Source organism: Mustela nivalis (assembly GCF_964662115.1).
Source record: "Mustela nivalis genome assembly, chromosome: 12".
Lineage (NCBI taxonomy): Eukaryota > Metazoa > Chordata > Mammalia > Carnivora > Mustelidae > Mustela > Mustela nivalis.
Genome location: NC_139031.1, coordinates 23,239,709 through 23,300,656, shown reverse-complemented (window position 1 = coordinate 23,300,656; position 60,948 = coordinate 23,239,709). Strand labels below are relative to the sequence as shown.

Below are 60,948 nucleotides of genomic sequence, written 5' to 3'. Positions count from 1 at the left end.
AGTGAGTCCCAGAAGCTGTTGGCCAACAGGTACCCTTTGAGGGGAAGGGCTGGGATCCTTAGGAACAGTGAGGCAGGGGATTATGAGGAAGATGCCCAGGGCTCTCCCTACCTAGGACATTTCCCTTCCCCTGTTCTGAGCCAACCCTTCCTGATGAAAATGAGTCATTTGATCCTTGCTGGTTATTTATCTAGGGTTTTCTCACATCCCCTGAAAAGCATCTTCTGAGACATTTTGGCTTCATTCTCTCAAGGGCTGTAAAAGTTAATAAATTTTTCCTGCATATCTTGAACTCGAAATACACTTGAGTCCCAAGGGAGCCAAGCAGACCTCACTTTGTGAGGAGGAAAGAGGTTGGTTTTTATCCTGTGATTAAAGCGAGAAACAAGCAAAGAATGGAAGACACTTGCCTGTAGTCACAGGTTATCACTGGCCCAGGTTGGAGTTCTGATTCCCAGTCTTAGCTCAGCTCTGTTGGTGCCTGGAGTTGCACAGGGAGCTTGACGCCAGAGGCCCTAGACCCACTTCCTCTGGGCTGCGGATTGACCATGGCCGGGCCAGTGCCCTTTCCCCACTATGGATAAGAGGCAGCCCTCACAGTCACAATGCTCCCGGGTCACAGAGGCGCTGGGCCCTAGGCCAGCCTCTGCCTGAGAAATTCCCTCTGGGAACGTCTTCTGGTGGGTACTACAGGCCTGATTCCAGGCCCTATGGCCTGTGGAACTGCACCACTGGGGGGAAGGCTGGGCCGGACAGAGTCATCACCTGTGGTGCCGGCCCCATGGAGGAGGTGGAGTGGACTCGAAGACCCAAGCCTGAGGAGCTAAGGGTTGGGCTCATCAGCTGGGCAGGATCCTACCTCACTTTTGAGGCATATAAGAACACGGTCACTGCTACTGCAAAGGGCTTGGGCCGGAGACAGGTAACCAGATAAACCAGTACGGGAGTCCTCTTTCTAGTGGCCAAGCTCTGGTGTGTGTGTGTGTGTGTGTGTGTGTGTGTGGTGGCTGGGGTACACTCGCTATCATTTTCCTAGCCTTTGCCATTACCAGCCCAAGACCCTCCTACCCCAGGCTTTTGCTCACAGGTCTCGATCCTTCCCTCTCCCCCTTTCTCAACCTGTTCCGAGAGGCAAAGCCTCAGCCCTTGCTGCCTTGCCTTCTCTGGCTGCTTTCTTCCCTCCACCCCAGCACCAGGTGGCTGTGTCATCACAAAGAGGAGAGGTGAAGAGCCCAGGCTGGAAGGCAGGACTGTGGGCCTCCAGCGTGCCAGGGGCTGCGGTGGGTTGAGGGGGGGGTAGTGGAGGGCAGTGCAGGTAGGGATGGACTGATTCTTTTCTGTTATGGGTTGTGGTTTGGGAATCCTTATCCCTGGAGCCTGGGCCTGCCCACCCCAATGTAAGAGGTCTTGACTTTCTCCTGCCCTGCTGGGGAGGTGGGCTCTGGGGAGGGGAGTGTTAGTTAACATGCTCTCCAGGGGCAACAGTGAGGAAGAGAGAAGTCAAACTTAAACCAAAACACTTCTTAGAAAATTAGGCATTGAAGGAAGCCACCAAGTAACAGAGAAGGAGTTGTACCTTCGGTGAGCTGGGAGAGACAGGTCCTTAGAACTTTTCTTGGGATCTTGAGAAGCGCCCTGATTCCAGTAGGAGAGGTCTCCTGAAATCTTTTGATCAGTTGGATGAGAGGGTGGAAAAGCTGGCAGTCTCCGTGGAGGCCGATGTGGAGGGGAAGGGGGTTGGTCGCCATGAAGGTCCTAGGGTGATGCCAGGCGTGATGGCATTGGACACCCTGGCCTGGTCATTCGGCAATACTGATCTCCTGCCTCTCCCTCCCACCGCCTCCAGACCTGGGAGATCTTGGTGAGCAATGAGCATGACGCACAGGCGGTGGTCCGACTACGAGGCTTGCAAGGCCTTTACCTCCTGTGCGAGGCAGACGGCAGTCTATGCTACGGCCGGCCCAGGACCAGCCACCACGGGTGCTTCCTCCTGCGTTTCCACCGCAATGGCAAGTGGACCCTCCAGTGCATAATTAGTGGCCGTTACCTGGAGTCTGACGGTGAAGATGTGTTCTGCAACTCCAGGGTCCTCTCAGCCTACCACATGTGGACCCCCCGTCCGGCCCTGCACGTCCACGTGATCCTCTACAGCCCTGTGAACCACTGCTATGCCCGGGCTGACCCCACTATGGGCCGTGTCTGGGTGGATGCGCCCGTTCCCTGCCTGGAGGAATGTGGCTTCCTGTTGCATTTCCAAGATGGATGCTACCACCTGGAGACCTCAACACACTTCTTCTTGTCCCACGTAGACCGGCTGGTACCCCAACCCTCAGCACAGACGGCTTTTCACATGCAGGTGCGGCCGGGAGGGCTCGTGGCCCTGAGCGACGGAGAAGGAGGCATGCTGTACCCGCAGGGCACACGCCTGCTTCTGGGCCTGGGCTCCAATCCCCACAGGGGTGAGGAGTGGTTCGTCCTACAGCGATGTCCCACTTGGGTCAGCCTCAGGTCCAAGACTCGGAAGTTCCTCTCCATCGTCTATGGCAAGTGCTGGGTCTAGGACAGCTGTGGAGGGAGGGAGAGCTGGCTCCTGGAAAGAGAAAAATGTATTGGAGAGCAGCAGATATTTTGGAAGCTGCTGATAAGGAGGATCCTAGGGTCCCAACAGGATCTCTTAGGCCATGGAGTAGGGTGATAAGGCAGGGACAGGGACTTCAGGGAATAGCTTGGGTCTTCTCCAGGCTCCTGTGGTCTGCAGAAGGTGGTAAAGGCTGAGGAGGGGAACCAGAGGGAACCCAGACAGAAGGTGTGGAGGAGGGGCTGAGACTGAGGTTGAAACCAGACTCTAGCTCCTTCTGACATGATCTTTCTCTGCAGATGTTGAGGTATGCGCTGCCTCTGAGCACATAACCCCAATGTCCTTGTTCCAGTTTGAATGCGATGATGAGAGCCCCACCTTGCAGCTTCGTGCAGCCAATGGCTGCTACCTAGCCCAGGTGAGACCTTGGCCTTCCGAGCGAGGGAATCCTTCATTTCTGAGCTCTCCCATTCTAGACATACTTTCTCCTTCTTCAAGGCAGGTGTCCAGAGGCTGAGGTGGAGGACGGTGGAGACAAGGGTGGAGACCCTGGTGAATTTTTAACCAATGGGCCCAATTTCATTCAATGGGGCCTCTTTGAAAAAAAAGAAAAAAGAGGGGCACCTGGGTGGCTCAGTGGGTTAGACCGCTGCCTTCGGCTCAGGTCGTGATCTCAGGGTCCTGGGATCGAGTCCCGCATCGGGCTCTCTGCTCAGCAGGGAGCCTGCTTCCTCCTCTCTCTCTGCCTGCCTCTCTGTCTACTTGTGATCTCTGTCTGTCAAATAAATAAATAAATAAATCTAAAAAAAAAAAAAAGAAAGAAAAACCAATTTTATGGTGGCACAATTTATATACAATCAACTGCACTCGTTTCAATGTGCAATTCAAGAAGTTTTGACAAATGTATACACTCGTGCATGTATATACACATTTATACACCCAATCACAAGTTAAAGATTATTTACATCACTACATAAATTCCCTCTTGCCCCTTTGTAGTCAGTCCCCCTTTCCTCTTGCCCTCCCCTCCACCCGTTACTGTTCTGTCGCTGCCGATTAGTCGCCTACTCTAGAATTTCCCATGAATGGAATCACACCATGGCACCCTGTGTATTCTTCCTTTCATCAGCATAATATTTTTGAGATTCATGATCCATGTATCCGTAGTTTATCCTCTGTTATTGCTGAGCCGTTTCCCATACTACTACTCATCAACACACACATGATTTATTTCTCCATTTACTTGTTGATGAACACTTGAGTCCTCTCCAGTTTGGGCTATTGTGAATAAAGTTGCGGGGCACCTGCGTGGTTCAGCCGGTTAAGCCTCTGCCTTCAGCTCAGGTCATGATCCCAGGATGCTGGGATGGAGCCCCATGTCAGGCTCCCTGCTCATAGTAAATAAATAAAATCTTTTAAAAAGTAGAGTTGCAAGGAACATTTGCATTCGAGTTTTTTTGTGGGTCTGTACTTTCAGTAATCTTAGGGGTAGAAATACTGTGTCACATGATAAATGTGTGTTTATATTTTTATTTTTTAATTTTTTTAAGATTGCATTTATTTCCTTGAGAGAGCAAGCTAGAGAAAAAGAGAGAGAGAGAGAGAGATCAGGCACAAGCAGGGGTGTGGGGGGAAGGGTGGAGTGAAAGGGAAAAACAGACTCCTCGCTGAACAGGGAGCCCAATGCAGGACTCGATCCCAGAACCCTGGGATCATGACCTGAGCCAAAGGCATACATTTAACCAACTGAGCCACCCAGGTGCCCCATGTTTATATTTTTAAGAAAATGTTAAATAGTTTTCTAAAGTGAGTATTCTATTTTACATTCTTGCCAGCAATGTATAAGAGTTCTAACTGTTCCACTTCCTCATCAACACTTGATATTGTCTGTATTTTTTATTTTAGCCACTCTAATGGAAGTGCAGTGACATCTTAGTGTGCCTTTAATTTGCATGTCTCTTGTAATTAGTAACATTGAGTATCTTTTCATGGGCTTATTGGCCATATGTATATCTTCTCTGTGAGGTGTCTGTTCAAATCTTCTGCCCACTGGGTTTTCTTATGATCAAGTCATAAGTATTCTTTCTTATGTTCTAAAGTCAAGAGTTCTTTCTGTGTTCTAAAGGCAAGTTCTTTGCCAAATACAGGTATTGTGTTTCCTCGGAACCTGTGGCTTGCCTTTTCATTTGCTTAATAGTGTCTTTTGAGCAGCAAGTTTTTTATTTTGATGACGTCCAGTTTCTCCACTCTGCACACGATTAGTGATTTTTTGGTTCCAATAAATCTTTGCCTGCCCCAATGTTGCAAAGACTTTCTCCTAGGTTTTCTTGTAGATGTTTTATGGTTTTGCTTTCATTTTTATGTCTTTGATCCATTTGAAAATTATTTTGGTATCTGGGCTGAGGTTTATTTCTCTCCATGTGGTTATCCAGGTCCTTTTTTGATAATGGACTCTGGGATATAGCCAAGACTGGGGAAGAGGGGGGAGCTGAGACCACAATATGTTTTCCAAAAAGGATGTGAAAACAGGGCACCTGGGGGGCTCAGTTAGTTAAACATCTGCCTTTGGTTCAGGTCATGATCCCAGGATCTTGGGATAGAGCCCCTCATCAGGATCCCTAGGGAGCCTGCTTCTCCCTTTCCCACTCCCCCTGCTTTTGTGCATGCTCTCTCTCTCTCTCTCTGTCAACTAAATAAATAAAATCTTGAAAGAAAGAAAGAAAGAAAGAAAGAAAGAAAGAAAGAAAGAAAGAAAGAAAGAAAGAAAAGAAAAGAAAAGAAAAGAAAGGATGTGAAAGCATAAAGCACATGCCCTGGGAGAATGAAGAAAGTCTGTGTGTGGGATGTAGGAATAAAAATGATGGGAAGAAAGCTGAGATTTTGTTCTTGTTTCTCTTGTCTGCTCCCTGTAATCTCTTCAGAGGCGCCACAGAACAGTGGTGGCTAATGGGCACCCCATGGAGCCTGATACCTTCTTCCGAGTGCACTGGAATTGTGGCAAGATCATCCTGCAGTCTCCCAATGGACGCTTCTTGGGCATCATAGACAATGGCCTGCTGATGGCCAATGCCACCATCCCAGGTGAGGAGAGAGGCCCTCCTGCCAGGTTATCCCAAGTCAGAGATGCTTTCAGAGGAAGCTGGGCTGTAATAGAAAGAACTGGGGTCTGTGTATTTGCTGAATCACTGAATTTGCTGAATGACAATGAATTTTTGTCATTACTTGGGCAAACACATCTTTGAGCCCCAGTTCCATTGGCTCCCTTCCCAAGGGGGGTGCTTTCCAGCCCACCTGCCTCCCAGGAGTCTTGTGAAGATTAAATAGATTCACCACCCTCTCAAAGGAAGGAAGGATATTAAAACCTCTTGGGCTCTACACCCTATTAAGTGTTTTGACAGACATTTCATAAGTACCCAGCCCAAGATCTGGCACCTAGTAGGTGTTCAGTAATTGTTTAAATGTTGACAACCTGCAATTAAGTGTCCCTCCTCCTGGAAAGCATCTGGAAGCAGCTCATCCAGATAACTCCTCTCTGTTTCTTCCAGGCCCCAATGAGGAATTTGGGATTCGATTAGCTAACCGGCCCTTCCTTGTACTGCGAGGTCGTTATGGGTACGTGGGCACGTCCTCAGAGCATGACCTCATGAAGTGCAATATGGACCAGCCTGACTGCATCCACCTGCTGCCTTGCCGCCAGGGCATCTACCACTTCCAGGGTGAGGAGCTCCTCTTCTCCGTGAATTTCTCCTGGGTTCACGGTCTTGTCCTGCCTTAGCCCCAACTCGGACTCCAATGTCTTCTGCTCAGAGCCTACTCAGCAGAAAAGGAAAAATGGAGTTTCTCTTTGTTTTCACACGTCAAGGCCCCCCGAGTGGGTTGGTAGACCCAAACCCAGCCCTCCCACGTTTCCACAGATGGACCTGCCTACATAGGCAGTGGGGAAGTCAGAGGGGCTGGCGCACTTGCCGGGAGCCTCCTCTAGCCATCCAGTGGGAGGACTTCATCCTTCACCCTTCCCTCCCCAGCACAGGGTGGATCCTTCTGGTCAATAACATCCTTCGGCACCTTTCGTCCTTGGGGGAAGTTTGCTCTCAACTTCTGTATAGAGCTTCACGGGAGCAACCTGCTCACGGTGCTGGCACCCAATGGCTTCTATATGCGATCCGACCGAAGCGGCACCCTGTTGGCGGACAGCGAAGAGATTACCAAAGAGTGTATTTGGGAGTTTTAGGTAAGATCAAGTGGGTGAGGACCAGGAGGTAGAGGAGAAGGAGCTGAGGAGCAAGGAAAGAAGGGAAGTGGGTGAGCATGAGACCAAAACACACCCGTGGACTGACTTCTGTCCCACAACCAGATCAGCTCCAGACATTTATTCCAAATCCAGACTCTCCTCTCAGGGCTTCTGGAGACTGACTTGCTAGAGAAAGGAGGGGAAATCAGATCTAGGTTTCTGACGATGAGACCACACTGACATGTGTGCCAGCAAGCTTGAGGGGGACAGAATCAGGTGTATCTCTCTGTGTTAATCTGCAGAGCTTTGCCCCACTCTTAGGGAAGACGGGTAACTTTGAGGGTATGCCTTCTAAACTATGCACTTTCTATCCCCACACCCCTGGATCCCTGGAGTGCTGATGGCTTCCAGATATTCGTCTGCAGCTCTGACCCTTCTCCAGTGCGCTAACCTCCTCTCTTTCCAACTTTCTGATTGACAACTGACTTGACTTTGTCCTGCCATCCTCTCAAAATCAGCCTCGTTGCCCTCCCTTCTGCAGATGATTCTTCCGGTCCTTCCCCATGGCCATCTAGAGCGTTGCTATCCTCCCAGATGCTCTGGATCGAGATCTCAGCACCATCTCGCCTTCCTCCCTTTCATTCCTTTTACCAAACCCTGAAAACTCTTGGGTACTTCCATAACCATGACTTGAGCACTTGCTCCTTCTTAACTACCTTTGCTACCGTGTGAATCCAGGCTTTTCACCCAAAGCCTGCACTGTGATGAGGGCTCCCCGGCAGCACTCACTGCCTCCAGATCCGTCCACCCCATCATCTCTTCCCCATGCTAAGTTTGCTTTCCTAAATCATTCCCTGTTCCCAGGTCTTCAGGACACCTCACTGCTCTTTGCCCTGTTTCCTCAGAGCTGACCTCACTTTCCTGGCTTGGAAGGGCATGAGGATGTTGTGGGAAGAAGAGCTTTGGTTTTAGTATCACATAGACCTGGAACCTTGGGGAAATTGTTTTAACATTTCTAGGCCTTGGTTTCCCTATCTGTAAAATGGGAATAATAGCTACTTCACAGGATGGTATGAAGGTTAAGTAGCCATATGGATCTAGATATGGACCCCCACTATATATATTCACTCCTTTCTTGCATTTTCTACTGGTTTTCTTTTCTTTCTTCTTCTTTTTTTTTTTTAAAGAGTTTATTTATTTATTTATTTGACAGACAGAGATCACAAGTAGGCAGAGAGGCAGGCAGAGAGAGAGAGAGGAAGGAAGCAGGCTCCCCACTGAGCAGAGAGCCCGATGCATGGCCCGATCCCAGGACCCTGGGATCATGACCTGAGCCGAAGGCAGAGGCTTTAAGCCACTGACCCACCCAGGCACCCCTCTACTGGTTTTCTAAACAAGCCCTTTGCTAGGGCCAAAGTGGAAAAAAATCAAATGAAATTCCACCAGGCTTCTTTTCTTATCTGTTTCATAAAGGGTTTCAATGGAACTAAATTTTGCAGGCTCCTTCCAGGCCATGACATTCCAGTAGACAATATATCATAGTGGTTAATAGCTCATTCTTAGACATTGAACTGGGTTCTCATTGGATTTTTATCAGTTAAACTTGTTTGACCCTGGAAAAACGAACCTCTCAAATCCTGTTCCTGGCCAATAAAAGGGGAATATAGTATATATCTTGTAGGATTTTGTTGTGTTATGAGAAATAATGATTATAAAATGTATAGTAAGCAGCCTGGAATCTAGTGCAGGGTCCTTTATCAGAAACCTTCCCCAATCCAGTTGAATTCTTCATAAATCTTATCTGTTGACTATAGTATCCCTTTGAATTCTGATGCTATCTTTTATACCATTAATCTGATTAAAAATAATTTTTACTGCCTTTGCCTATAAATTAGTTTCACATACATCAAATACACATAAACATACAACTTCACATTCATCAAGCATGGGACAAAACAGGACAGTCAGTCGCCTAAGTGTCTGACTCTTGATCTCAGCTCAGGTCTTCATCTCAGGATTATAAGTTTGAGCCCTGTGTTGAGCTCCATGATGGGTGTGGAGCCTACTTTAAAAAAGAAAAGAAAAGAAAAATAATAATGGGACAAATCACTTTATTCTCTCTTTTCCCAGTTGATCTTACCAGATTTTTCCAGCAAATCAGCAAATCATTGACTCAAGGTTTCTGTTTCCTCTTCCCTTTCCAGGTCAATGGGATGCCACCTATGGAAATCCAAATCCTCCAGGAGAAACTACTGCACTAAACACAACAGGAACCCCAGAGTCAAGATCCATGAGAATATCTGTTACACAACTTTCCCTACCCAGTTTAGCAAAACACCTGTTTCGAGCAACAATACACAAAAGGCCACCCCCAAGACCCCTTGTGTGCATCTGACTCAGTACAGAATAAGGGTCTGGAGGTGGGTGGATTCCAAGGCCCCAAGCCCCCCGCAAGTTCAATCCGGAAGAGGCAAGACCAGATGGTAACCAATGCTTCCACTGATCTTCCCCCATCCCCACAGGACCACTAGAATTTTTCCAGTAATCATGTGAGAAGCCAGTTTTGCCCTGAAGGATGCAGAATCCAGAAATGATTAGATGTCCTTTGGGTTTTGAAAGAATGAGGGATTATGAGTCCTATGGGCACAGGGTAATGATCGTGACACATCTTATGCCTCGATACTCGATAGCCTGAAATTTACCAATCATCTCACCTTTGATCTTGTCAGTTGGGCAAGACAGGTACTTTCCCTGTCATCACCCACCTTTTACAGGAGTTGAAGTGAGGGTCCCATGACTGGGAGCTCTGACTCAATTCTTCAATTAGGGGATTATAATGTCCACTACTCTTTCCATCAAAACCAAGCTTCCACAATGAACATCATTCTTGTACTGTCTTTATAACTTTGGCCTTCATCTATCCATCATCTGTTCTATCAATGTCTTCATTGACATAAACTTTTAAGTAATTTTATTTAGAAAGGAATATTTTAGAGGTGCCTGGATGGCTCAGATGGTTAAGTGTCTGCCTTTGGCTCAGTCATGATCCCAGGGTTCTGGGATCAAGCCCCACATCAATCTCCCTGCTCAGTAAGAAGCCTGCTTCTCGGGACGCCTGGGTGGCTCAGTTGGTTGGACTACTGCCTTCGGCTCAGGTCATGATCCTGGAGTCCCGGGATCAAGTCCCGCATCGGACTCCCAGCTCCATGGGGAGTCTGCTTCTCTCTCTGACCTTCTCCTCATTCATGCTCTCTCTCACTGTCTCTCTCTCTCAAGTAAATAAATAAAATCTTAAAAAAAAAAAAAAAAAAAAGAAGCCTGCTTCTCCTTCTGCCTGCCCATCCCCGGGCTTGTGATCTCTCTCTCTGTGTCAAATAAATAATAAAATATTTTAAAATAAAAAAGGACTATTTTAATCACTATCACAAAATAGACTCACTTGCCGTAAATAGAAAGTGACCTTAAAAATAAATACAATGAAAACTAAGTGCTGTTATCAAATCCTAGTTAGATTTCCCTCCCCTGCCCAAACCTCAGAACCAGAGGTTCTCTTTCCCTCTGTTATAAAAAAGGTTAACAGTTGTTACAGAGGACCAAAATGAAAGCTTTCTCTTCAGTGCAATGAGATTTGAAAGGAAGTCAAAAGGGGAATAATATTCTCATTTCTGACTAAATATTATTTAAAGCAGTATCTACATGCCTCCTGAAATGTTCTCAAATACCAACAGTGATGTCTGACCCCCACTTCGGGAAAATTGCACCGTACTATAATGGGTGCCTGTTTTTTCAATCTGTTAAGAAAAGAAGCTAAAACCACAACATGGGAGAGATTCCATTTGCATAGAGGAAAATGACCTCGGGTTTTTGTAAGTATGTTTCTCCTCAAGAGATAGAAAATAATTCTTTTGTTTTTTTAGAAGATTTTACTTATTTATCTGACAGAGAGAGAGACAGCAAGAGCAGGGGGAGTGGGAAAGGGAGGAGCAGGCTTCCTGCTGAGCGGGGAGCCTGATGGGGGTCTCCACCCCAGAACCCCGGGATCACGACCCAAGCCGAAGGCAGATGCCGAACAACTGAGCCACCCAAGCACCCCAAGAGATAGGAAAGAATTTTGTAAAAATTTTAATCTAACAAGCAAAGCTTTAGAACACTAGAGCCCAGGGTATCCCTTTCCTAGAGAACATTAAGAATAGACCAGAGATATGAGTTGGAATACAGTACACTCTTCAGAGAGACTGGACGTTGGGGTCATTTAATGCAGAATCTTTTCCTCAGCATTCCATAAATGCATATACAAACTTAGATGCACGAGCATTCATTTGCACGGAGATACACACACACACACACACACACACACACACACACTCCACATAGTCTGTTACCCCCATTCCCCACAAGTGGCCATCCACCCTCCACTTGAATGTGCTCGGCCATGGGGCTTCAGCGGGCAGCTGCCTTCATTGCCAACCTCAGTCCTACAGCTGAGTGAATGGCTTGTTCCCAGACTGTACCATGCGGATTGTCACCCCCCAAAACCCCACCCATTTTCCCGGGCAGTCTGTCAGCAGGGACAGGGGTAGGGTGTGCTCCATCACCCTTGGCATTTCCCTTGAGAGCTATGCTGGCCCACAGAACTTTCTGTGCTGATGGAAATTCGAGATTGTTCTAGAATGTTTACCATCTGATACAGTAGCCAGGGGACACCTGTGACCATTGGGCATTTGATATGTGACTGGTGTGAATGAGGAGCTGAATTGCTCATTTTACTTAATTTTAGTTACATTTATATAGCCACATGTGACTGGTGGCTGGTTGCTGAAGAGCAAGGCACTAGAGTATTTGATGATGAGATAACTTCTGGGTGAGTACCCCTCCCAGATGGGAGAAACCAGACTTGCCCCCACTCCTCTTACCTGCTTCCCACCATCATCATTCTATCCCCAGCTCTTCAAAAGGGAACAAGCTGGGAGGAATGAGCCCCTCCCCCTTCAAGATATCCCTTTCTTTACCCCCTTTTCCCCCTATTCCTCTTTTTCCCTACGTACCAACCCTTCCCAGGAGGAACCTAGAGGTTTCTCTTCAGGGAAACAAAATTGAGAAGACTTGGAACTTACTACCAAGAAGAAGCAAGCAAACCCGCCCCCCCCCACCCCAAGCATGAATAAAGGGACAAAAAGAGTATGAATAATGGCTTTTCCACTCTGCTGCTTTGCCAAAAATACATACACAATTAAGGAAGTAACGTGTATTTTCTTAGATTAACAAAGTATTGTAAATTTTCTTGGCCATTGTAGCTATGTAAGATAAGTTCCTTATTTGGGGGGAATGCCTTGGGGACTTAGGGTGAAATCCCATGACATCTGCCATCAGTGTATGGGTGTGTGGGTGGGTGTGCCTGTCAGTGTGTGAGCACCCAAACACTAATGTAGGTACGTATTTACAGACCTACATAAGTAGGTATATATACAGACAGATAAATATATAGATTAGACAGACTGGATAGTTCCATAGACATACAGATGCGTTAAAGAGATGAGAGCTAGATACATACATACGTAGTTACATATATAAATAGATCATATAGATAAATAGATTAGATGGATTGGAAGATGGGGGATAGAAAGATAGGAAGATAAAGATGGTAGATAGCTCGATAGACATATAGATAGAGATAGAACAAACTTTATTGTTAAATACAAGGGTGGGTGTATAAATATTCATGGGAAAAACACCAACAGGAACTACTGCTAATTTAAAAAAGTTTTTATTCCTGCCAAGTCGAGGCCATTCAAGGCCAGTGTGAGTAGTGGGTGGGCACGGCTTCTCCAGCTCCTCCAAACAGTTGTGCTGCATCAGGGGTGGGGTGGGGGGTGGGTGCAGTGAGGCAGGGCCACAGGTGAAGAAGAGTCATAGGAAGGTCCTCCCCACCCCATCCCCTTTCCACTCTGGCCCTCCTCCCTCATTTCAGGTCTTACAGGGGTGGGGAGGAGGGCCAGGGTCAGAGCAAGGCCTCAGGGGCACCAAGACTGGCAATGGGGGCAATGGAAGGAAGGACAAGTGTGGCAGAGCAGGACTGAATCCAGGGAGCTCAACTGCAGGAGGCAGGTAGCCTGCGGGGACAAAGAGAGGGTGAGTTTGGTTTGCTGCTGTGATCCCACCCATCAAAGTCACTGGTGGTGTATATATATATATATATATATATATATATATATATATGTATGTATATGTATGGATATATGATGGATGGATATATGATGGATAGATATACTCAAATCCCAATCCCATCCTCTTTTCCTGCTAAGGCTCTCAGTGGTACTATAGACCCGGGGGGTGCTAGTCTCCAACCTTGTAAGCATGCAAGGAATGAAGAAAGCTGTGTCAAGATTCCTTGATGACCCCGACTGAAGATTCCTGCCCTTTTGTGGGTCAAGAAGTAAGCCCTCCCCATACCGTGCAGCAGTGAGGCCTAGATTGTGGATTCTTACCCCAGCAGGGCTTGAGAGAGGCCTGGGGTGGGGTGTCACTGAGGCACCTGTCTGGTGCTGTCCCCCAGCACAGCTGATAGCAGGAGGGACCCAAGGATTCAAGGGCAGGCAGGACCGCTGTGGGCACACTGGAAGGTGACTGCTAGAAAAAGCAGAGACCCCCCCCCCCCCAACGCACACACACACTGTCAGTGATGGCTCCTATTCAGCAGACCTGGGGCTCTAATTCTGCCCCTGGCCTCTGGCTGTGTCCTGTACAACTCCGGAGGGCACCATGCACACAGTAGACTAGGAGGATGGTGCTTTCCAAAGTGTGCAGTGTAGGAACTTAGAACAGTCAGGAATTCTAACTCAGACCTCACTGAGAATGGGAGAAGCAGTGAGCTCTTGTCTTCCCAGGTCACCAATTCCCCTCTCTTCCTGGATACCTGTGCTGAAGTGGCCCCTGGGGAGGTACTTGGTAGACTCAGGTCCTGGGAAGCACCTACAAGGTGAGAGCAGATCCACTCAGAAGGAGGAATGGGTCTAGGGAGTCGGGAGGAGTGGGGAGCAGCAGGGAGATCCTAGGAAAGGCAGCAACTTCTGGCAGGGATGGGAGGAGATGGATGCTACAACCCTAAATGGCCTCCTCCCCAAGGCTGAGCCTTGGGAAAAACTGGGGAAGAAGGATGGTAAGCAGGGGACAGTGCAGACCTGAAGAACAGAGACTCTGAATGCAGAGTATCTAACACAGGGCCTGGCACATGGAAGATGCCGAGTAAATGTGTGGTGCATGGATGGATGGATGGATGGATGGATGGATGGATGGATGAATGGATGGTTGAGTAGATGGATAGGTGAGGGGAAGGATGAATGGATCCAATGCATGCATGGACGCATGGAAGGATGGGCGGGATGGATGGAAGGATAGATATGCAGAGAAATCACCTGGAATCTGCATTTCCCACTTGAGCTTCTCTTGTCGGCGCCATTTGGCTCTTCGGTTGGAAAACCAGACCTGGGGGAAGCGGAAACAGCATAGCTGGCTGTGCTCCTCAATCAGTGGCACCTACTGCTCTTGCCACACTTTAGTGGTCTGGACCCAGAGCGCAGACCTGATGCCCTCCCTTCCTGCTTGGGCCTTTGTTCTCTGTCCCCTGCCTCACCTCAAAGGCTTGGAGTGGGGAAGAGAGTGCAATCAGCAGAAGGAGAACAAGGAGGGTCTTGGGTCTGATTTCTGCTACAAACAAATCTGTTTCCACCTTCTTGCCCCCTTCTCCACCTCGCCGGAACCCAAAGTCTTCTCATCAGAGACTCTCCTCTTGCAGTCTGTGTGCACTGTGTGGCAGAGCTCACTCACCCTCACGGTATCCTCAGGCAGAGAGGTGGCAGCGGCCAGCTTTCCACGGGCCACTGAATCGGGATACTGCCCACGCTGGAACTCTGCCGAGATGGAGGCTTGCATAGTAAGGGCACAGGGAGAGGAGCAGGGCCCGGGCCTCCCCCTCAGGCTCCACTTCCCCCTGCTACAACCCTAAACTCCCTTCCTCCCCAAGCCAGGGCCACCCATAGCCTCGCCCACAGGCCCCAGGGGCATTGCTTCCATGGGTCACACCAAGCACCCTCTAACCCACCATCTGCCCCCACCCTGGTACCTTTCTCCAGCGCCTCGGCTTGGTCTGGGGAGAAGGTAGTCCGATTCCGGTGGCCAGTCCCTGGGTGGGGACCCCGGGGAGCCTCAGAGCCACCATGGGGAGTGTGAGGGGTGGGAGCCAAAACAGCTGTAAAGGGAGACAAAGGCTTGTGGTGGTTTGTGATCGTGATTCTTCTCCTATGATGTGGTTCCCAAGCCCCTAGGGCTATGGACAGGGACCGGCATGAGTAGAAGGGCAGAGCCATGCTGGTGGAATATTTACAGCTCCTTGAAGTTAACTTCAGAGCCACTGAGTGGGGGGCACAACCAGTGCGATGGTCAAGTGCATGCTTAGTGTTTGGGGAAACAGCAGCAAGGTTGGTCCAGGTTCAGAATGTAAAGTGTGCTCTGAGAAGCTGTGCATGAGGCAGAGGGAGGGTGTGGAAGGTCCAGTCCTTCCTCTTCCTCAGCAGATCCTGTGAACCTGAGGGTCAAGGGACCTGGGTTCTGTTCCAGAATCTGCCAACAGCTAGCTGGTAAACTTGGATAAGTCCATTTCCTTCTCTGAGCTTTGATTTTCTTCTGCCCGGAGAGACCAACACTCCCTGCCAGGCCCTCCTTATTGTCTTTCCACGAGGGTGACACAAGAAAGAACAAGAAAGGGCTTTGCAAACCGTAAAATGCTGATGTTTGCTCTGAGCATCCCTGGGGGCATCTCCAAGACCCACCTGGAGATCTGAGCTGTGCCCAGGGCAGTCTCTGGTCCTCCTGGAGTGCCCGCAGGACACGGTTGATGGAGGAGACCTGGGGGAGTTGAGGTGTTGAGTGAGGAAATGGGGTGGGTAGACCCAGGGTTACATCCTGAATCCTTTCTCCAATATCCTTTCTCTCTGTCTGGGCCCCCACATCATTCCCAGGGCAGCCTCTTTTCTTCCCATGCTTTCTTCTCACTTTTCAGAAGAGAGCCCCTCAGCCCTGCCTCCCCAGCCTGGGATGGCCCCACTGCCAAGTAAGAAGGGGTCTTCTCCTCCCCAGATGGCCAGTTTGCCAGCCCCGGTGCCGGGAGGGGGAGAACACTTACACTGGGAATCTTGTCCTGTGAGCAGAGCCCTTCGGCACAGAGCTGGCGTTGGATCTCCCAGGCAAAGAGGGCAGGACACTCACCCTTCAGCTGGGCAATTCGAGCTACCACAGGGGGTGTGGCCAGACGTGGCTTGCTTCCCCCGATCCCCTTGGGCTCCAAGACACCAGTGCGGTAATAACGTGCTAGGATCTTGCTCACACAGCCATTAGATACCTGGGTCAGGTGAGAAGCAGGGACAGATGATGGTGTGATTGGCGGAGGGTGAGAGTCCCTGAGGCAGAAGGAGGCTACAAGGCAAAGCGAGCCTTACTGACCCAGGCCGCAGAGTTGAGCATTCAGCCTTATCCCTGGGAGCCTGAAGATCTCCACCCCGGACCCCGAGGGTCTCCCAGAAGTAGCCCAAGCCCTCAAAACCCTCAGAGTCTACAACAGCCTCAGACTTGCCTTCAGAGAGTGCTGTGTCCCTGCTCCTTGTCCCCAACCCTGGGTAAACCATACTACCTTAAGACTCCGGGAGATGTCACAGGGGCGCATCCCGCTGACCGCCAACTGCACGATCTGCTGCCGGGTGCCCAGGGGCAGGGGTCGGCCATTCACAAAAAGCCCCCCCAGCTGATTCACACTGCTGATCCCTGGGCATAAAAAGAAGAGGTCCACACACCTCCCCTCTCCCCAGCCCACCTGCGGCATGGAGGACCCTGCTGGGGAGGGTTTCTCAGGCCACACAAATCTGGCTTCCCATTTCCCATCACAGAGAAAGTCCCCCCCCCAATCAGGGTCCCCAGCTCCCATTTTCTTTGCAAGGCGGCTCATGGGTGAGTCTTTGCTTCGAGAGCAGTTGTGCTGACCCTTGTGATCTAAGGGAGGCAGGTGGAGCAAGAAGGAATGCCTGAATGAAACTCCCCCAGAACGCTGGCCAAGGGCACGGAAACCCGTGCAGGGAAGCAGGGCCCTGAGATAGCCCCTCCCCCCTTACACCAGCCTGTTCTTCCCACTTCTCCCAGACATCTCACCATCCTGCGGCATGTTCCCGGCCAATGCTCTGCCCAGAAGGGCGGGAACTGGGAAGACTGGGTAGAGGGATTCCTTCTAGGAGCTCCTTCTTTTGTCTTGGGGCTGGATCTGCAATGGCCAAGGTTATTTGGGTGAAGTCTCTTGCTCAAAATGGTCTTGGATGGTAGTGTTTTGTGATAGAGGATCAGGTTTCTAAAATTTGCCAGCAGGTTTGCTGCGAAAATTCAAATTCTCTCTACTTATAACCTGCCGTGATGAACCAACATATCACAGGGCCAGCAGCGTACTGGATCTTAAGGGTTTGGAGGATGGGAAGGCTCTCATTTCTCACACTTTTCATTGTAAGAGGTCAGGGAAGTAGAAAAGAATTATGCCTCCAAATGCTCAGCCTTTCCCTTTTGCAAATGGGCTGCTGTTGTCATTGACCTTTCGAAAGGCTTCCCTGCCCTGGGGGATGCGCTTAGGGCTCTTCTGTTCAGATTCAACAGGGCTAAAACCCAAAATGTAGAATATTCTGCCCATCCAGAAGAGGGCATCCATGACCAAAGATCCCATTTACCCTGGTCTGAGCCTAGAGACCAGGTTCAACACTGCCTCCACTATCATGCATCTCCTAAGCTTAGTTTCTCCAAACCACCAACCAGAAAACTTTCCTCAGAGCACTTCAGGGAGAGTCTTGCTCTTGATTTTAATTTATTTTTTTTTAATACTCTCCAGAAGCTCTAGGGAAACATGGGGGCTCCGCTCCAGCGCCAGCACTGAGGCTCTGGTCTCATCCATTAGAAGTAAGGATGAGCTAGAAGTAAGGATTACTAGAAGTAAGGATGAACAAGCATCAGGTTCAGGCTTCTCTTGGAAGATAAATCTCTTGGCATCTTCTAACCTGCTGCGGTTGTTGGTTCCTATCAATTCTGGAGAATTCTAGATTCTGCAGTGAAGCAGCTTCACTCTCAGAGACCAACTGTCTGGAATCAGACATGCGCTCATTGGACTACCACTCATGAAAGCATGTTGAAAGAAGAAATTGAGGAACAGGAGAGAGTTGCATGCTGACTGACACAGAACACAAGAGGCAAGAGAGACAAGAAGAGACACAGAAACAAGAGAGTCTCTGAACAGTCAAAGATGCAGCTCCTGGGCCATCATGATTTTCTTGCTTTCACCAACAAGTAAAGGAAGTAGAAACCACCTCCTTTCTTGCCTGGTACCCTGGCAGGGCTGGAGGTCACCCCAGAAAACAGCTCATGCATAGAACTTTCCTGCAGGAATTATGCCATCTTGGCTCAGCTCACTAATCGGCAATTATTTGCTGAATAAAGTATTAATCATCAGCATATGGCCAGTTGTTCAGTATGAAGGGAGTGAAAAGAAAAGGAACAAGGTTTTTTGCCCTCCAGAAGATTACAGTGCAGCTGGGAAGCAGACACAAGCACTGGAGAAACAAGGAACTTCCCAGAGTATGGAATCCAGAGCTACTTTTAACTGAGTGGCTAAATTGACTTTTACTCATTCCTGTCCGGGGAGGTAGAGACATATTCCCTTTCAAGCTCTCATCAATCCAGAGAGCCAGGAAAGCAGGCAGAAATCTTTCCAACAAGAAAGGTGAGACACAGATTGGGGTTCCTAAAAATCAGGGGCCACCCAGGAAGTAAAACTCAAGTAGGGTTAGAAGTCAGTCCCTCACCAGAAGCGAAAACTTCAGCTCCCCCATCCTGAGGCTCTTTGTCTTCCCCCATCCCTGCCTCGTGTTTGTGTAATTGCCACCGAAGCCATGGAGAAAGGAGAGCCAAGCTGGGAATAGATAGGGCTCTGCCAGAGTAGGGGGATGGGAGCTCAGGATATCAGCCAAACCCTTGCTATGACAGAGTGTCCCCTCTAAGGGACCAGAACTCAGAGGAGAAGTGGAGACTCAGATTCAACATCCAAACCCAAATCATCTCCAAATGTAAAACCCACAAACAGAAACCCCATTCCCAGCAGCCACCCCACTGCTTCCCAATGTCCATAATAGCTTGTCTAATAAAAGGGCTGGTGCTCACAAGATGGCAAAGCAAGGTAGGGAGTTGGAGGGGCAGGAGGGGTGCTAGGCTGCCAAGACAGAGGAGGAGGGAAGTTGGCTTGGCCACACAAAGACATGGAGACAGCATGGGAGGCAGAGCAGACAATGAGGCTGCAGGTGAGCTACCTGTGTGGAGGCAATGCAGTGGGTGCTTCAGGGGGAGGGTCTCAGCCTCCTATGCTGGGCTTCCGAGACCTCTGCAGGCTCCAGGGGTGATGGTGGTCTGGTCCTAGGAACAGTCTCCACTCTGCTCCAGCTCCAGTCCTGCCAGGGGGTCCAGAGCTCCAGAGAGACCGTGCTCAGGAGCAGAGGGCAGCCTTCTGGGAGCAGCCAGTGATGTCACAGGCCATGAGCAGAGGAGAGAGGAGGAGGGAGGTGTGTATGGGGCTGACTGACACTGGCCCTGAGGCAGAGCAAGGCACAGTCAATGACCCATTCTGTCCTTCCATGGAAAGTCCTTGGAGCCCACCTGGTGTCCACCTGCCACCTTAAAAGCAGGTACAGAGCCATGTCTCATGCAGGCCCCCTGGGCCCCAAGCACACCCACTCAGGGGGCCAGGATCCCTGGAGGGAATGGGGTAATATGCAAGATGGGGGAATTTCAGGCTGTATCCTCAAGGCTTTGAATGCACAGGAGCCCAAGGGTGACTTCCAGAACCTCACAGAACTGCCCAGCCAGAATGCACATGCGAGGGTTTGGGGGTCCACTCCTGGGTTTTGTGTGTTTTATTGTAAAAAATAAGTGGATATAGATTCATCCCTAATACCGGCCAAGCTGCCTCCTAAATCTCTGAGAGAATGATGGTCCATGCGGAAAAGCGTGTGTCCCAAAGCACCAGCTCTCTCCACAGAGCGCCTTCACCAATTCTCTAACTGGCTCCTTGACTGAGGTGACACACCTAGGATAGATTTTCGCCTAGAATTAGGGGCACCCTGGATTGAAGAGCTGTGGCAACAGTGATGGTGGTAACGAGCCTCCAAGGGTAGTGAAGTGACAGGGTGTTTAAGAGGAGGCGTGAAGCTTGGGGGTCATTCTTCCATCTCTAGACGTTATCAGGCTCCATTCTACTAGGGAATTGGTGCTTTTGAACTCTCTGTTACGAACGATGCTCCGGCACCCATTGAGGACACCGCAGGTTATCGGGATGGTTGTTGGGGTGGGGGAAACCCGTAGCTGGCTAGGTGGTTCTTGGGGAGCAGGGTGCTGAAGGAGAAACATGGCCCTAGCAACGGAAGTTTTGTTACTACGATGGTCTTGGGCAGATCCTTCATGAAGAACCCAACATGGAAAGACCTTTGGGTCCATTCCATACCTTGGATTCTGTGAAACCCTCTCAGAAGTCAGGCTGAAAGTAAGCAGGGTGTAGGGCAATAAGACTTGACCCAGAGGGTGGAAGAATAGATTTCACTGGTAAATGCTTTGGTTTGTGGGGATTGGGGATGGGTGTTATACATTCAGCCTGATCCTAGGGTTGAGAACTCTTGTTCTTCAAGCAGGGCCAACTGTATCACGGAAATGGGTGTTCTATCTTACCCCCACAAATAGTCTCCTTCTCTTCTAGCCTCTTCCAGCTTCCTCAGGCTGGGCTAGAGCCCCGGGCCTTGAGGGGAGACCATAGCAGGTGGCTTCAGCACGGTGGGGAGGACAGCACATCCACTAGTACCTACAGAGCCCATTCAATCCCTGGGCATCTGGGACTGCCTCCCATTCTACTCAGCCATGTCTGGGTGACAGAGGGTCCCACAGAAGTCCTAAGGCAGCCCTGCTCTTAGTCCCCCTTTCCTGCCTCCACCCTTCCCCCCACATCTGCCCCTGCGTCTGGGGGCACAAGGCTCCATGTCCTAACTTGCTATTCCCACAGACAGCTGCACGAGGGGTGGAGAGAAGGGTGTCAGGGGGAGAAGGGACAAGCCCTGGCAGATGGCGGTGGCAGCGATTTCCCCCATAAACTACTGTCTCCCCCCCGCCTTTACAACGTGCTCTTGGGTCTAAACAAATAGAGGCTTTCGACCCAGAGTTGATGGGGGGAGGGAAAAGAGAGTTAGGGCCCCGGCAGGGGGGCCTAGCTAGCCCAAAGGCTCAGCCACTCAGCCCTCGGCCCAGCGCACCAGACTGTTTGAGGAGCAAATATCTGCCCGCACTGTCTGACTCTCTCAGCCTCCCCCACCAGGTTTGGGGCTAATTGTCCCTCATTAGCTGGGCCCAGGCTGCCACCAGCCCCCGCCATCTGCTCGAAATTATACATTAACTCAGAGGTCTTGCCACCCGCCAGCCAAGCTGCGCGCCCCTCTCCAGGCCGCCCGTGGCCATCCCATTCTGTCCCTCACCCTGATGTGGAACCCTAACTCCTGGCTTCTTCTGCCCTCAGGAACTCCTAGTATAAGGTGGGGTGGCTGTGGGAAAAGATCTGTCCTCAGGAGAGGTAGCTGGAATTCCCCTACCCTCCTCAAGGGGTTAGAAGACAAGACAGGCGCTATGCGTAAAGCTGGAGAGGGCAGGGCGCAGAGAGGGCTGGGATGCGGGAGGTGGTGGCGGCAGGCAGCTTTGGTCTCACACCTCACCTGGGATATCTGGCGCTCACTGGGGGAGGTGACACCAGTTCCAAGCGGTTTCCACCCCTCCCTGTGGCATCTGTTAGTAGGCTGTAAGATTCTGTCTCCCACCTTCCCTCTCCAGCAAGCACCATCTCAGCCAGCCCTCTGCTCTCCAGAGCGCACGGGCCACGCGCCTCCTCTCCAAAACCACTTTCTGGCAGCACATGACCCTAAGTCAGTCATAGTCCTTTCCTTGCTACAAAAGTAGGAGGAGTCTTCAATTTCCCTGCATATTCCTAAACTTGGCCTTGAGCTTGCAGCCCCCCCCCCAAGCTTTACGTAGTCATCCTGCTCTCTTCACCCAGACCCAGCTCTAACAAGTGCAAATCTCTGCAATTTTCGCTCAATTTCTAGAATGCTGGCTATCCGGCTCCCTCCCTCTGAATGAGCCAGGGAGGCAGTGAAGAGTGCATCCTCCCAACTGTGGCTTTGAACTGGGGCATAGAAAATGCCTCCTTTCCCCCTCGTTTTTATTAAGAGCTGCTAGCCTCTGAGTTCAACCCTTCTCCATGTTTCTCTTAGGACTGGGCTTTGCAGGTTAGGGTGGTGAGTCTGTACTTCCCTAAAGAGAGCTGGGGAGTTCAGGGGTTCAAACTGAGCCCCCAGGAAGGCCAGGCAAGGAAACCCATGGGGGTATGAAGGGCAAGGTAGGAAGAGCCCAGCCCAGAGCCCCCAGGACCAGCACTGGGCACCTCAGAGTAGAGCAGACTGGGGCAGACAGATGACGCTCACTGGCCACCTGTGAAGAGTATGTCCTTGGGTCCCCGTGAGCGCCAGCCCCTGCCAGCACAGGAAAGTTGCTGCCTCCTGGCTGGGGTTTTCACACCCACCCAGTAACCTGAAATTCAATCCGTTCCCTGGAGACTGCCAGCTCCGTGCTCCCCAACACTTCCCTCTCCCTCCCCTCCCCCACCTTGCCTGGGGGAGAGGATCTAGGAAGGCGGAGAGCAGTCCCCTTTTTATTTTTTTTTAAGATTTTATTTATTTATTTGACAGACAGAAATCACAAGTAGGCAGAGAGGCAGGCAGAGACAGAGAGGAGAAAGCAGGCTCCCCGCAGAGCAGAGAGTCCATGCTGCTCTATCCCAGGACCCTGGGATCATGACCTGAGCCAAAGGCAGAGGCCTTAACCCACTGAGCCACCCAGGCGCCCCAGCAGTCCGCTTTTTAAATACACTTGAATAAACTTTATTTTTTAGGACAGTCTTAGATTTACAGAGAACTTTCAAAAATAATACAGAGAGTTCTCACACACCCTATTATTATGAACATCTCATAACAGTATCGTATACTGTAATTGTTGTAATAGACCAATACTGATACATTATTATTAGCTAAAATCCATTCTTTATTCAGATTTCCTCAGGTTTTCCTTATATCTTCTTTCTGTACCAGGACTCCATCCAGGACACTACTCTGCTTTGGTCACCATGTCTCCTTAGTCTCGTCTTGGCTGGGACGTTTTTTCATACTCTCTTGTTTTCGATAACTTTGAAAATGTTGAGAAATCAGGTCTTGTAGAGAACATACTTCAATTAGGATTCGTCTGATGTTTCTCTCATGATTATACTGGGCTTGTGAGTTTCGAGGGAGAAGACCAAACAAGGCAAGTGCAATTCCCATCTCACTATGTTAAGGGTTAACTCTGTTGATATTGACCTTGATTGCCTGACTGAGGTCATGTCCGTCAGGTGTCTCCACTGAAGCTACTGCTTCCTGAAGACCTTGCTCCCCATCACTGCTTTTCCGAAGGAAGTCCTTGCGCACAGCTCCCGCTGAAGGAGTGGGAACTTAAGCTTTCAGCTCGAGGGCGGACTATCTATGTAAGTCATTTGGATTTCTTCTGCCCAAATTTCTCTCTTTTCTCTCATTTATTTATTCAATAATTTCTTTATAGCAATATGGATTTGTGAATAATTACTTTATTCTTGGTTTTTTTTTTTAAGATTTTATTTATTTATTTGATAAAAAACAGAGTGAGAGAGGGAACACAAGCAGGGGGAGTGGGAGAGGGAGAAGCAGGCTTTCCGCAGGACAGGGAGCCCATTGCAATGTGGGGCTTGATGCTAGGACCCTGGGATCATGACCTGAGCCGAAGGCAGACCCTTAACAACTGAGCCACCCAGGTGCCCCTATTCTTGGGATTATAATCCAGTATACTACTTTATACTTAAATTGTTCCAACTTTGGCCATTGGGAGCCCTTTCAGTTTGACTCCTGTGTCCCTTTGGTACAGCCCCATTATTGTGGAGTTTGGGTTTTATTCTGTGTGTGTGTGTGCGTGTCTGTGTGTGTGTTTCCTTATTTTTTGACACTGCAAGATGATCCAGGCTTATCTTGTGTATTTCCTGCCCTGGGTCTAGAATCAGCATTTCTCCAAGAAGCCTGGTAACTTTTGCTGGAGAATGGTACAAGAATCAAGGATTTGGATACTAATATGTTTGTTTCTACTGGGCTGTCTGTGCCTGTAGGTTCTCTCAGCTGACAGAGCAGAGAAATAGACGTGTGTGAACTAACCCGTGTCTATAGACATATCTATAAACAGTTCTGTATGTAACCATTTGAATCTATATTAAACTAAACATGAGTTTATGTTTAACTAAACATGATATCTCCAATTCTAATCTATTATTATGTGAATCCTCCTTGTTTCTGCGAACTCTGTAATATTCATGTAGCCTTACAGATTCCACTCATTTCCAAAGTTATTTAAATCAGCACCTCCCCCCCATTCCCTTCACTGTATGTACATTCGTACAATGTACATTTGTAATACAATCAGGGTAATTTTGTCACATTCTGCATTTCATCTTAAGAATCCCTGCTCTCTGCATCAGTTTTTTAAAATTTGCATACAGTAAGGTTCAGTCTTGGTGTTATAAAGTGCTATAGCATTTGATAAATCCATAATGTTATCTACCCACAAATACTGTTATTATGCAGAATAGTTTCACCACCCTAAGAAATCCCCGGTGCTCCCCTATTCAACCTTCCTTCCTGTCCCCAAGCCCCTGGCAATCACTGACATTTTTACTATCACTGTAGTTTTGCCTTTTCTAGAATGCCACACAAAGGAGACATGCACTATGTGGCCTTTTCAGACTGGCTTCTTTCTCTTACTAATATGCATTTAAGTCTCCCCTATGTCTTTTCACCGCTTGCTAGCTTCTTTCTTTTTAGTGCTGAATAATATTCCATTGTCTGGATGTACCACAGTTTCTTCATCTGTTTACTTACTGAAGGACAGCTTGGTTGCTTCCAAGTTTTGGCAATTATAACTGAAGCTGTTACAAACATCCATGTTCAAGTTTTTGTGTGGACAGAAGTATTCAGCTCCTTTGGGTAAACAACAAGGAGGACAGTTGCTGGATCATATAGTAACAGTAGTTTTGTGAGAAACTGCCAAACTGTCTTCAAAAGTGGCTGTACGATTTTGCGTTCCCACCAACAATGTGTGAGTATTTGTTGCTCAATATCCTTGCCAGCATTTGGTGGCGTCAGCATTCCAGATGTTGGTAATCCTGTGTTTAGTGGTTATCTCATTGTTGTTTTAATTTGCATTTTCCTGATGACATATGATGTGGATTATCTTGTCATGTGCTTATTTGCCGCCTGTGTATCTTTTTTTGGTGACATGTCTTTTAAGTCTTTGGCCCATTGTTTAATCAGATTTTTGTTCTCTTATTGTTGAGTCTTAAGAGTTCTTTGTATATGTTGGATAATAGTCCTTTGTCGGATGTATGTTTTAAATATTTTCTCACAGTTGTGGCTTATCTCCTGAATTGTTTTCCTGACACCATCTTTCAAAGAGCAGAAGTTTTTAATTGTAATGAAATCCAGTTTATTAAATCTTTCATGGATCACATCTTAGGTGTTGTATCTAAGAAGACATCGCCATACTCACAGACTTCATTTTTTAGAGCAGTCTTAAGTTGACAGCACAATCTTGAGAAAGGTACAGGGATTTCCCACGGACCTCTTGCCCTCCAACATATATAGTCTCCCTCATTCAATATCCCCCATTTGCTACAACTAATGAAATTCAGCTATTGGTTTTGTAGATATTCTTTTTTTTTTAAAGATTTTATTTATTTATTTGACAGAGAGATTACAAGTAGGCAGAGAGGCAGGCAGAGAGAGGAGGAAGCAGGCTCTCCACCGAGCAGAGAGCCCGATGTGGGGCTCGATCCCAGGACCCTGGGATCATGACCTGAGCCGAAGGCAGAGGCTTTAACCCACTGAGCCACCCAGGCGCCCCAGTTTTGTAGATATTCTTTATCAAGTTGAAGAAGTTCCCCTGTATTCCTAGTATACTGAGAGTTTTTATTTGAATGGGTATTGGATTTTGTTAAATGCTTTTTCTACATCAGTTGATAGGACTTTTTTGTTTTTCAGCCTATTGATGTGGTGGATTATATTGATTGATCTTTAAATATTGAACCAGTTTTGCATGCTGGAATAAATCCACTTGGCCATGGTGTGTAATTCTTCTTTTTTTTTAAGATTTTATTGACTCATTAGAGAGAGAGAGAGGGCGAGCACGAGCAAGGGAGGGGCAGAGGAAGAGGGAGAAGCAGACTCTCCACTGAGCAGGGAGCCTGGCACAGGTTGATGCCAGGACTCCCCCCTGCCCCCCCATCAAGACCCAAGCAGAAGGCAGATACTCAACCAACTGAGCCACCCAGGTGCCCCTATAATTCTTTTAATATATTGTTGGATTCAATTTGCTAATATTTTTTGAGGATTTTTTCCATCTGCGTTAATAAAAGACATATTGGTCTTTGGTTTTCCTTTCTCATAGGTTCCTTATACCCTTTGGCATTTGGGTAATTGATGTTGGTCTCATACTATGAGTTAGGAAGGGTTCCCTCTCATAACCAGCTCTGAGAGTGAGGGCAGGCAGTATCCAGCAGATGTAACTCATACTGAGAGACACACAAAGCTCACCTCCTGTAAGTGTATCCAGAACACTATGACACAATATTTAGGAGGAGGACTTTAGGGGTGCCTGAGTGACTCAGTGGGTTAAAGCCTCTTCCTTTGGCTCATGTCATCATCTCAGGGTCCTGGGATCGAGTCCTGCATTGGCTCTCTGCTCAGGGGGGAGCCTGCTCCCCCCCCTCTTTCTGCCTGCCTCTCTGCCTACTTGTAATCTCTGTCAAATAAATAAATAAAATCTTTAAAAAAAAAAAAAAAGAAAGAAAGAGCAGGACTTTAAACCCACCAAACCTCAATTTCTATTCCGTCTCTGCCATGCTATCTACATGATCTTGGGCCAGTTAACTGTTAATTTAGCAAATAATTATTGAACACCTACTGTATGCCCAGCACTGGGATAGCAGCAATGAGTAGTCAGAGAAAGACCAATTCCATATGAGTTCACTATATGCGGAATTTAGGAAACAACAAATGAGGAAAGGAGGGAAAAAAAAAGTAAGAGAGAGAGAAAGGGGGAGAGAAGTCAAGAAATAGACTCTTAACTACAGAGAACTGATGGTTATGGGGGGAAAGGAGCAGGTGGATTGGGAGAAATAGGTGATAGGGACTAAGGAGGGCACTTGTGATCTTGTGAGGAGCACCAGGTGATGTATGGAATTGTTGAATCACTATATTCTACACCTGAAATTAATAGAACACTGCATGTCAATGACTTTAAATTAAATTAAGTTAAATTAAATTAAATTAGAAATATCCTAGCCCTTTTGGAGCTTTCTTTTTTGGGGCTTATATCTGAAAACTTTTTTTTTAAGATTTTATTTTTTTATTTGACAGACAGAGATCACAAGTAGGCAGAGAAGCAGGCAGAGAGAGAGGAGGAAGCAGGCTCCCTGCTGAGCAGAGAGCCCAATGCGGGGCTCGATCCGAGGACCCTGGGATCATGACCTGAGCCAAAGGCAGAGGCTTTAACCCACTGAGCCACCCAGGCGCCCCTGAAAACTTTTTTTTTTTTAATATTTTATTTATTTATTTGTCAGAAAGAGCACAAGCAGGGGAGTGGCAAGCAGAGTGAGAAGCAAGCTCCCCACTGAGCAAGGAGTCCCATGTGGGACTCGATGCCAGGATCCTGGGATCATGACTAAGTCAAAGGCAGACACTGAACCAACTGAGCCATCCAGGCATTCCATATCTTAAAACATTTTTGTGCTTCAGTTTTCCATATCTATAAAATGGGATTATAGTAGTATCTACCTCATAGGACTGTTGTATTACATAAGTTAATATATGTAAAGAACATTCTGTACAGCGATTATATTAGTATTGTTACTACTGCTCTTACTACTACTGTTCTGTGCCAGTAGGTAATCCCATTATCTACTAACAGAGTTCAGTAGTTCTAGTCTAGATTTCCAGCCCCACCCTTGTTGTCCCTACTTGGCACTCTTGTCATTTCTGCTTCTATGCTTCTTCAGTTGACCCTCCTGATCTCTAGGTTCAATAAACCTATTATATGAAATCCCTTTCCTGACGTAGAGTTACCTTACCTGGGAGAGAGGTGGGTGGCTATCTTTCTCCTGTCTTTGAAATATCGTAAAAGTTTTTCATTTTTGAAAGAGAGGGGATGAAGAACAAAAGTCATCTATGATCCAAGGTCTTTGCCTGTATGCTTTCCAAAGGTTGTGGGGGGTTGGCCAGGCCTAGGACAGAGTGAGAGAGGACTGTGTTAATTTAAGCTAGCCATCACTAAAACTAGACCTGTAGCAGGTCCTACAGAAGAAAGCTCAGTGTTCCAGCTTGGGTAACTTTCCATTGTTTAGGAAGACCCAAAGGCAATTAGGAAGAAAACTCCACCCGCTCCACACACCCCCCAAAGATAAAGATCTTACTTCTGTCTCAGAAATCCAGAGCTCTAACTTTTATTGTGCCTCCAAAGTTCTCTGAAGCAATACCCGCTCAGCCCAGCAGAAGTCACTACCCTACCCAGAGATCAAGCTATGTAAAGACAGGTAGACACAAAGAAAGTCTCATTACTGTCTCTGGCTTGGCACCATCCAACACAATAACTTGATTCTGAGCGACGCATGGTCCAGGTTTCAGCCCTAGTCCCAGCTGGCCGCCCTTTACCGCCATCCTCAGCTTGCCTGATTCCGCCTTCCTGGCTGGTCCTCAGGTCCACTCTTGGTCCCACAACAAACTGCTCTTACTCTCAAGTCTCCACTACCTGGAATCAATGATTTTAGCCTTCCCTACGCTGCTCCACATACAGCCCCCCTTTTTTTCCCTGGAAGACACACAACACTCATGCTCAGGGAAAGCCTCTGTTGACCCTCTAACTCTCTTTGCCCAGAATTTAGACTGCTGACGGCAGCCCTAACTCACTCCACCCACCATGGCGGTTTTTCTTCAGCTTCCTGGTCCCTTGAGTTTTTTCTCTTAGTTTTCTTTACATTTTTTGAAAATTTAATGTATAATAATTGTTCCGACCGAACGGTGGTTGGAGAGAAGGCTGACTCGCTGTTGGACCCCACGGATGAAGTTCCCGGCGGAGCGCTGGGTCTGCACGCGGGCTCCCCCTACAGCCTGCCTAGTGCCCTGCACTTGGTGGGGACACAGCATGACAGTTAACCTTGGGTGACCCAGGCTGTCCTCCTCACAGTTGCCCTGAAAGCCCGAGCGGCCTGACTGGCAGGCGGGTCAGCCCCAGGTCAGAAGCAGCAAAGGAGACACCGACTTGGGCAAGACCTGGCATCTGCGAGCGTTCTGAGGCGCCAGGTCTCTTTTCAATGCCACATCCTCCCCAACCTGCTCCTGCATCACCATCTTTCTGCCTCCAGGGACGGAATTGAAAAGACAGGTTCTGTCAACTCCCTTCTCCTCTCCACTCCCCTTGCCTTCCATGCTATTTGTTATGCTCCACAAATAAGTGAAACCATATGATAATTGACTCTCTCTGCTTGACTTATTTCACTCAGCATAATCTCTTCCAGTCCCGCCCATGTTGCTACAAAAGTTGGGTATTCATCCTTTCTGATGGAGGCACAATACTCCATAGTGTATATGGACCGCATCTTCCTTATCCGTTGAAGGGTATCTTGGTTCTTTCCACAGTTTGGTGACCGTGGCCATTGCTGCTATAGGGTTTTGAAGGGGGGGAACCAGGTGGTGGATATTAGAGAGGGCACGAATTGCATGGAGCGCTGGGTGTGGTGCAAAAACAATGAATACTGTTACGCTGAGAAGAAATTTAAAAAAAAAAGAAAGTAAAAAAAAAAAAAAAGGTTCTGGAATCCAACAGAGTAAAATCTTTTAGGTATTGTTACCACTGTTGGAGGAAGCTTGGATTTGAGAATAGAATTCTCCTTTTTTTTTTTTAAGGAGAAAACAGGGAATTTATTTTAAAACAAACAGTAAAAATATCAAATTATTTAACATAATTGCTCAAAGGCACTAACTCAGAAAAAATTGTAATTATGTAGAATCTGTAGTTAAAAATGCTGATTTTACCTCTCGTCCTTTTTTTCCCTGTTGCATGAAAATATGCATAACATAAAGCTTACCATTTTAACCATTTTTAAGTGTACAATTCAGTGGCATTAAGCCATAACATTCACAGTGTTGTACCACTACAATCATTCCCCATCCAGAACTTTTCATCATCCTAAATTCTGTACCCATTAAACTGTAACTCTGCATTCCTCCCTCTCCCAACCCTTGGACCTCTACACTACTTTCTTTCCATGAATTTGCTATTCTAGGTACCATATATAAGTGGGATCATGCAGTATTTGTCCTTCTGTGTCTGGCTCACTTCATTTACCATGCTGTTTTTGAGAAGGGGATTCTTGTGCATTCTTCTACTTGCCCTCATCTTCATCACCCTGGTCTCAAAAAATTGAAGCTGATTTTGGAGCTATTGGTAGAGCCATGGGGAAGAAGAAAGGTATCTGTCTATGAAGATGATGGGTAGAAGCAAAACAAGTCTGTAAAGAGTAAACTCCCTTAGGGTTCTGAGTTCACACATCTTGAGTACTGGGAGAACCCCTGTCGAGAGAGAAGACAAGGCAAGAGAATGACATTCCAAAGAGATACCAAGTCAGTCCACAGAGATATCAAGCAATTCAAATAAGAAGATGGCAGCTTATCTCCCTCAGATGCTGGGGGTTCTCTGCACTAGAGGGTGAGTCCCCTGAGCTCTAGTCTCCGTAGGCAGCTGACAAAGATGTAGAGAGAGAATAGAGGAATGAAAATGCTCAAGTGAGTCTTGCCTCCTAGCTTTCAAATCGTTCCTTTCCCAATTCATTCCCACCTTTTAAAAATTCATGGAGTAGCAGATGAAAGGGAACAGTTTGGAGTAGGAAGAAGTAGTATGTGGGAGGGGAATGAAAAAGAGGAGACGTGAGAAAATCTATGCTCTTGACTCCCTGGCATCTTCTGTCCTGACCCATCAAGATATGGTGGGAGGACACCATTGGCAAGCGTGTGGAGGGCTAGAAAAATTGATATTTAGTCCAAACTCTCCCACTTATTTGCCACTTACTTGTCAGTTTTCTATGAATAAACTAACTGTAGATCATTTTGTCTTGTTATAAGGAGGCTTGTTGTTCTGGAGCCTGGAGGTCTGATATCGAGGTAAGAGCAGGGCCATACTCCCTCTGAGGCTCTGGGGAAGGATCGGTGTCAAGTCTTTAGTTTAGCTTCTGGTTGTTCATTGGCTCATGGCTGCATGACTCCAGTGTTCCCATGGTGTCCTTCCTGTGTATCTGTCCTTTCACAGGCATTCTTCTATTAGGACACCTGTCATATTGGAATAGGGGATCACCATACTCCCGGATAACTCAACTTTAACTGAATTAATTACATCTGCGATGACCCAATCTCCACAAACAGTCACATCATATGGTACTGGGGTTGAAGACTCCATCACATGAATTTTGGGGGGACAAAGTTCAACCCATAGCAAGACTGAGTCCATTGTTTTAACCAGGACCTCTTCTACTATAACCTCTTAGCACTGGAGCTGGAGAGAGATAACCAGGCCCTTCCTGGCCACATCCCAAGAAGAGAGCATCTTCCACTCTATACTTCCTGTCTGGTCCCCAAGATGACTTCTACCCTGCTTATTGGGCTGGGACTCTAGAGCAGCAAGGCAGTAATTGGCCGTCACAAACATGCCATTTCTCCTTTCACCCTCACTTGCAAGTACTTCTTGGTAGACCACTCCATGGGGCCAGCACCACTTCATCCTGCTCATCATGTTCTTACAAGTGCTTTTAGAACTCATTTTAGGTTCATCCTGTCTCTCCCTGGAATTTCTAGGCCCCAGTAAGGAGGAGATCAGGAGCTGTCCAGGATCCATCTGATAAACAGCCTTCAACTTAACTGATTGCCTCCTGCAAACACCTTGACTATCCTATGACATCCAGAATACATCAGTTGGGATAGAGAAAGAGGTCATAGGCCAATCACTGGGCTGCCAATAAGGCTTTGCTGGGCAGCCAGAGGGCAGCGTTTGATCACCAAGTATCTGGAAGGAAAGAATCCCCAAGAGGGGGCAAAAGCCCTGGAAATGGAGATGGGACTGGAACCAGCAAGGACCATTGAAGTGAGTCTCCTCCTTAAAAATCATTCCCAGGAGGCACCTGGGTGGCTAAGTGGGTTAAGCCCTTGCCTTCGGCTCAGGTTATGATCCCAGGGTCCTGGGATCAAGCTCCACATCTGGGCTCTCTACTCAGCGGGGAGCCTGCTCCCCCCCCCCACTCTCTCTGTCTGCCTCTCTGCCTACTTGTTATCTCTCTCTGTCAAATAAATAATAAATAAGATAAAATAAAATCATTCTGAGGACTTCAAAACCTTCTCAGATATGGTCAGCTCTGTCTGAACCCAAGAGTTTACAAGAGAGACTCCCTCTAAGCTCTACTTTGTAGGAATAGAAAATCTCTTGGCAGAGAAAGGACAATCAAGTTAGATAAAAGGGGAAAAAAATTTCCCAAGGAGCTAGATAACAGTTTCTGTAGGAGGAAAGCAGAGAATTGCCACAGTGGCTTGTAACAGTGACTCATCTTTCCAGATTTTTTGTTTCTAGGACCGAAATAAAAAGGATCATTTGGTGGAGAAAATAAAAGACGGGTGAGCAAGCGGACGGGTGAGCAAGAGGCCTAGAGAAATAAAAAAAGAATGGGCAGATAAGGTGAATGTTATTAAATGGAACAAGTTTTTGACAATGACTTCAACCTTTGGGTGGGGTGGAATGGACTCCAAGAGGCTTCCAAAACAATGATTCATGAATAAAAATTAACTGATAGAGACGCCTGGGTGGCTCAGTCGGCTAAGCGTCTGCCTTTTGCTCGGCTTATGATCCTGGGGTCCTGGGGTTGAGCCCCGTATAAGGTTCCCAGTTCAGCGGAGAGTCTGCTTCTCCCTCTCCCTCTATCCACCCTCTTGCTCATCCTCTCTCTTTCTCTCAAATAAACAAATAAAATCTTAAAAAAAAAAAAAAGGATTAACTAAGAGAAGGATTAAGAGCTTGAGTTTAGGAGTCAAACATACCTGGGTTGAAATCCTGTCTTCCTGAGCCTCAAGTTTATTGTCTATATAATGGAAACATTTCCTTCCTGGGATTCTTAAAGCAATCTCATGAGATTCTATGATAATATATTAAAATATCTAGTACTATGCCTGCTGCATTGTAGAGACTGAATAAAAGGTAGTGTTTATACCTTGCTTACACTCCAATAGAAGGAAACATGAAGCTTCCTTGTTATCAAACATGAGGAACACGCGGATTACCCAGGCACACCTGAGTAAAGGAGTAAATACCGACATAAATGAGTCTTGCAAACATAAAGCAGTAGACAATAAAACCTCTTTTTAAAAAATTTTATTTATTTATTTCATAGACAGAGATCACAAGCAGGCAGAAAAGCAGGCAGAGAGAGAGGGAAGCAGGCTCCCTGCTGAGCAGAGAGCCCAATGTGAGGCTCCATCCCAGGACCCTGAGATCATGACTTGAGCCGAAGGCAGAGGCTTAACCCACTGAGGCACCCAGATGGACCCCCAAAAAACCTTTTGCAACAAAGTCTTTTGCAATTTTTCCCAGGCTGATGGCTTACAGTCACGTGGGACTCACTCCCATTCCTTCTTTCTCACCTAGGGCAATTCTGATCTAGAAGTTGGAAAGTGTAACTATCAATCATGTTGTTACTGAGGAGAAGCAATCTGCTTTCTTCCCAGGGTGCACTCGAGGTTGTGTTGGCCAGCAGACAGGACTGGCCGGACCAAGTCCTACAGAGTAGCCACACTGAGTGATTAGAATTGAACTTCTGGGATCTTCTCTAGCGTCATACAACCAACACTCCCTGTGGGGTGCTGACCCTTAAAAAACACTCTTTCTATGGAGGCTGGGGGCAGGAGGGAGGTGAGGGTCCCTGTGAGCACCCAAGCATTTCCATGTTACCTTGCTGGGGAAAAGTCCATCTGTACCGCCGACCTCCTAACCAACTGCTACCCTTTTCTGTGAGCATTTATTATGCTCCTGCTATGTTTTGACTCCTTTTTCGTCTCTTGCATTTCTTGGCCCTAAAAAAAAGTTTTTACATTTTAGGTTGAAAATCTTAAGGGATTAAAAAAAAATGCTTGGGGGTGGACTTTTTGTATTGGAGGCGTTTAATTCCAACGTGTTTATTTTTAGTTTGGGGAAAGAGATAAAGTCATTTAGGAATGTCAAGGAGTCCTAAGTAAGAGAAAAGATGAATGGGGGGAAGAGAAGAAGAGAAATGAATTATTAGGGGAGACTGGGCAGCAGTTAACACTAGAGTAACTGAACAGATTTTCCCATTGGTCTGTCATGGCTTGGAAGAAGAAATTGGTCTCACATCTTAGAGAAGAGCGGGCTGGAAATCTAACTTCACTGCAATTCCATGGGTAGTAACTCCTGAGAAGAGAAACCTTCCAAGGGAACTCAAACAATAAGATGTAAAGGTCTAAAGTACAGTTAAAATGTAGACACCCTCATGTTTGCCCCTAAATCTGGGAATCCATAGTTCAGAAGAGTTTATCACCTTGTCCTGGCCACAGGGACTAGATGGGAATGGAAAAGTTTGCTTGTTTGGCTTTCATAGTGAGATAGGTGAAGAGCCACAGGCTCAAATAGAACTTGGTTTGGAGGAGAGGTCTGAGATGGGGAGAGTTTTACAGAGTTTGGGTCTCAAATGATTAAGTTGGATCAGGCTGCTTGAAGAATAAAGAGTTTCACTCTTCTAGGGTGATAGGAGTTTTATTTTATCGGTTGGCTTACAATTAAGAATTTCTAAGTTCTGGGAGCAGGAGAATATTTCCAGAATTAGGTCCTTTCTCACCCTCCTACCTCATTTTGGATTAGGATAGCATGTCAATGGCTACAATCCCAAAAGATGAGTTGAGGGAAGACAAATGAAATGATGTCAGATACCTCCTGGGATTGTTACTATTCATATGACTAGTAAAATAATAAAACTCCTACAAGATGATACAGGAGAATATCTTTATGACCAAATGCCAGATATACATATGTAAAAATGCTAACCCATGAGGCATCTGGGTGGCTCAGCTGTTAAGCGTCTGCCTTTGGCTTGGGTCATGATCCCGGGATCCTGGGATCGAGTCCAAGTTGGCCTCCCTGCTCTGTGGGAGGCTTGCTTCTCCCTCTCTCACTCCCCCAGCTTGTGTTCCCTTTCTTGCTGTGTGTCTCTCTCTCTGTCAAATAAATAAATAAAAATCTTTAAAAAAAAATAAAATCACTTCTTAAAAAAAAATAAATAAATCTTTTAAAAAATGAATAAAAATGCCATTCCTCATTTAATATTTCCCTCATTAGAAATTAGGGAAATGCAAATTAAGACCATAATAAGATACTACTGTATGGGAATCTAAGTTGGTACAATGCTCTAGAAAAAGCTTAGCATTATTCACCTAAGTTAAAGATATTCATGGGCTGCCTGGGTGGCTCAGTGGGTTAAGCCTCTGCCTTCAGCTCAGGTCATGATCTCAGGGTCCTGGGATCGAGTCCTGCATTAGGCTCTCTGCTAGGCAGGGAGCCTGCTGCTTCCTCTCTCTCTCTACTTGTGATCTTTCTCTGTCAAATAAATAAAATCTTTTTTAAAAAAAGAAGATATTCACAACATATGACCCCCGATTTTTCCCTAAAGACATTCATGTGCACGAATGTTTATTTATAATATCTGAAAATTGCATACAGCACTGCTCCAGACACTGTTACTGTGTTTTAAACCACTCCAAACACAGAAGCATAAAACTACCATCATTTTGTTATGCTTAAGGATTCTGTGAGTCCGGAGTTCAGAAAGAAAGGGTCTAGAGGTGATAGCTCTACTAATGTGGCTTCTGCTGGGAGGCTTGAAGGCTGTGACTCAGTGGTGAGGGCCTGGACTCATTTAAAGACTTTTTTACTCTTGCATCTGGCTGTTGATGCCAGCTATTGGCAGGAATTCCTCTGGGGCTATTGGCCAAGAACACATGAACCCTCTCTCTGCAGTAGCTTGGACTTTCCCACAGCATGGTGGCTAGGTTCCCAATGCAAGCATCCCAAAAGAACAAGGTAGCAAATATCCAAGGCATATTTTATGAAGTGACTTAAGAAATCATTTTCATTGTAGTCTGTTGGCAGAGGCTGAGCAAAGGCCCACTCAGATTCAAAGGGAGAGACATAGACTCCATGTCTTACTGGGAAGAAGGTCAAGGTCACTTTGTAGGAAGAACACATATGTTGAGAGATATGGCTGTGGCCATCTTTGGAACGTACAACCTGCCACAAACCAAATACCCATCCAAGTAGAATGGATAACTATATTGTGGTATAGTCACTACAATGGAATATTACACAACAATGAAGATGAACACACAACAGCTACATGAAACGACATATATGTGTCTCGCAAACGTGATGTTGAGCAAAAGAAGCCACGGGAAGGAATACTTATTGTTTAACTGCAGTCATAATGTTTTTTTCTGCAGTCATAAATTTTTAAAAACACAAAGAATTATAGCATTTTGAGATACATACTTAGAACAGTAATTAGGAAAGTGGGTTCTGGGGATGCTGCTGTCATTTTCTTGACTTGGGTGGTAGTTATACTGGTGTTCACTTTGTGATAAATCACTAAATTGTACCTTGTTTGGGGTGTCTTCCTGGTGTCTTACAGTTCACAATAAAATAAGAAAATGATTTTTATGATCATATAATGATTCTTTCAAAATAAGAAATTAATCTCTTGGCTCTGAGAACTAGGTTTAGTTGAAAAAGAATTCGCTATGAACTTTAGACAGTAGCTAGCAAACTGACAGATCATTAAGCTCTGTTAAAAATTCTGTTGGGTTGGGGCACCTGGGTAGCTCAGTGGGTTAAGCCTCTGCCTTCAGCTCAGGTCATGATCTCAGGATCCTGGGATCAAGCCCCACATTGGGTGCTCTGCTCGGCGGGGAGTCTGCTTCCCCCTCTCTCTCTGCCTACATGTGATCTCTCTCTCTCTGTCAAATAAATAAATAAATAAATAAATAAATAAATTAATATTTTAAAAATTCTGTTGGGTTATTTTTAATGCTGATATTTCTTCTTACCTTGTTATAATCAATACGCAGAATTCTTTCACATCCTGGTTTTTACATTGCACCATAAAGGCAGTTTACACACATGTCATTTTTAAAAAAGATTTTATTTATTTATTTGACAGAGAGAGATCACAAGTAGGCAGAGAGAGAGAGAGAAGCAGGTTCCCTGCTGAGCAGAGAGCCCAATGCGGGACTCGATCCCAGGACCCCAAGATCATGACCTGAGCCGAAGGCAGCGGCTTAACCCACCTAGCCACCCAGGCACCCCCCCACATGTCATTTTTAATAACTACCGGTATTTCATTGTGTTTACATACCATACATTTCTTGGTTGTTTTCATATCTTTGGGACTGTGAGTGACTTCAAATGTTCAAGATCACCACCACCACCACCACCATCATCATCATTATCATTCTCACTAAACTTACTTTTTTAAAAGATTTTATTTATTTATTTGACAGAGAGAGAGAGAGACAGCAAGAGAGAGAACACAAGTAGGTGGAGTGGGAAAGGGAGAAGCAGGGTCCCAGTGGAGCAGGAGCCTGATGTGGGGCTGGATCCCAGGACCCTCTGATCATGACCTGAGCCGAAGGCAGCTTCTTAACGACTGAGTCACCCAGGCGCCCCTTCACTAAATTCATTAAGAGCTCCCTAGATCCCAGGCACTGTGAGTAGAACTTCTCATTCATTATCTCATCTACTATCAGAACAACCTAATGAGAAGAGTTCTATTTTTATTCCTATCTTACAGATAAGGAAACTGAGACTTGGAGAGATTAAGTAACTTGCAAGTTTTGCAAAGTATACGTTTCACAAACAGCTCATATTCTGACAATCCCAGTACCCTTACTCCCTGCCCCTCTGTCAGAACACTTGCTTTGGACTCCTCCCATCCTGACCTGAGACATTTTTTCCCCTGGGGATTTCCCACAGTGGAATTGCCAAGTGGAAAGTCTTGAGCAATTTTAGAAGGCTCGTATACATCCAGATTATTCTCTATACACTTTGAACCAATTTACAAAGAGATTGCGTAGGATTTAGTGAAGGGTCAGAGTCATGTCAAATTTAGGGAATCCAATTGTACAGCCTCCCCATACATCTTCCCTCAGCAAAATGGTATGTGCTAGTGAATGCCTTAATATTATTTTCACTCGACCCACTTAGAATATTATAGGTCTAATTTCCCTTTCTTAAATGTTTTGTTTGACTCTCAGTACCTGGAAAGAAAGAATTAGTTACATTTGCCCTCTTTTTTTAAGCATATTTTTTTTTCTTTACAGTGATTGCAGTGTCCTATCAAACTCTCACTGAATTACTATCCAATAGTATTCCTTTAGATTATATATGACTGTTTAAAAAGATTTTTATTTATTTTTTTATTTGACAGAGATCACAAGTAGGCAGAAAGGCAGACAGAGAGAGAGGAAGGAAGCAGGCTCCCCGCTGAGCAGAGAGCCTGATGTGGGGCTCGATCCCAGGACCCTGGGATCATGACCTGAACTGAAGGCAGAGGCTTTAACCCACTGAGCCACCCAGGCACCCCTATATATAAACTTTTTATAAGAAAGAGCCACACTTCTGCATGTTTTTCAAAACTCTCCTAAAAACATCACCCGTTATCTTACCCACTGATTACTCTTTAGGTAAGAGTCATGTAATAAAAACCTTCCAGAATTCAACGTCAAGGGAAAAATTTGTCTCTTCCCATAAAATAGTGCACTTCCTTTAATCAGACAGGGAGACGTATATAACCTTAATGTGTCTTTTTTATTTTTGCCTTGGTTGCAAATACCTCTAATCCAAATTTAAAGTTCAGGCATCATAATCATCCCATACTAGTTTTCTGATACTAAAAGGGAAGCTCCCAGAAGGCAGAGAGTTTTTCCATTTTGTTTCTTGTTGCAGGGACAGAGCTCCAGACAGAGGAAAACTGCTCAAAAGCCTTGTACTGAGAAAGATGCTTTAAAAAAAAAAAAAAAAGGCGTGTAAACATCACAGAACTCGATGGTCGTTTAGCCTGTCTGAATTGCAGCATAAAGCAACATCCTGTCCTCTGTAGTACTCATAAGAGAGCAAACTCTATTAGCTGCTCTCTGCTGAGCAACAATTCTAATTTTAGAATTATCTTGCCTTTTCATAAAATCATATCATATTGGAATTTATGCCACTCTCGAATACGTGAAACAAAGACTTGGGTAATGAGAAAACAGAGGTGATTTTCTGACATCAGAGTGTGTCTGTGGCATTTGTGTGGAATGTGGCTGAAGTAGGATGTACTTTTACGTGAAATAGCTGTCCTTTGAGTGAATTAAGCTGGAGGAGATCCAGAAAAGGGCACCTGATAAAAATGCCCATTCATGGGGCACCTGGGTGGCTCAGTGGATTAAAGCCTCTGCCTTCGGCTCGGGTCATGATCCCAGGGTCCTGGGATCGAGCCCTGAGTCCGGCTCTCTGCTCAGCAGGGACCCTGCTTCCTCCTCTCTCTCTGCCTGCTTCTCTGCCTGCTTGTGATCTCTGTCTGTCAAATAAATAAAATCTTTTTTTTAAAAATGCCCATTTGTCCTGGAGTTCACCTTGAGCAGACCCCAACCATGAGTCCCTTCAAGCTGCCACCTGAACCCTGTCCTCTTGCCCCAGCCCCACCGCTGCTCTTTCACCCCCAGCAGATGTCAAGCCTGCCTAGACTCTGGTCGCTTAATGCTGGCAGCTCCAACCCCGCACATTCCAGCTACCCTGTCTTTGTTCCCCAAGCCCAGGGCCCAGTCCGCTACTCCTCTTCTTGGCCCCACATTCCGCACCATCACCTCTCATCCTGATCCTAACCTCTTGCCATTCTTCCTCTTGATCACTTGGGCTCCTCTACGCTAACAGCTGACCCTGGCTGTCCCAGTGGGGACATGCCAACCCGCTCGAGAGTCCTGGCTGGGTTTGGATCAGCTGCTGGCTATTCCAGGCCACAGACTCTCCGGAAAGGGCCTCATCTTTAGTCCTGGGGCCATGGCTCCCATAGGGACTCATCCCGTGTTTTGACTTCTAAGTTCTAACTTTGTGTGCAAGATTGAGAATGTCCAACGTGACCATCTCATCGTCCTTCTCTTCCACAAAATGTCTCTGCATCATTCCATGATCTGTCTCCCTTTGCTCTTGACTCTAAAGGACAGGTCTGTTGGAGTCCCTGCTGATGGCTAGAAGAGCTGCAGCCAGCCTGGGCCCTTGGGTGACTATGTGACTGGGCTGTTCTGTGAGAGAGGGTGATACCTCTGTGTTACTCAAGTCACCAAACAATTGTGAGTTCTTCTGTTTCTGCAACTGGTCTACCCTAAGACATGGGGCAAACAGAAGTTAATGCATATGTGGTGGCCAGGGCTCCAGAAGAGGCGGGGACACAGGCAATCGGGGCAGGACTTAAATAAAATGCACACCTTAGGGGCACCTGGGTGGCTCAGTGGGTTAAGCTTCTGCCTTTGGCTCAGGTCATGATCTCAGGGTCCTGGGATCGAGCCCTGCATGGGACTCTCTGCTCAGTGGGGAGCCTGTTTCCCCTTCTCTCTCTGCCTGCCTCTCTGCCTATTTGTGATCTCTCTCTCTCTGTCAAAATAAATGAATAAAATCTTAAAAAAAAAAATTCACACCTCAGATGAACTATCTTGTGTCTAGAGCTGTCCAAAGATGACAACCCCCACTATAATCCCGGCTTCTGCCTGAAATACCCAGACATTCTCAGTTTCAATTTCCAGAAAACACAAAAAAATATGTGATGGAAATTAGAGACGAAAAGAGAAAAGTACATCAGTCATCTCAGTCATTCAAACAAACTGACTACTTCAGTTTTATTCAAAACACACTTACTGAGTGCTTATCCTTTACAAGGCAGTGCGGGGCCTACAGGGAGCACAAAAACCAACAAGACTCATAGGAGCCTGTTACAAGCTCCCAGGCCAGCTCAACTGTTGCACAAATAACTCTGACACAGGAGGAGTATAGCGCAGAAATCGGGGAAGGTGGAACCCACGGGGCCTGGGATACAGAGGAGGCGGAAGTCACTTCTATTTGCAGGTGTCTCAGAAGATTTTGTAGGAAAAGCAGTAACTGCACCAAATAGAAGGGCAATCTGAGTGGAGGGAATTGGGCCCTGGGTACAATCAGACTGAGGTTTCTGGTACAGTAAGAGCTGCTGGGGCCACCGTGAGCCACACAGGGCAATGCAACATGTGCCTCTGGCCTGCAGTAGACAGAAGGCTTTTCCACGGGCAGAGAAGGCAGAGCAGTGAAGGGAGTCCACGATCCCTCCACTCCACAGAGGCAGGGCCTTTTGTAGAGGAGGTGATAGGGAGGGCTAAAGTCCAGAGACAGTACAGATGAAACACAGGCTTATTGCTTTGGGCTTTTTTAGTCTAGAAAGAAGGAGCGGATGGTATTTTTCCTTTGAGAAAGGGAATAGGGCTTAGAAATAGGCCAGAGCTCCAGCAAGGGCTGACCAGGGCCAGAGGCAAAGAAGATGCCCAGTGCTCAGGCCATCCCAGCACCCATGCCGGAATCCTTCTCCTTTGGCAACCGAAAAGCCTTCTCAACCTTTCCTGCAGCAGGGGAAGGCCTAGGTCAGGGACTTCTGGGAAGGCTTTTGCTTTCCTGATAAAAATGGGCAAATATTTCTGATACTGGTCTCTTTCTTCTTTCTTGCCTTTTTCTTACAGTTTCTGGAGCTGAAGTAGGTATTTTGCAACCACAAGGGAAAAGCTAGGAGGATTACGGAGATGCCCACCCTGAAATGGTTAAGCTTCTGAACAAACGCCTCCAACCTTTTGATCTGTGAAAGAAAAATATATACTTAGCCTGTGGGTCACGTAGTTTGCTATTCCTTGCTCAAACGTTCCTAACTCTCAAGTTTGCTAGCCAGCGACTTCAGGATTGCAGGGATAGAGAGAAAGGAATCCTTCTGTTCCGTCCTAGCTTGATCGTCTCAGTTTGCAGAGAGGGGACCGTGATTCAGAGCAACAAGCTATCTTGTGATAAAGAAGGCACACTGGCTGGAGCTGTCCTTATGTCTTTTTTCTTAGAGGTTCAATTATGGCAGGGAGGGTCCAAGGTGACAAAACATGATGGTGATTAAAATGATGGCTGTAGCTGGAGAAAAATCAATATACGATTATCTAAGGCTATTGAGAACCTAGAGGCACTGATGAACAGCATTTGGGAGAATGGAATTAAGGTTGATCTAACCCTCAAATGACAACAGGACAGGGTATAAAGTCCATTCATTAACTAAAAGTTTTGAAACCATTGCCCAAATAATTATATAGTTGCATAAATGCACATGACACCTTTATAAATCCTTTATGCTGACGTACTATGTAGAGAGGGCAATTGGGAAGAATACATTATCTTTCTTAGGTTGATATGAATTTTGTTCTAAGGTTCATAAGGTTTGAGAAACAATGTCTAAGTCTCAAGCACAGGATAAATTGTTTCTTTTCTTTCTTTTTTTTCCGAGGAGGACTTAAGTTCTTCTTTTAATGTTATATACTTATTTGTTGTTTCTTAAGTTTTTTTTTTTAATGAAGCCTTATGTTGCCATGCATTTTAATCAGTTTTGGAATACATGAGGAATATAGAAAGCACTTAATTTAAAACTTACGTAGAAAATGATGTTATCAGATATTTAAGTTTAATCAAGATTCAAGTTTAATGACCTAGACCGGTGCTGTGTAATACGTTAATCACTAGCCTCATGAGGTGGTTTAAACTTAAATTAATTAAAATTAAGTAACACGAAAAATTCAGTCCCTCAGTTGCACTAGCCAAATTTTAAGGGTTCATCGGCCACAGGTAGCTAGTGGCAATTGTGTTGGGCAGAGCATACGTGGAGGAGTCCATCGTCACGGAAAGTTCTTCTGACCAGGGCTGATCTGGACAACTTGGGTTTGTGAGGCTTTTCTTTTAAGTAAATGTACAGTGAAACTTTGTATTAGTCAGTGTGAATGGCCATTACAACATACCACATAGGGACTGGCTTAAAAAACAGAAATGTGTTCTCAGAGCCCTGGACGTTAGAAGTCCAAGATCAAGTTGTCAAGGTGCTTCTGCTGAGAACTCTCTTGCTGGCTTGCGGATGGTCATCTTCTCAATGTGTCCTCACATGGCCTTTCCTCTGTGCATCTGCAGGGAGAAAGAGAGAAAGAGATCTGCCTTCGGCTTGGGTCATGATCCCGGGGTCCTGGGAACCAACCCTGTGAGGGGACGGTCTTACTCTTACAACCTCATTTAACTTTCATTTTTTCCACAAAGCCACTGTCTCCAAATACAGTCACTCTGGGGGTCTGGGCTTCAACATATGAATCTGGGGAAGACACAATTCAGTCCACAACAAACTCAAAAAAGGAGGAGGAGAAAAAGGAAGAGAAAGAGGAAAAGTAGGTGAGGGCCAGATGGTAAGGACCTCGTGTCCTACTCGGTGGAGTTGAAACCATCTTGAAACAGAAAGTGAGCCACTGCAGTGTTGAGGAGGGATTCTGTGTGACGAGATTTGCAGTTTAGAAAGAACGACAGGTTATCGGTGTGGGGGGATGGGTTGAAATTGGAGGTGGGTCAAGAAGAACGGAGGCTGGAGCTACTCTAGCGGTGAGTTTTCTCCCCAAAGGAAGCTTACTAGAGAGTTGAAAACTCTTCCTTCGCCCAGCCTCTAGATCCTACATGTGCTGGTCTCCAATGAGGAGGGCCTGTCTGGCCATCTTAGAAGCAGGCTAGTCAAATAGTTATGAGCAGACTATGGTCAGAAAGTTCTGGGCTCAAATTTTGACCCCCTCCCTTATTAGCTCTTGACCTAGAGTTGCCTGCTTACCTCTTGTAAGCATTACTGTCCTTTGTAGAAAGAGATTGATTATATCCATTTCATAGGGCTGGTCTACGGATTAAATCATGTAATGCAGAAAAAGCTCACTCTCAAATAAAGAAATAGTCTTGGGGCGCCTGGATGGCTCAATGGGTTAAAGCCTCTGCCTTCGGCTTGGGTCATGATCCCGGGGTCCTGGGATCAAGCCCCACATTGGGCTCTCTGCTTAGCAGGGAGCCTGCTTCCTCCTCTCTCTCTCTGCCTGCCTCTCTGCCTACTTGTGATTTCTGTCTGTCAAACAAATAAATAAAATCTTAAAAAAAAAAGAAAAGAAATAGTCTTAAAAATAAAGAAAAATTTCTCTCAAAGGAGTACAGGAAGCAAGGTGTTTTGTTTGTTTAAATGAATCTTGTCCATCTCTAGAGTGTGTGTGTGTGTGTGTGTGTGTGTGCGTGTTCTCCACCACACAGAAGGAGTCACCTTTAAGGACCTGAAGTCTCTCTTTCTCTCTCTTTTTTTGTAAGCAGCTCCACTTATTTGAGTAAATAGCTTGTAAATAAATCATTGGTAAACATTATAAAATTAAATACATTTTCAAAATCTTGCCATTATACATAAAAGTCACAAACATAGATCCTTCAAAAAAATAAAATATATTCAGGGCACCCTTGATATAAAACACCTGAGCCCTGTCGGAGGACCACTTAGAGACATCTTACAGCAGGTGTGTTTTCTGTGTGGGGGTGGGAGTGAGGGCTGCTGGAGGGAAAGAAATTTGTACTCTGGCTTTTTACCCCATCCACACGCATCTGTATTTTGATCCTTCTCCAAGGAGCTGCTTTATAACTGAGAGACAGCTTAGGCACTTCTAGGCCTGGCTCCAAGCAAGGGATTGGGGTGTACAATTAGGACCAGGAGCTAGAGTTCTTATTACATTCCACTGACAGAAACCAGCGAAGCAATCTCCTCCATGTTTCCAAACCAGCAAACCCTCCTGTATTAGCTTTCTTGAGAGGAAGTGAGGCTTTCTCACCTCTACACCTGCTCAACGCTCAGTTCACCACTCTGGTCTGATGCTGCCTGGGCACAGAAGTGACCCGAATCTACTTCTAAGGAAGAGCAAAGTCTCTTTCTTTCCTATAAAAACAAATTGATCATGACCTTTAGAGTCACAAGAACTGGTGTCAAATCCTTTGTCGGCCACTTACTAGCTCTGTGACCTTCAACAAACATCCTACATGAGTGTCTAGCTCCTTATAGGTAAAATGTGTATGATAATGCTTTTCTCCCATTCAAAACTTAAAAAAAAATGTCACCTTGGCTGCAGCAGGAAGAATGAATGGGGTGTGGGTAAGGAAGACTACTGTTGGGGAACTCTATTATAAGCCTGTCTAGCAGTCCAAATAAAAAATATGTCAATATGCCAAGTTTAAGCAATAGATTTTTAATAATTACCATGAAGCATTTAACACATAGATGATTCAGACAGTGTTCTGTATTTAACATATACTAATTCATGTAACCCTCAAGACCAGAACAACTCTAGGAGGTAGGTTCTATTATCATCTTTATTTTACAGAAGATGCAGCCATCAAATAGAGACACTATATAGCTTGGTGGTCTGTTTCCAGGGCACGTGTGATTGATTATGCCCCTGTGGATCTAACAGATTTCAGAGGTTGACTAAGAAGTGGGAAAGCGATGATCTCCAGATTTCTGGTTTGCAACTGGGTAACTTTTGGTGTCATTATTTGGGTTGTGACGCTTACTAGGGAAGGGTGGGTTTGGGAGGAAAGATACTGAGTTCCTTGTGAGACATGTTGAATTTCAACTCCCAAGATGACAGCCATGGGCAGATATCCAGAGTATTACTGAACACAGGATTTGGAGCTCAAGAGAGATTTTAACAGGAGTTATATGCCTATATTTGGGAATATTTAGCATGCAGTCAGGGGAGTGGTGAAGATGTCTTAGGAAGAATGTTTCCAATTAGAAAGGAAGATGCCTTGAGAAGAAGCCAGAGGAACATCCATATTAGAGTAAGCAAAAGAGGAGTCATTCACAACGGAGATAAGGAGGAACAGCTAGATAGATGGGAAGAATGCGAGGAATATGGGAAGGAAAAATGCATTTCAAGGAACAAATATTGTCAAATTTTATAGAGGGCTCAGCGAAGTGAGGTATGAAAATTATTCACTGAATGTAGTGAGTAGGTTAGTATTGACCTTCAAGAGAACAGTTTCAGTAAATTAATAAGAGCAATAGAGTGCAGTGTGCTGATGATTGAATGCGGGTGAAGATGAGGGAGGCAACAAACATAAATTTCGCCAAGAGGGTTTGCCTGTGGGGTGAGGGGAGAAGATCTACTAAAGAGAGGGATGTGGAATAAAGGAAAGATTTATTTATTTTCACTATGGAAGAACTTTGAGAATATTTAAATGCTAACAAGAAGAGTCCAGGATTACCTGAGAAGCTATAAAAACAGGAGAGGGAATTATCTATGAGGAGAGTCCTTGGGGCACCTGGCTGGCTCAGTCGGTGGAGCTTATGAACCTTGATCCTGGGATTGTGAGTTCAAGGCCAGCTCTGGGTGTGGAGATCACTTAAATGAAAAAAAGAGAGAGAGAGAGAGAGTGAGTCCTTGACAAGGTGAAGAGGGTAGAACCAGAACGTAGATGGAGGGGTAGAACTAAGCAGTAGGAGGATGTCTTTTCTTTTTAACAAGGGAGAAGATGAGGAATGAGAAGGAAGGTAAATTTTCAGATGTGGTGTGGGAAATGAAGGGTGTTCTTGATGGCTTTAATTACCTCTCCCAGGTAGAAGGCTTATCACTATGTGAGAGTGTAGGAGCCAGTGGAATTGGAGTTAAAAGGAAAAGAGGTTTAAAACAGACTGGTTTTTATTTTACTATATGCCAATGGAAGACAACAGGGATGAGGATACTGAGAGGAAGGGGCAAAAATGACAGAGGCTAACCAAGGATCCAGGAGAAAGCAGAAGGGAACTAATTATAAACATAGAAAGGTTAAGGGACTTTGAATTCTATGTAAAGCTAAAGAATGGTGTGTGATTGGCATCCTCTAAGATGATCGCCAGTGATCCTGCCTTCTGGTATTTATGCCCTTGTGTAAGCCTCTCCCCTTGAGGGTGGGCCCAATGGAGAGACTTTTCTAATGAAAAGCATATGGCCAAAGTGATGGGATGTTAGTTCTGAGATTAGGTTCAGAAGGACTGGTTTGCTTGTCCTCTCTTGCTCTCTCATTTGTCCTGATAGAAGCCATCTACCATGTGAGTTGGCCCATGCAGAGACCCACTAGCAAGGAACGGAGGCCTTCAGCCCAAAGCTCCTGAGGAACTGAATCCTGCCAATGATGACATGAGTAAGCTTGGAAGCAGATCCTCCCGGTCAGATAACAGACCTTCATGACACCACAGCTGCCACGGATGCCTTGATGGTAGCTTTGTGAGAGATCTTGAGGTAAAGGCACTCAGCTAAGCCATACAGATTTAAATTAATTCTCCTCATCTGTAAAATAGGGATAACTATGGTATGTATTTAATATTTTTACTGAGGATGGAATGAAATCCTGACATGCAACAGTTAACCCGTACAGTCCACATCAACATTTGGCTAGCATTAACTAAACACCTACTATATGCCAGTGCCTGGCACAAACTGTGAGATAATAAATGCTCATTGCTTAATACTTAAATTTTGGGGTAAATTATTCTGCAGCAATAGATAACTCTACAAGGTATACAAGAAGTAACTGAATGAGAAGAGAGAAAGGTCAGTGATTATGACCAGAGAATGGAGGGTCTGGAGTTTACAATTTCAGCTATGGAACCATTGCCATACTTCATCTGTACTGAAGAGGGTGGCTAAACTGGCACAGAGGTCAAGTTTACTGAAGATGAGGTCAAGGAGCTCAGATTCCAGGGTATTGGGCAAGCCAGGTTCATAAATGTTTAAGTTCTTCAGGGTCACTGGGTGGAGAAGTTCTCACCAGGTGTTGATTTCAAACAATGACAAGGTGGCAGTTGAGGCAGAGAAGACAACCACCTTAATGAGATAGTGGTATAAATCAGGTGGAATGAACCTTCACAAAGTTGTTTTAAGAGAGTGGCAAATTAATGGGATGCAAGGGACAGCATTAAGGACCTAGGCAGATGCTGATCCCCGAAGCTTGACCCTGGAATATGCAAAGTGTGGAAGCATAGACTGCCTCTTCTCAAAAGAGCTACAGGGGAAGTGGTGTCTGTAGCCTAGTGCCAGATTTGATGATCAAGTGGTTTAAAGGAAAGGTTCTTGGCTCCACATCGCGGGCACAGGACAAGTATAAGCTGTTTCCAAACATTCATTTAAACATTTGTATGCCCTTGCTCTGCATGGCTTCCCCAATCTATCTCAAAGAGACTATGGCCGGGTAAGGGCTGGGTTGCGGTGGTTGGGGGGAGGCGTGGCTCATCACGAGCGGTCTAGGGACTCTCTCTTCCGGGAACAGGGAGCGTCGGTACCAAGGCTTTCCCCAACTTCATCGGTGACTAGGAAGAGCCTCCAAACGAGGGTCATTCTCCCGCGTGCACAAGGCACATCACCCCCTAAGAGACATTTCTCCTACCAGCGAACAAGAGCCTTACAAGTGCGAGACACCGGCGACACAAATACGAGCGAGACACACACACTCCCGAAGACAAGGAGGGCGGCCGGCCGCGTTGCCGCTCAGCGCCAACAATCGTGGATTTCACGATGCTCAGACTTTTCCAAGTTCTCCCCACACTTTTAGCGGAGGTAAAATGTCGGAAGTAGGTGTGCAGCCGGTACGGAGAACCCTTCAGGTCTTGGCCTTCATGGCTCCGGATTCCCCAATCCGCACTCCCCAATCCGGGTGAGCCCTTCAGGACCGCCGCAGTCCCGTGGGCTCCCCGGTGGCCCGCGGGGCGGAGCGCAGTAGGCGGGGCCAGAACGGAGGGCGAGGCTGGCCCCGCCCTCGGGGCTCCCATGGCCCCCCGCGCCCCGCGGCCAGATGCTGACGTGTCCTTTCCTTCCCACTACACCTCCCGACACTACCTACTACGGCTGCCCCGGAAGTCCCGCCCCATACTTAGCCCGTCACTGCAAATCAGCTCTTTCAGCGCTTCCTGGAGCATATCTCCCCTTATTTGACTAAAGGGCGGGGCTCCGCTAGCAGGGTGCCTATTGGTTTGAGGTCCGGCGGGCTCTAGGCGCTAATTGGCTAGAGGGCGGTGGCGCTCTGGCACGCTTGCGCGGCGAGTAGAACGTGTGGCGGCGGCGGAGAACGCGTCTCCTCTTTCGCTCCCAGTCCCGCTGCTGCTCTCGTGAGCGCCCGGAGAGTCCGTGCCGTCCATTGCCCGAAACCCGTCGCTTGCCAGCTCACTGCAGCGGCGGCCTCCCACCAACACCGCACCCACACTGACAGCTCCAAGCCGGCCCACCGTCTTATTTGCTGCCTTTCCTTCTCCACACATGGCCTCCTCCGCGCAGAGCGGCGGCACCTCCGGGGGACCCGCGGTCCCCACCGTGCAGCGGGGCATCGTCAAGATGGTGAGAGCGGGGCCCGGGACACTGACCCCCACCGCCCACCTCCGGGCGGGTTTTTGACGCTGGCTCCTCTTCCCCTTCCGCCAGTCTGCATGGTCTCCCAGATCCCCTTTCCTCTCTTTCCTTACTTTTCACCCATTCTTGGAATTCCTTTCCTAGACGGTATCCAACACGGAATCCCCTTGGTACTTTGCTTCCCGGACACCCTGGCACCAGGGGTGGCAGTGATTTCCGTGGTCGCGGCACTCAGACCTGCTGTTTACCAGGACAGATCGGTGACTTGATTGATTAACGGAGATCATAAGTTTCTATCTGCCTTCCCATCCCCCCGTTCTTCTGTCCATTTTGACATCTGCTGAGCGGTGTGCAGCTTTTCGAGATCCTGACATCCGCACTTCCCTGAAACTAAGCGCATTTGGCCATCTTGAAGCTTTTCAGTTTCCACTGACGCTCGCTCACTTACTACCAAGTTTTCTCGCTCTTTGGCCCTCATATTCCTTTTCTCTCCACCTCTTCTGTTAAGTGTGTAGTCCTGTAAGCTCTTACTATTTGTTCTCTCTCTCCTTTTGGCCCTTAAGTAGTAGGCCAGTAGGAATTTTAGCGATCGTTATTGTTTCCTCACCCCTTAAACATAAGGAGACTGGTTTGAAGAGGGCAGTGACTTGTCTAAGGTCATCACGTGGTGGCTTGGAACGGGGCCAGGACCGGGGCCCAAGTGTTCCGATTCCCAGTCCACGGCCCCAACACTAGATTCTGCCTGATTTTATATCCCCTCACTCCCTACATTCTTGAATTTTGAATTTAAAACCCTGCCAGACTAATTTTTTAAAAATTTACCCTCTGGCTCCCTGGTAGTTTTGTAGTATAAATTCTCTTTATCCCTTGTCACCTCTGTTCTCCCCTGAACCCTCCCAGATCTTGGAACTTGACATTTCTTGGTTGTTAACAGATTTTCCTGTTAACAGGAACATGTCCTTTCCTTCCCACTACACCTAATAGACTTTGGGACATTTCAGACCTCAATACTAACTTTCTTCTGGAACAGCAAATATCCTTTATGACATTTTCTCTCAAAGTTCCCACAGGTTTTTTTTTTTTTTTTTTTTTTTGCAGTTGCAGGAAGTTTAAAAAACACATTCTGTTTTCTTGGCTCATTGTCTGTCAGGGTGAAAATGTACTTTAGCTTGTGTGTGTGTGTAAATTTTTGAGATTTTTTTTTTTCTCCAGCCTAATTCTCATGTATTCATTTCTTAAGTAATATTCTCACCAGGTGAGATTCCCGGGGTTTTCAGTATTGCTTTTTCCTTTATGTGTAAATGGAAAGTCAGAATTTATTAGAAGCTGAGGGAGAAGGGAATTTCCAAGGTCCACATATTTTTGCCTCTTTGAATCTTGATCTGTCCCATGAGTAGCTTCTTTTACATTAGTTTTTTCATTTGCACTGAGCTTTCCCTTCACCATAAGAGCACAGCATCGCTTGGTGGTAGGGTGGTGGGATTGGCACCATTGAGTGGATCTTTCTGAATTTTTTCCTTCACTAAGGCTTGAATTTTTCTTAAAGGTCCCCCTCATTTGTGGGGTAGGAGTGGAATGAGGCTGGATATATTTTTGCTTATATTAATGCTAAAGGCTTCCAGGGCATCTGGATTCTATGAGGTGGCCGTGCCCACAGATTACCCCCATGGATACTCAATATCAACAATCACTTATTAAGGGTCGTGTCTTGTGTTGAGTATTTTGTTTGTATTCACTCACTTATAAAACCTAACAAATAGGTAGTATTATTGGTTACAGTTTACAGATGTGTAATCTAAGGTTTAGAAAGAAAGTTCACCCAAGGACAGGCACGTTCACTGGCAGTAAGAGCCAGAGCTGGGGCTTGAACCCAGGTCTGTCTGCCACAGCATGTGCTCTTGGACATCATGCTATGCTGCTTCTGCCTCCAGGGCATGACTTTAGTAGAGGGTGGGGCCAGTGATTCGTGACCACAAAATTGCAGGAAAGTGAAGCTGACTGTAATCAAGTTGAGGAAAGATTAGATGTTACCCCTTGTCTTATCCTGGAGCTGTTATTGCGGTGAGTGACTTCATTTGGTGCTTATGGTCATTATATGCATAGGAGTGTGGTGTTGAAGACACATTTGAATCTGGGAGGAAGCTTTTAAAATTCATCCCTTGTGGGGCACCAGGTTAGGGGGGTGCTCAGTCAGTTAAGCATCTGCCTTTGGCTCAGGTCGTGATTCTAGGGTCCTGGGCTTGAGCCCCGCATCCAGCTCACTACTCGCTGGGAGCCTATCTTTCTCACTCCTCTGCCTCTTCCCCAGCTTGTGCTCTCTCTCTCTCAAATAAATTAAAAATTTAAACACACACACACACACTCTCACAAGAAAATTCAGCCACCAAAAAGTCTATTCTGCTATTCTTTTCTGTGACCAAATTGTAGGGATAGGTGGGTGAGTTGGTGGTAGGGCTTAAGGGAGGGAAGCCAGGTGAACTGCAGGGCAACAGGCAGATCTGTGCCAGGAGCAGAAGCCTTGTTTGGAATGAAGAATCGACCACTGGCAAATTGCTCTGTGTGAAGCTCTTCTGCTAAGCGAAGTTGTATTTTCCTGGAGAGTAATCATTTCCAGTGGTTCTAGGAACTGCTTCGTAAGAACTGTACAAATGAAAGTGGAGTTCTGTGACAGGAAACTGTGAAGGAAATAGTCCTGTGAATTGGAAAATAGTTACTGCCTTTAGGGAGAGGGGTAGAACCTGGAACACTGACTAATCAGCCTTGTGCTTTTCAGGGGAGCCCTCCATAATTGTCTGGACTCAGGCTGAGCTGCTGATCTGAAACGGTATAGGTATGAGCTCTGCTGCCGTGAAGAGGAATCGTCCTTCCTCTTTTGGGGGGCAAAAATCGGGTTATAGAGCCATAGAAGGTGCAAGTTTCTTCTAGTCTCTACCTTCTAATTCTAGTAAGTCCTGTGTTCTTTTTAAGGTTAAAGAAGAAAGAACTCAGAAGTCAAGTTGCAGGGCGCCTGGGTGGCTCAGTTGGTTAAGTAACTGCCTTCCTCTCAGGTCACGATCCTGGTGTCCCAGGATCAAGTTCTGCATCAGGCTCCCAGCTCCACAGGGGGTCTGCTTCTCCCTCTGACCTTCTTCCCCTCATGCTCTCTTACTCTCACTTTCTCTCTCAAATAAATAAAATCTTAAAAAAAAAAAAAAAGAAATCAAGTTGTAAAAAGCCTTTGCATTTGACCAGTTTAAAAAAAATGATGGTGACGATAGAGACTGTGTCTGCTTTTGAGAGTGGGAGCAAAGGGACAGAAACAGAGTTGGTTCTGGAATGTGTTTAAGGAGGAAGTGGGCAGTAAGTTGACACAAGCATTTTGGAGCTGTTCTGTTACTGCAAAGGCAGTGAGGATGATGGAAAAACTGAAGGTGGATTTATATTTCCTGAGTTGGGATGAGACTGGCAAGTGTGTGGGCAGAGAAAATATAACCTGGAAAAGCGAATGTCCCCGTCAAATGAGATACTATTTTCTCAAAACCCTGAAAGATTCTAACTCTGGATTTTTTTTTTTGAATAATTTGCTAGACTTTCTTTAGGTGCAATAGATTATTATCAGCACAAGTTAAATAGATGTGATTGCGAGAAGTCTTGGGGTACTTGGTGTAGAATTTGGTCGCTCCACTTAGCCCCTACTTAGAGATGGCTGTTTTCTCCTGTCTTACACACCTGATTCACTTTCTGCTTTGGGGCTTGAGCCCTTTTCTCTGTCTTTTCACTCTAACGTTTCCATTCTAACTCCGTGTGTTTGCGTGTCTTCTCAAGCAGGAGTCACATGGGTTGCTTTTAGGACAGCAGAATGAGTCTGCCACAGTTCTTGAATCTTTTGTGCTTATCAGAAGCCGCTGATGGAAGCAGCATATCTTACCCTGCTTATGGTGTGAAAGGCCAAAGGGAGGACAGTGCCAGATTTCTGTTCATTTTCACCCTGCTCCATTTACTTGCCTAAAGAAGAAAGGAATCGCTCTGCCAGTCTTTGGTTTTAGGCTAAGAACCATGATTCTCGCTGGGTGGCTAAGGCAGAGGGGCATCAAAAGGAGGAGATGGCCACAGTTTCCTCCTTCACCAGGAATTGTGCTGCCAGGTTGTTCTAAAGTGGAATGTAGACTTCCTGGTGAGTAGCTTAGTGGAAATTTTTCCAGTATGCAGCTTGTAGGAAATGATACCTGTAATTTACATTATTATAGCTAGCTGTTTCTTAGCTTTCTGAACTAAGAAGTATGTGTCTTTCCAGAGTGTAGTGGGGACAAAGAGCAGTAGTCCATTGATCTGCTCCTTCCTACGTGCACTGAGCTCATGCAGACTGAAAGAAAAAAAAAAACATCTTTCCTAACCTACTTAAGTACTCTTACTCTACTACTCAGGACAAGGTGGCTGAATAATAGTATTTTAGTAGAGCCATTTGCAAAGAACTAGGTAGAATAGGATGGAAGGCTTTTCCCTGTAGTCTTAAAATTGCCCACTTCTCAGCAGGTGAGTATAGTAGCTTTCAGTCAAGATTGTAAGTAAAGGAGCACTAAGTTTCTACTGTATCTTAAATGTTTTCTGTCATTTTTTTCCTGTATGAAAAGAAAGCATCCAGGTGGCTCTAGTTATGCTAACAGTGGCTGCTGCCATGTGCTAATGATACAGAATGATGAGCAGTCGTACTTCCTTTCTTTCTTGAATAAATTTTATTGATCATCTGCTGTGTCAAGCTTTGTGTGGGTATTGGAGAAACAGTGGTAAAAAGTAGGTCAGATTCCTGCCCCTCTGATTTATAGAGGAGACAGACAATAAAAAGGTAAACAAGAAATAAGCATGATATTATAAGAGAGTGATTTCTGGGGAACGAGACAGAGTGACTGGGAGCAAGGGTAGGGATGGCTCCCATAGAGAAGGTGTTCAGGAAAGGCTTCTCTTCGCATTTGTGCTGAGATCTGACGGACAGCGGAGAACCAGCTGTAAGGGAAGTGTGTTCTTGGTAGAGGGAACAGCAAGTGCAAAAGCTGTAGGGTCCCCACTAATGTTTATCTTCAGTGTTTTTATAGTAGCTCTTTAATTCCTTCAATTTATGCAGAACATAAATGGTACGGCTTGAACCTGAGCTGCTGTTATGTGTTTTGGGATGATAGATGGCAGAAAGGCAGTAGAGGTGGTTGCTCTCCTGCCTGGTACGCTGGTGAGATCGATAGCTGACATTAACTCAGTGTAAACAGTGAGAAACTGATTTAAAAAAAAAAAAAAAAACTTGCTCTTGGTCATATTCATGTTCCTTACAGGGCCAAGACTAAGGTTTTTCGACTTCCTGTCAGCCAGTTCTGTGTATTCCTAAGGTCACCACCTTTCAGTGGAGGGTACTTAGCTGAAAAGATTAATGCCAGGAGCAGGCTCAGCGAGAGTCAAATAGCATGTAGAATTTGTTGTTGTTTATAGTTCTGTTAGCATTTTATTACTACATGGAATGTTCTGCTGCTCTGGCCTCTGGCAACACTTTTAACATAGCAAGCTTTAGTGACAGTCATGGTGAAAAGCAAAGTAGCATGCTTCCTAGCTCAAACTAATGGTCAGGAGGGAACTAGCTCACGCATAATGTGGCTTATTGCGATGAGGGGAGTCTCCTGAGGCTGGGTAGTGATCAGTACTGGTATAATAAGTGAGCAAATGATTTGATGGGGTCTGTGCCTCACTTCACTTGGAGAGTGATATTTGGGAAATGAGTTGAAGGTTCTAAGGCCTATTGTGTATTCACTGGTGTGGACTAGCTGTCCAGCTGACAGGTGTGGTTCTAGGAGAGGGTGCAGTAGATATCCTTTGGAATCTGGTCTTTGGATTTATTTTATTTTGTTTCTTCAAGGAATAGCATAGCTAAGTATTGTAGGAAATTCATTGCCTTTTCCGGGACAAGGCATGAAGTAAAGAGATTCAACTCTTCAGGGGCTTATGTGGTTTTTCTTCCTATTTCTTGTTGGGAAATGGAGAGATACTCAGTTTCTGTTGCTAATTCCTCTCTTGGGAGACTGACATATGCATTTTGTTTTTACAGTAGAAATTGATGCAGAATCACAGGTTGTGAACATTTGATGCAGATGGAGTGTTGTGGGATTTCACTTAACTTTCAGTGAGACTCAATATGATAAACTAAGTTTTTCACACTTAGCTTTAATGTTTAGGGAAAAACAGTGGTTTCAGTTGACATTTTTTGAAAATTAGGTAGTAAAACAACTTCTTAGGTAAAATCTAATGAAAATTTAAGTGATGCCTCTGGATATCATTTTTCAGATGTTCAGTCTATGATATAAACTGGGCTTGGCACATTTTCTCTTTATTTGCTTATGATGAGTGATTTAAGGCACCATCTCCCCTCTTATTCCTTAACACATTTTGACATGCTTTAGCTTCTATATGGAGTAGTCTTCTTGGGATGATCTTGTAACACCACCCTCTTGTGTAAGAGGAGGAAGTGAAAAGATGGGAGAATCTGTGCCTAAAGTTAATAAACCTAATTTATTAATATTATCTTTGGGAAGCAGCTTGGCAGAGAAGAGAGATTGGCCTAGGATTCAGGGGAAACAGTTCTAGCCCAGGAGGTGCTATTCTCCACATGGGTGATGTGGGGTAAGAGATTTCACTTCTCAGACTCTTTCTTTCTTACATGAAGTGGTAAACTCAGTCTCTAAACTTCTAGCAGTCCCCAAAGGCTGTGATTGTTTAAGAAACCTTATATTGCAAGATGAATCAAAACTGAGAAATCTACCGTATGGCAGGTTTCACTTTGAATTGCTCCTTATCCCGCAATGAAACATGTTTTCTGTTCCGGTTGCCTGTTTTTGTTTTTTTTTTCCTGAGACAGTAGATGAAATGTGAAATGTGGTTTTTGTACTGTAGAAGATGAGGGGGTTAGAATTTGAATTAGACTATGTGACTGGGTAGCGGAGTGAGTTAGAGGTGGTGGATAGAAATGAGCCAGGGGGTTCCTGACCTCAGTAGTGATATCAGGATAGACTTGTGGGAGTACTTGTTTGGGACCCAGAGGAACATGCGAGCAGTGACTTTTATTTACTATCTCACCTCTGCTTCAAAACAGCCTGACCGTCTCCTGGGGCTTCAGAAGGATGGGGGTGAGGAGGGCATTCTGGAAACCCATAGCTGATGGAGATAGTGTTTACCCTGGTCCTGCTCGTACGTGGAGGAATCTGGGGGCACTTGATAGGGTTCTGAGCTCTGCTTTTCACAGTTCAAGGCTAAAGCTTCTTCCTTTAGGTCATCCTAATTGTCTTTTGCAGATCTTTTCTACTTCATTTAACGGGCAAGTGTAGGAATCATCATAATCTATTTTTGGTAGTTCCTCACATGGTTTCTTTTCTTTTGAATTGATTTTTTAATTGTTAAGCTTTCTTAATTCCTTTCTGTGAGTAGATTTAGAGAGAAGCAGCCTGGTGATTTCCTGACCAGATCCTTACTTCAGGACCACCTGGAAGCCTTTCAGAGGCATTGAATTAGAATCTCTGTGGGTATGGCCTGGGAATCTGTATTTTTTAAAAAAGCCTCTCCTAGGTGATTTTGAGTCAATTTTGGATCAATTCAGGGATTGGCATTTGAGACCCACTGGTCTTGTTTAACTCCTTTTCTCTATGTAGTTGAAGGGGCAGGATACAAATGACAAGAAGAATTTTATGAGGGGAGGATACTAGTCTCTTTCTTTTTAGTGTTCGTTTTGATGGCCCCCCAGACACTTTGCATTGCTTTTAATCTGTAGCTCAGTGTTGGGCTCACATCTTCAGGGGTCCATTTACAGTGATTTGAGATCCTGTTCTTCGGTCACAACTGATAGCTGAGAAGTTGTTTTACATGCCTGATTTCAGGCCATATGCTCATTTTAACATTCATCTGCCACTTTTCCTTCTATTTGCATCGATTCCCAAGATCTTCCTATAATTTGGCGCCAATAACTTGGCACATTATTACCATGGAAGTCTTTAGTGTCATCTACAAACATGAAAATTCTGTGCTGCTCAGTTTCTGCTTTTGTTGTCCTTGGGAGCCACACACTTGGGCCTTCTGGTTTGTTTCTATCCTGTTTTCTAAGCCCCATTCTTAACAATATCAGTAAAACCCTGAATGACCTCTTTGATGGTCTTCATCTTTACTTTTTATTCCACTAGTTTGTCTAATATGGAAATAAAATTTTCTCATAATTTTTAAGTCTTCAAAGTCCTTTTGATTAAGGGTCACTTATCCTTGGTGACTTATCCTCATTTTGATCAACAGTTATCTAGTTCATCCCTAAATTCCTTCAAAAAGTTCAGGTGAATGCCTACTAGCTTTAATAATTTAATAATGACCAATATTTAAGTTTTGGGTTTAATACCTGCTCATAGGATTTCAAATAGTATAGAAGAATATAAAATTAAATACAAAAGTCTCTCTCCCTCTGGCCTTATCACTCAGTTTTCTAACGTTCATTCTCATTCCCCTAAGGAAATGTGTTTCCAAACTTTTCATGAAGAAATATACATTCTCCCTCTTTTCTTTAAGAAATAGAAATGGGGTCATAATATATGTGTCCTGCAACTTTTTAAAAAATTGTCATGGCTGTCTGTGTCATAATTATAGATCTTACCTCATTCTTTAATGGTTGAAGAGTATTCCATCATTTGGGTGTATTTATTTACCCATTTATTTGTTGATACCTGTTTTTGGTTTTTCATGATCTAAACACTGCTGACTGAGTGTTCTTTTTTACATCTTTGTATTCTTGTGTTGGCATTTCCGTAGGATGCAATGCTAGTATCTTTTAATATCACTTAATGTTTTTGGTGGTTGTAGAGTGGTTTTCCTTACACCTCACCTGTTTATTTCTCACAGATAACATTGTAAGTAAAATTGGGGCAAATACAGCTTCACATCTCATTATTCATTAATCATTGCACAGTTGGTAGTGTTCTGTTTCTCCAGCGTATCCTTGAAAACCACTATATCTCTTCATTGGAGGGCAGGGCCTAACCACATGGGGATCACTAAATAACTTCTTTTTAATTGTTTGAAGACCCTAAGGTGTTTAAAGGTCCTGGTATTTAAAGGAGAGTAGATTCTTTAGCCTCAGCTGCCTTCTGTGGTTTCTAGAGAGTTTCATGACTAAGGAAGTCTGCAGCTTTCCAGCTACAGATGACAGAAGGAGCAAGGTCATGTGAGAGGTTTGACTTTTTTCTGTTGACTAGCACATAGCTTTTCTTCTTGGATAAGAAGGTGGGGATGGGAGGTGGTAAGCATGACCACATCCTGTGTGGGGAAACCCTGCTATTTTTAGAATTGTTTGGAGAGACTGGACCAGAGTGGTCAGTGTTGGTAGCCTTTCAGTCATTTGTTGATCCCAGCCTTGGTGTAATGGCTTTCCTTATGTTTCCTGGGCTCTGAATGTGTGGGTACACCTACCATGGTTTTAGTACTAGAATACTGCCTCTACTTCTATTTAGTTTGAAAATCTTTTGGGCAATCAGCTATTTTAAAAGTTGAAATATATTTTTTTAAAAGAATTTATTTACAAGAGAGAGTACACACGTGCACAAGCAAGGGGAGGGGCAGAGGGAGAGAGAGAAGTGGGCTCCCGGCTGAGCAGGGAGCCCAATGCCAGGGCTCCATCCCAGGACCCTGGGATCATGACCAGAGCTGAAGGCAGACCCTTAACCAACTGAGCTACCCAGGCACCCCTGAAATACTATTTTTAAAGCAAACTTAATTTGGAGTGCCTGGGTGGTTCACTGTTAAGTGTCTACCTTATAGTTCAGGTCACAATCTCTGGTTCCTGAGATTGAGACCCCCTTTGGGCTTCATGCTCAGTGGGGATTCTGCTTTTGTTTCTTTCTTTCTCTCTCAAATAAATAAAATCTTAAAAAAAAAAAAAAAAAACGTAATTTCACTGTTGGAAATGGAAAAGCCTTGTTACTTGCCGTAACTAGAAAGTACCTTAAATAATGCACAGTGAAGGGGCTTCTGGGTGGCTCAGTCGGTTAAGCAGCTGCCTTCGGCTCAGGTCACGATCCCAGGGTACTGGGATCAAGGCCCGTGTTGGAGTCCCTGCTTAGTGGAGAGCCTGCTTCTCCTTCTCTCTGCCTGCTGCTCTGCCTCCTTGGGCTCTCTCTGCGTCAAATTTAAAACAAACAAACACAATGAAAACAAAATATTACTAAATTCTAGCTAGGTCTCATGTCTTCTGGAGGGCTCTGAAGAAAGTTTAACAAGTGATGAGTGTGCCAAAGTGTGTGTGCTAAAAAGTCTTCCTGCCACCAAACTGGAACTTTCTTCATTTAATAGGAATCATTGGAAGAGAATTGGAAAGGGGACAGTTCTTATGTATAAATATTAAATGCTGATATATACAGGGTTCATTTACCCCTTAAAGCAGTTTTTGTTTTTGTTTAAACAAGCTCTCACATTGGGGAAACAGACGTAACTTGTGTCTTGGGGCACAACTGAACTGATTTCTGGAGTGTCTGTGGTTCAGGTCATTAGCTTCACTGACTACTCGCCATATAACTATGGGCAGGTAATTTTACCCCGTTATGTTCCAGCTTTGCCTGTAAATGGGTGTAATAACAGCACGCTGTTCATGGGGCTGTGGCTGATTAAATGAGAATGCATGGAAAATGTTTGGTGCAGTGTCCAGCGCATGTAGCGTTCAGCAACCATTAGCTGATCTTAGTCCAGCAGTTTCTGTATCAATCCTCAAGTCAGATGGGGATGAAAATGGAACTGGCTGAGCAAAATGAGCGGGATAAAGAAAGGCACCTGGCAGGTCTTGTGATGTTTAACTTGTTTGATTTAAAGGACTGGTTTTAGTTTTGAGGTAATATTCTTAATACATTTTCCTTTGCTGAAATAGCCTATATTTTATAAATAATGTGATGACAGTTTTAATATCCTTGGCAAAAATAAAAACTAGATAACAGGTTAGCCCCTTATTGGGGGGGGACAGGGGGAATCTTACTTGTCTATGAAATTTAAAAGTCTGGGGTGCCTGGGTGGCTCAGTGGGTTACAGCCTCTGCCTTCGGCTCAGGTCATGACCTCAGGGTCCTGGGATCAATCAGCACATTGGGCTGTCTGCTCAGCAGGGAGCCTGCTCCCCACCCCCCACCGCCTCTCTGCCTCCTTGTGATCTCTGTCTGTCAAATAAATAAAATCTTAAAAAGAAAGAAAGAAAGAAATTTAAAAGTCTGGGAACCCCTGGCACAGCAGAAAGGTGTGCACCTGGCATATGTGTAATTCTTCTGAACTTCAGAGGTATTTCCTAATATTAGGAAAGATTAAACAAATTTAGGTAAT

General features: G+C 45.8%; 3 protein-coding genes across 6 annotated transcripts in view; 2 read left to right on the top strand and 1 right to left on the bottom strand.

Annotated features, from left to right (window-relative positions):
* The first annotated feature begins 605 nt into the window (after positions 1-605).
* Positions 606-9,711, top strand: FSCN3 (fascin actin-bundling protein 3). Its single transcript, XM_082694088.1, has 7 exons — positions 606-922; positions 1,847-2,543; positions 2,878-2,996; positions 5,500-5,659; positions 6,124-6,294; positions 6,609-6,809; positions 9,014-9,711. Exons 1-7 carry the CDS (start codon positions 782-784, stop codon positions 9,202-9,204), a joined length of 1,680 nt encoding a protein of 559 aa, XP_082550214.1. The 5' UTR covers positions 606-781; the 3' UTR covers positions 9,205-9,711.
* A 3,019-nt stretch (positions 9,712-12,730) lies between these two features.
* On the bottom strand, positions 12,731-19,350 carry PAX4 (paired box 4). 4 transcript variants are annotated; one of them, XM_082693317.1, is made up of 11 exons: positions 19,190-19,350; positions 17,004-17,112; positions 16,492-16,622; positions 15,988-16,203; positions 15,635-15,710; positions 14,929-15,054; positions 14,634-14,716; positions 14,222-14,291; positions 13,723-13,778; positions 13,295-13,411; positions 12,731-12,919 (listed from the first exon to the last, which is right to left on the bottom strand). In XM_082693317.1, the coding sequence occupies exons 2-11, from the start codon at positions 17,014-17,016 to the stop codon at positions 12,821-12,823; spliced, it is 987 nt and encodes a 328-aa protein (XP_082549443.1). In that variant the 5' UTR covers positions 17,017-17,112; positions 19,190-19,350; the 3' UTR covers positions 12,731-12,820. The 4 variants fall into 4 exon arrangements, 3 of the variants coding, with proteins under 3 accessions (XP_082549443.1, XP_082549444.1, XP_082549442.1); XR_014301279.1 differs by having other exon boundaries at positions 12,785-12,919; positions 13,652-13,778; XM_082693318.1 differs by lacking the exons at positions 13,295-13,411; positions 13,723-13,778.
* A 29,868-nt stretch (positions 19,351-49,218) lies between these two features.
* The window catches only part of SND1 (staphylococcal nuclease and tudor domain containing 1), a 411,376-nt gene continuing 399,646 nt past the window's right edge, over positions 49,219-60,948 (top strand). The window contains exon 1 of the mRNA XM_082694082.1: positions 49,219-49,594. Coding sequence (XP_082550208.1) covers positions 49,517-49,594 — 78 coding nt within the window. The 5' untranslated portion in view covers positions 49,219-49,516. The remainder of the gene's footprint in view (positions 49,595-60,948) is intronic.

Excerpts from the sequence above, each read along its gene's own strand:
- FSCN3 (XM_082694088.1), top strand. The coding sequence starts at position 782 with ATGGAGGAGGTGGAGTGGACTCGAAGACCCAAGCCTGAGGAGCTAAGG. Across the intron at positions 2,544-2,877 it reads GTTCCTCTCCATCGTCTATG|ATGTTGAGGTATGCGCTGCC; the intron begins GCAAGTGCTGGG and ends CTTTCTCTGCAG. Across the intron at positions 6,295-6,608 it reads GGGCATCTACCACTTCCAGG|GGTGGATCCTTCTGGTCAAT; the intron begins GTGAGGAGCTCC and ends TCCCCAGCACAG.
- PAX4 (XM_082693316.1), bottom strand. Across the intron at positions 14,717-14,928 it reads AGCCGAGGCGCTGGAGAAAG|AGTTCCAGCGTGGGCAGTAT; the intron begins GTACCAGGGTGG and ends CCATCTCGGCAG. Across the intron at positions 13,779-14,221 it reads GTGGGAAATGCAGATTCCAG|GTGCTTCCCAGGACCTGAGT; the intron begins GTGATTTCTCTG and ends CTCACCTTGTAG.